The 60,948-nt window shown below is 27.4% G+C and overlaps 2 protein-coding genes across 2 annotated transcripts; both read right to left on the bottom strand.

Annotated features, from left to right (window-relative positions):
• Nucleotides 1–5,913: 5,913 nt before the first annotated feature.
• LOC136077878 (cystatin-B-like) lies at nt 5,914–6,665 on the bottom strand. The gene is made up of 3 exons (XM_065792101.1): nt 6,528–6,665; nt 6,314–6,415; nt 5,914–6,165 (listed from the first exon to the last, which is right to left on the bottom strand). Exons 1-3 carry the CDS (start codon nt 6,594–6,596, stop codon nt 6,034–6,036), a joined length of 303 nt encoding a protein of 100 aa, XP_065648173.1. The 5' UTR covers nt 6,597–6,665; the 3' UTR covers nt 5,914–6,033.
• Nucleotides 6,666–7,393: 728 nt separating this feature from the next.
• LOC136077877 (uncharacterized) lies at nt 7,394–46,983 on the bottom strand. The gene is made up of 6 exons (XM_065792100.1): nt 46,835–46,983; nt 23,779–23,876; nt 22,122–22,297; nt 14,766–14,785; nt 14,530–14,651; nt 7,394–7,524 (listed from the first exon to the last, which is right to left on the bottom strand). The coding sequence occupies exons 1-6, from the start codon at nt 46,875–46,877 to the stop codon at nt 7,405–7,407; spliced, it is 579 nt and encodes a 192-aa protein (XP_065648172.1). The 5' UTR covers nt 46,878–46,983; the 3' UTR covers nt 7,394–7,404.
• Between the last annotated feature and the right edge of the window lie 13,965 nt (nt 46,984–60,948).

Genomic DNA, 60,948 nt, shown 5'->3' with positions numbered 1-60,948 from the left:
AATACTAACAATCGATGCAATGTTTGAACTTTGCACTCAAAAAACGCTCACAATAGAGTTATTTAAAATTGATAAAGGAACTATGGTTAATGTTAGAGCTACATAAAATAAACGACTTGAGAAGGAAAAAAACAATACCAGGAAGTCGAAGATTTCATCATTGCATACCAGTTTCGAAAACATCTATGTTATTTAAAAAACTAGTAACAATATAAATCCAAAATTTATTAATATAACTAAAAAATCAAGTTACCAAAATTTAAGTTTAATAAATTTTAAGCTAATGCAGAAATACAAATATTACGCATGTACATATGACTCGTTTTGGTGAATTGCAGTAGTTGAAGAAAAAGATGAAGAATATAATGATATAAAAATAAAGCTTATGCATTCACACGGTCCATCTGAACAGTTTATCTGGCCGAAACGGAATGATTATTGTTGGATACCAATCACCAATAACATTTTGGTGCACTCATTAATGTAATAACATTAATAAGTGCACCAAAAATAATATCAGACAAATATGAACTTTCAAAAAAAGATTTTAACAAAATTAAAAAGTATATATATGTAAATCAATAGTTTTTAATGGATATATTATAAAAAATTGTATATCAATTCAAGTATGCATCATTTTTATTTATTTTGAATACTACGATAAGCGAAATATGCTATATTTGTATTTTTTTTGTAATATTTTTCATTTAATTTTTAAACTATGCATTTGGCAGAAATGATTTTTTCACACAATGTTCTTCAAACATACAATGACCTAATTTGAAATTTTAGGCTTAAAAAATTTACTGCACACCTAAAAATTTTACTGGGGTAGGTGTCCATTATTTTAACATTTATAATTGATATTTAGGTACTTTTTAATTATAAAATGAGTTTTTTATTTATATATTCAAATTCCTCACCTAGAAATTAACTAAGTCACTTATTTTTAGAACTCAAATGTTTATAGACTTGGTTTTATAAGGAGAAATGTAAATTTAAAAATGGCGGAAAATGACCAAAACAATAATAGTAGCCAAAATTAAAACAACCATTACTCACGAACCGTTGGGAGTTAGACCTTGAAATTTTGGGATTTATCTTATTTTATAATGTACTAACTATGGTAAAAATATAAAAAAAATCCAAAGACATAGGGTTGCATTTAAAAAAAAAATTGGTTGTTTTGACGTGGAATTACTCCACTATATGAAAACGTTTTATATAAGTTTATAACTATATATATAGTTTTATAAAATAAAAGTATAAGTAGTATAGTATGAAAGTTTGTAAACATATTATAATAGTTGTAAAAAAATATAAAAAATAAGACCTTTTATAACTATATCTTATATATATATTTCATTACTTTTATAACTATATCTTATTTATAAATTTCAAGACCTATATAGCTATATTACTTATATAAAGTTAAAAGGTGAAACTTAATTTTAATTTATATTAGTTTTAAAACTTAAATAAATTGAAATTACTAACTAAATCAAAGAAACTATTAGACAAGGTCTAAAAGTTTAATATACGTTTACAAAGACTAAATCTAAACGCTTTATATACGTTAATTAGGCTAGATTTAAACGCAAATTAGGCAAAATCTAAACGCTTTCATACGTATAATAATCCTATAATAGATGTCTAAAATACGTTTGAATAAAGACGTTTTATGGACGTTTGTTCTAAATGTTAATCTGGATTTCATTCCAAACGGAAAATCGATCAAATCAGAACGTTTTGTCAAAACGTTGTTTTGACGTTTAATAGACGTTTGTGTGTTCTAATAAATCTAATAAATGTAGTCCAACAAATTCATAAATTTCTGCTCCATCATAACTTCCCATTGTTACATCAAAGCAGTCATGTTTGTTTTTCTTTTTCCAAGTTTCCTTAAAATAAAGTAAGGTTTTTATGTAATGTTTACTTTAACGAGTTGTCTCTTCTGGAATAACTATGAAAAGCATTTTCGCAAATTTAACAAAAACATTTAAACTCAAAGACATAAATTCATCTTGATTAAGTAAAGGTCTTATTGTCCAAATTGTCGGTGAAATATAGAAATCACAAAAAACACATCATTTTCTGTGGTGTGGTCAATCAAAATCAAAGTGTATATGTTTGTACGTATGTCGATTTTTTCTATCCTTGCAAGTGTTCTATATAAATTATATATTTTGTTGTCTTGTTTCCTATCCGCTTTTGCGAGATTTTATTTACGCTTTTTTATTTTTACTTAAAAATTAAAAGCTTTACTGTAAAATAATAATAAAATTGGACTTTAATTGAACAAATCGTTCTTAAACTTATTTGGTCAAAAAAAGATTTATTCAATTTATCCAATTTATTTATTAGTATTTCTACAGGAATGTAATTTAAATTTTTAAATCTTTAATAAATACGGAAATTCTTCACAAAGATACAAAAAATAAAATAATCAGCAAATTATAGATAAAAATTATTAACATAATAATTTTTAAATAAATCTTTGGATAAATATTTTGGTCGTAATAGAAATGAACTAAATAATATATTTAGATTAAGAGATGAAATATGTAATTTTAGACCAATATCAATACTTTTAACATTCTCTAAAATAATTGAGAGAATTATGCGCAATAGGTTATGTAATTTCAAGAAAATAATTTTATTTAATCCAAGCAGTATGGTTTTCAATAAAATACATCAACTGAACACGCAATCCTTCACTTGGTTGAAAAAATAAAAAACTCCTTCACAATCAGAGAAGCTGCATGTTAGATGTTTTTGTAGATCTCTCTACTGTTTTGATACAGTCAACAACAAAATATTATTATCAAGGCTTAGTATGTATATAATAAGGGGTAGATCCAACAAGTGGATAGAAAGCTATTTAAATAAACGTGTGCAAAATATGTATATTACGGAGACAATAAACTTTCTAATTCGTCTTTATTAGAGTGAGGTATACTTTAAGGATCAATATTTGGACCTTTGCTTTTTTCATTCTTTCTCAACGATCTCTGTATGGCATCAAAAATAATTTCAACTATAATGTTTGCTGATAATAGCAACTTTTTTATCTCTTGAAAAGTTTTTCGCAAAATGTACGTAGAAATGAACAATGAATTAGAAAAAATTTCAGGATGGTTTAGGGAAAACAAACTCTCTATTAACTTAGGTAAAACGAAGTTTTCTTTATTTCATATTTCTTTAAAAAAAAAAAATTTCAATCTTCTTTTCCGAAATTGTTTATTAAAAATAGAAAAATAAGTAAGTTGAAATAACCATGTCGAATTTTTAGGTAGTAAAATATCTAAAAGCATCGGAATAATATACCAGTCACGTTACTTATTAAAAAAAAACCAATACTTAAACAAATCTACTATACATTTGTTCAAAGTTACCTAAACACGGTAGTATAGCATAGGGTAGTACCTATAAAACGAAACTAGAACTACTTTATCATAAGCAGAAGCATGCTATACGTGTGATTAATTCTAAAAATAAAAAAGCACGCTTAAAACCTCTTTTCGAACAAATGTATTTATTAGCATTGCTTGAACTCAATGTATATAATGTTTTAAGTCTTATGTACAATAATAAAAATCAAAAAAGTTCTTCATTTTTCGATAGTCTTCATAAACAAAAACCAGAGTATAAATATTTGTTGCGTTTAAATAGTATCCTGTTAGAGTCTTCATGCAAAAATAAGCTAGAGCAATTCAAGATTACTTATTGCGCACCTCATATCTGGAATAAGTTTATAATACTTAATTAAAATAATATTTGATTTAAAAAACTTAAATTGCTTTAAAAAAAACTTCAGTGAAATCTTGATATCTTGAACCCCGGGTAACCACGGGTAACTTGAACTTCCAGTAACTTGAACTACTTTTGAGTTCCCTTTGAACCCTCACTAATACTTTCACATAAAAACAACTTGATAACTCGAACACCCGTTAGCTCGAACATTCACATCGAATCATTTTATCTGTTGAAAAAATTAATATAAATGGATTTCAAGCGTCTGATGGTTGGCTTGATTATTGGAAAAACAATAATGTTTCTTTCAAGACGGTATGTGGATGAAAGCTGGATGGATATAGTACTGTTTGAAGAGTGGATATGAGAAATAAATACAAAGTTAACAAAAGAAAAAAAAAAAAAGCGTTCATAATAGATAAATACCCAGCACACCCGACGGTTGATTATCTAAAATCTATTGAGCTCATTTTTTTTTACTACCAAATACCACACCTAAACTTCAACCAATGGATCAGGAAGTTATACGCTCTTTGAAAGTTTATTACAGATCTTTGGCATTGCAAAGGGTGGTCGTAGCTATCGATAAAAGAAAAGGTTTATCTGTTTTTTCGATTTTAGATGCAATGAAAATGCTTGATCTTGCATTACAAAAAGTGAAAACCTCCACCATGGTTGGAGTTTTTCACTTTTTGTGTTTTCCCGAATATCACGTTTAGTGCAGTGCCTCCCGAATATCACGTTTAGTGATATTCGGGAGGCACTGCAAGTGTTGTATGACTATGTGCCATTCAGTCTTACGGGTAAATGATTTCAACAAAAGCTCAATGCAGTCTTAACTATATTCGATAGAGACGTTTCTTCAAAACTTGGACAGTGACATTTTGAGAACTCGAATTGTTTTTACTTATCAGCAAATGTTCGTCTAATAGAATGTCCCGATAACTGGAACATTAGCTAACTCAAACTATTTTCTAAGTCCCTTGGAGGTTTGAGATATAGGGAGTTCACTATATTAAAAAGTGTATTTTAAAGTATAAAAATTTAGTTATTGATTTTTTCTGAATTTATTTTGTAAGCTTCTTAAATAATTTTTTATTATATATAAATATATTTTTAACATTGCATTAGTAATAAATATGAAAAATATTTGAAAAAAAAAAGAACGATAAATATATATGTATACTTATTATCTGACATTTTAATACCATTATAATGTAATGATTTAATGCGAAAATTTTATGAATATGTTTTTGTATTTACGGCAATGTAAAGCTGTTCTTGACATTTGGTCTTCTGCAAGTTTTCCGCGTTCTTTTTTATTAGTTCGTTTTTATTTAAATATTCGCTGTTAACAAATCTTTATTGTGTAATTACAGATTTGTTATATTAAAAAACAAAAAATAAACTTAAAATAAAAATAAAAAAAATGACTGTGTGGATTTATTTTTGCAAACTCTATTGTTTTATCTAAAATATCTACAGTTATTGAGGGGTAAAAATCATTAATGTCAAATTTAATAAATGTACAGTCATTTTTATTTACGATTATGGAGAAACAATTTATAACATCAGTAGTATTTTTCAACTTTTGTAAATTTAATTTCTAAGAATATTATTAATTTTGTCAACTTAATTTTGCTTACATGTCCAATTTGGTTTATAATCTTTAAAAGCTTGGGCAGGGGCAGATGATTCAGTTCTGTTTCCAAGGTTTATTATTTATAAAGACATTTCGGGCTTCTAAATTAATTGCGTATTCCAAATTTTTAATAAAAACTTTTGTTTTTTTATGATTTTTTTAAATCTTTTCTTAAATCGGTAAAGCAATTTTTACCCCGTTATCCCTGTTAAGCAGTACCGGGGATTGTTTAACCTCCTATGCGCAAACATCTCAGGAGGTTAAATAATCCCCGGTACTGCTTAACAGGGATAACGGGGTAAAAGTTGCTTCAAATAGTTGGTCCATGACACCAACTCACAACATTACTTATACTTATGAAAAAGCCCCTAAAACTTTGAAAAATGCAATTAATTTAGAAGCGCTTAGAATTAACTCAAAAAATTCGCTTTAATTAAAAAAATATAACAATAATTATATATAACATTTTTAGTTATATGTAATTATTAGTAATATATTTTATTATAAACAAAAAGAAATTGTTTACAAAACATAAGATATATTAATTACAATAACTTACAAAGAAGATATATTAATAACAATAACTTACAAAGATACTGAATTAATAGGATACCAAGAAGTAAAAAAAACGTTTTTATTTAAAAATATTTTAACTCGTCTTCTTTAGATTTATGTTCTTGAACACTATGTAATTCAAACTTTTCTTCGTTATCAAAAGGTAAAGGACGGAACACTCTTAAATGAATATATCTGTCGCTTCCAATATCCACCTAACATGAAATGTTACAAAATATTTGCAGAAAATATAATTTTTTTCATACTATAGAAAAAATAATTTTTACAAAATTATTGAAATCACATTTTAAAAATCTTGTAGAATTTTGAAGCAAAAATTCATCCCAGTTTACAGCAAAGTACCTTTATAAAGTAGTTCAGTCCGGCTACAACTTGTGTTTTAAATGAAACAGCTTTATAATTGTCTAACGCATCGTTAACTTTGCCTAATACTTGGTCTTTAACCTAAAAAAAAATTTTTATTTAATATTTGGTGTTTTGCCAAATATATATTTTTTTTTAGATTAAATTTTCTATTTGTTAATTTTTAAAATTTAGTTTGCTTATTCGTCTTTACCTTTTCAATAATATGCTGAACTTCGTCGGTCGCATCTTTCGTCGCGGTTGTTCCACCAGGAATGGACATTTATACTACTGACTGAAATTAACTTTAATTCAAAATATTGACAGTTTGTAAACGAGAAATATTTGAATAATTAAAAAACCAATTTCTCAGACTCAAGTTAATGTAAAATAAAAAAAATAGCGGAAAATGTTAATTAGAAAATAAAAATTAAAAGAAACGCTTCATGTTGTTTTACAATCTAACTGATTTTCTAAAATTTATAATATATACAAAATTTTCACACTTCTTATGCAAAAGTCGAGGACACGATTAATGACACTTATCTTTAATGTTTTCTTTAGATAAGTACCGACATTAATTATGCTAAAAACCATTAGTTTTAACCGAATGACGTTTAATAGTTGAAAATTACATTTAACACTGAGATGATCGATCATTTACAACTTTGGTTATAACAAACATTTTGGGTCAATTATACAAATAAATTAAAATAAATATTTGTCAATAAGTTGTTCATAAATATCTTTAAACAATTTAATACTTGAATTTTACTGAATGAAATAAAAATAAATAAAATAATTACACAGAAAAAAAAATTTACAAAAAAACTATAAAAAAATAAATCAAAAAGACTTCTACTGTATATTTAAACTCAAATACAATGAAATTCGGTTGACTCGAAACTTCCCTAAGGAATAGAGAAAATATTCGACAAATATTCAAGTTAATGTACAAATCTGATAACTCGATTTCAAAATGTGTGACGTAAAAAATCGAAATGACACTCATGTATCTTTAATGGTTTCTATGTAATATATGTAATATTAATAAAAAAAAACGTTTTAAAAAACGTTTAAAAAAAAATCGATTAACATAAAGAAACGTCTTCTACTAAAATTGGAATGTTGACCTGACCCAAAACATTTTCTAGGTTATCATTTAGATGTTTCGTTAGACTAGATATTACTCTGTAATCTTTCAAAGCATCCTAAAATTAAATTTAATAACGTATTAAAAATATTTTAATAAAATTATCAAAACGTATTTTATTGTCACTGTGAACAGATTATCTGCCCAGTAAAAGCGATTTTTTTTTCTAATTGGAACAGAAATTTCATTTTTTACAAACTTAAAAGATACTTAAAAAAATAAAAAATAATTAACTTCAAAAAAGCATTTAATAAAAAAGTTGATAAAAATAAAGTTAGGAACAGAGTTGGATAAAACATTCAACAACTTATATTTTTATCAAAACCTTTTATGTCCTTACCATTATGTTACACCATACATTTTTCAGATTAAATATTTTGATTGACTGAACAATAGGTATGTTTGACTGAGCGGTGAGTTTGTCTGATTGAGGACTGGAACTGTCCAACATTTACAACCATAAAAAATAGAATTGAAAACTTTTATATACTATGAAGATAGTCAAAAGCATTAGCTACAAACAAACTTTACTTGAAGACTGATCGAAATAGCTCCACTCCTAAGTGGAACTATGTCGATCAGTTTACTGAGCTTCATGCCACAGTCAGTCAATTCCACTCCTCAATTAGTCAATCAGAGCGCTTCATTTCAGTTAAGGGAAAAAAAAGAAGCTCAACACATTGCAGTAAAATGTTGTTTTTAAAAAGTACACAAACCATGCATACTTTTATTTTAACTATTCCATCCAATTTCATTTCTCTGCACTGTACAACATTTATCTATATTTCTCTGCACTGTACAACATTTATCTATATTTCTCTGCACTGTACAACATTTATTTATATTTCTCTGCACTGTACAACATTTATCTATATTTCTCTGCACTGAACAACATTTATCTATATTTCTCTGCACTGTACAACATTTATCTATATTTCTCTGCACTGTACAACATTTATCTATATTTCTCTGCACTGTACAACATTTATCTATATTTCTCTGCACTGTACAACATTTATTTATATTTCTCTGCACTGTACAACATTTATCTATATTTCTCTGCACTGAACAACATTTATCTATATTTCTCTGCACTGTACAACATTTATCTATATTTCTCTGCACTGTACAACATTTATCTATATTTCTCTGCACTGTACAACATTTATCTATATTTCTCTGCACTGTACAACATTTATCTATATTTCTCTGCACTGTACAACATTTATCTATATTTCTCTGCACTGTACAACATTTATCTATATTTCTTTTAAAGTTTTTTTCTTTTTCATAAGCTAAAACATATTTTGAGCAACCACTTTTGTTTCATGAAAAATACATATCAACTTCTTCACCCATTTTATTGTTGCATGATAATTCTGATGAACTCTCAGATATTGAAAAATCTTTATCAGATATTGAAAAATCTTTAACATCATTTTGCCATTAAAAAAAACACAACACAATTATTTAAATTAATCCAGCATTTTTAACAAAATTTACAAAAGAGCCAATATCTTGGGCTCATTTAACTTTACTGTGGTCAACAACTAAGTAATTTAGTTTTAATTAGTAACTTTTATAAGTTTAAATTTTTAAGTACTCTTGCATCGACCTAAAGACCAATAACAATATGTATTGTGAACCCTCAAATTTCTATTTTCTAGTCCTTTATCACAGCAAATGCAACTTTGCAGTACATAAATATCCCACACCACACCAAAAAAGAACTAAAACAACCACTATTTATAAAAAATAAATAAAAAAAGTTTATCTGATTCCATCACCCACCCTCACAGTTTATCTGATTCCATAATTCACCTAGCAGTTCATCTGATTCTATCATTCCACTCCCACAGTTCATCTGATTTCATTATTGCCCCCATTGTGACGTTATATAAGTATAATTTTGGATATTATTCTACCATTTGGATACCCATCCAGTCGGCGTGACGCCACTGTATTAAAAAGCATTGTTTTAAAATTAATCATCTTGAATTGGGTAAAACAAACTAAAAAATCAGTAGCAGTTTGTTGAGCTAATTTTTTAAGAAAATGTTAAAAAGTTGTTGTGCAGTAGGTTGCACTAACAACATTAAAAAAATCTAGAATTTAAATCTTCCTAAAGATGAAGTACTTTGAAAAAAGTGGTTGAATACAATAAATCTTGCTATAGATAGTAGTGCATTTAGCAAGCAATGGTCTCCTAAATCTTCTGTTAATGTTTGGCACACTTTATTACTGTTGGGTTACTTTTAATTTACATCTTAATTTAGTATTTGTAAATAAATATCGAAACAACGGCACTTTTTATGCCCTAAAATATCCAAAACAGTGTGTAGACAGCAAAGAAAGACATCATTTTGTTTTAATAGAGATTTAAAAGTATGTAAAACCACCTAAGTAGTAAAAGTAAAACCACCTAAAAGACTTATGTTTTGCAGAAATCTTTCCGCTGTTGGTTTTGACTAACTTTCAAAGTAATTGTAGGACATAAAGTTATTGTTAAATTAAATTTTTTTTGACTTTGCATGTAAAAAAGAATAGTTTGTTTTCCCCCAATTCAATATGGTTACTTTTGATTTTGCAATATATTCACGTGATTCTGACTGGATGGATCAGTCTACCATTTTCTGTTTCACCAACAGATTGATATCTTGTAAATCTTTGGGTACTCGAACAAAAGATTATTATAATAATAAAAATAAACCATTCATTACAAAAATTTTAATTTCTATTTTCTTTAGTACCACAGATTATATACATTATTTATACTTAAGCTAACTAAGGAATCATAACTGAGTTGGCTAAGAATGTTAGTTGATAATCACATTTAATCTCAATATCATATATATAGATATTTTTTAAATAAACATTTACATATCTTTGCATTTAATAGTTTTTACCTGATATATACCAGTTGTTATGATATTCTTGCATTTTAAATGTCCCTAGTAAATAAGTTTTAGCTCATTTGCTTTTTATTTTTTTGTCTGCATTTAGCACTACTAGAAGTTTTGCATGTTACAGCAATGCATATTACATAACACATGCAGTTTTGCATGTTACAGCAATGCATATTACATAATACATGCAGTTTTGCATGTTACTACTAGAAACTCTTGTTCTTCAATTGTCCCTCCTCCTCCTCGGCATTGGGAAATAAAAAAGATGAAAAATCTGAGAAAATCTAAAAGTGTAGGATACATTAAACTTAATTCAAGAATTTATAAATACACGAAATTTCTACTTGCTTTTCATTCTTGATATTACTGGATAAATAATTGCAAACCTTTTTGTTGTTTTTCAACTCATTAATAATTCCAGGTAACTCAAGATAAAACATATCATTTGTTTTTAGCTTAAAATTTTTTTACACATAACTTAGATTTGAAATTAAAGCAATTTAAAAAGAGGTGATTAAGTTACATAAACCCAAGACTTACCCCAGGCTCATATTTCACCCTAGCTGCTAATATCTAATCAGTCTCTAATAACTAATCCAATTATATCCGTAAATACCTAAATTTACTAATAACTTTTTCCACAATAGAGTACCATTTTGGCAATGTCAAATTGTTTGTCTGAATTTCAATTCCACAACCACTTACGTTTTCAAGAAATTCTACTGTTTCTGTGCAATGTGGTCTGAATATCAATCCCTTAATGCCTTACACAACTGGAAAAAAATCTATTTTTAGAACACAAACTTTACACTTTTTAAATCTTCCTTTCCATTTAGTCTCTGCCTCACTCCTGAGTGATTTTGATATATTCAAAAATAAAAATATAATAACTTTAAATATATACAATATATAACTAGTTAACAAAGCAAAACTTATAAAACTTTCTACTTGCTTATTTATCAACACATTGCGTCTGTTTTTATGCTTACATTTCTTTTAAATTTTTTCGTAACAACACTGAGCGGTGAAAATGTCGGATTTGAAACAGTCTGTTTGTACAGTTTGTTTTGAAAAAAAAGACAAGTATTCAAAATCATTATCAAAAGTACAACCATCCATAGCAAATAAAATCAAGGAATATATTTGGCCTGAGTACAATGAAGATTTTATTGTTTGCCCTGGTTTTATTTGTTGAAATTGTAGAAAAAGAAATGTATTTTTGCTGGAGAAGGGATCAAGTACTTATTTGTCAAACGGGATGAATAAAGTTTCTTGAGTACACAGTTTACTTAATTTAAATAATTCATACATAAATAAATAAAAAATAGTTCTTTTTCCGAATATATGTTTTTGAATTAGGTTGAGAGAATTAGACACAGTGCTGAACTTAGTAGTATTATTCAATCATCTCATGGTAAAACACAAACTGCAAAGAAAAATATATGCAGTTGCTGCTATTCTCTTCTTGCAAGATGTTTAAAAATATATATTAAATTACTTGATAAGTAAATTAAAAATTGTTAAACAATCATGTATAAAATTCAAAAAAAAAACAACTTTTTTAAGAGTTAATTTTATTCTTTAGGATCGCATAGCAGTAGTTGTTCAGATGTAATTAAAAACAAGATGGAGCAGGAAGGCATTGAGAGAGGTCAGTCCTTTAAAATATCTACATGTAGTTAAGTTTTTATTTTCATTATAAAATTGTATATTAAATTATAAAAATTAAATTATAAAAATTATAAAAAGTAAATTAAATTATGAATACCAGTGGCAGTTTAGAGTATAGTCAAGATGAAGAAGTTTCAGTAGACTAAAAATCAAAATTTATCTGTGATCAACAATGTGTTTTTTGATTGATTTTGACAAAACAATGTGTTTTTTGATTGACATTAAAGGGATCCCTAAGTGCTGAGACAAGTTGTGTTCATATTAAAAAAAATATTTTAAATTTTGGGTTAAATTTTTTTTATAACTAATTAATTTTTGGTTCCCGGGGTCTGTATAATGTTAGCTGCAATTGGCAGACTTGATCATTTATTTCATGCGTGTTTAATTCATAACAGTTTCAGTATATGACATCATCGTAAATATATATTTTTTAGGGATATAAGTATTTTTTTTCGTAAAATCAGTAAATAAAATATTTGTTTAATTTTTTACTAAATCCCATAAAATATTTGCGATACAATTAAAAATAAAGTTATATATTTTGTTTTTAGATTTTATTAGCACAACTTATTTTTACCAACTGTCAGGATGATTTTTAAACTATTGTATATTTTAAATAAATGTTTAGATTTTTTAAAATAGACGTTATTTCTTAAACGTATGGTTTTTGTACCAGTATTATAAAATGTTATATTTCCTTTTTAAAGAATATTAAATTTAATTTGACTAATGCCCTCCTGTTTTGTGTGAGAGCTAAAAACAGGAGGGCATGCTTAAGGCTATGTTTTTTTTCAATCAAAATGATTTTTTAATTAATAAATAATTTGGATAACTTATTATCAAGTATTGGATCCGAGGGTAATCGATGAAAGGATATATGAAAACCCAATGTGCTTGCATTACATTACAGTACCCAATAACATTGCAAATTGTCATTTAAAAAGTTCAATTAAAAAATACACAATTCAACAAAAAAAGTAAAGTATATATTTTTTGTGCCCTTTTTTATACCTTGCATAAAATCCAGACAGCTTACTATTAATTAACACAATAATTTTCATATTTTGGCAATAAATCAAGGCAGACAGTGATTTAAATTGTCAAATCACCATAGCGCACTTTTATAAAAAGTAGTATATTTGGCATTTCTCAATTCATGTCATATTTTTTAGGCTTTTTATATTAAAACCTGTCTCTTAACATTCTAAACTAAAAAAACTTCTGGAATTAACAAATGCAAGTTTTACAATCAACAGTTTCAACATTAAAAAATCAAATTTTAAAATTGACAAAACAGACAGACTTGGAGAATCAAAAAAAAACGGAGACAACTAGCTCCAACTAAAACGACAATTTTAATTTTATTGGTATGTATTTATTACTTAGTTTGAATCAAAAAAAATTTCAAAATAAAAACATTTTCTTTAATATGAACACAATTTGTTTTGGCACTTGGGGATCCCTTTAACTTTAATCGAATGCGAGCTTGCTGAGAGCATTGAGTTTGAATTATCAATAAAATGTTTTGCTTCCACCCAGCGGGCACAGACATCCGTTCAACATCTATACTACCCCATATAGACATCACAAGTCTGTATGATGTTCTTAAGACTTCCAACGAACATTCTGTACCCACTGGAAATGAAATCTCTAAGAAAAATTTTTTATAAACTAGCAAGAAAGCAAATTTCGTTCTTAATGCTTGCTTTCAGTAAAATTTATATTTTAAATTTTAAATAACCAAACTATTGTAACAATATTAATATTTTTTTAATTTTTTTTAACTAGAATTGTTAACCAAAGTAAACTTAACAAACTCAAACTTTTGTTTAGTGTCTTAAACGTTTTTATTAGTTATAATAAGACATAAAAGCAACAATAAAATATATTTATCACAAGTGCGATTCTTGAAAAAAATGTTTCTATGGTTAATGTGTTACTCCCAACCCTTGTCACCCCCTACTTATTCCCCTGCCCTCCTCCTCACGATGCTAAATCTCAATCTGCCACTGGTTTTCCAACACTGCACTTTTTAACCTTATTTATTCCCTTTAGCGCTTAAAAGTGCAAAAAATTAAATTTTATACTTTATACTTTAACAATATTTTGAAACTCAAAAAAATTTAAATAGTTAAAAACTTGCTAGAATAAAAACATTTTGGTTTTAACCAGGTTTTGTGGAATTTGATTTTTTTTTTTTTTTAATTTATTTATTTTTTGAGCTTAGATTAGTGCAACTAATTTTTTCTTTAAGTTTTTAAAAACTTTCTATTTTTTGAATCACTAATCTTGTTTGCCATAATAGAATGTTGTGTAAATATTTTTATCATCTACACTTATGAAATTACTTTTGATTAATATATTTCTTGTCTAACCATTAAGTGACACAAACATGTTTTAGTTAATAAACTTTTTTAAGTTTTTGTGTTTTAAAATAATATTTCACAATGTATTTTTATAGAGAAATGAAAATTTAAAAAAAGTACCTGAGCAAAATTTTGTGAACGATTGGATAAAGGTATAAATGCTTTAAGTTTATTGACAAGAGATGCATAATGTTCTAACTGATGTTCAACAATACCATGGCGAAATGAGAAATTTTTTTCCCCTTAAATTAAAAAATATCAGTTTACATTTTATTGAATACTTTAAGTATATAAAATTTAAAAATAAAAAGTTTTAAATATTTAATTTAATTAAAAGGTTTTAAGGTAAAACTTACAAAGCTTTTTGTGAAACAACCTAAAAATAAAACAACAACAAAAAACAAACAGAAGATATTTATTTTCCTCAAAATTTACAATTATATAATTACAATAATAAAAATAATATCTATAATATTATAAATAATAAAATCATAATATCATTATTAAAAATAAACATAAATAATTGATTGAGTCACTCATGCAGAAACCTGATCAAAGAAGTGACACCAAATCGCTTTATATTATTATAGGCTTAACTTAATGTTGATACTCATTTGTGCGCATTTACACGGAGTTTTATTATAAATAATATTTAGCATGCTCTTTCTCTTTTATATTTTTGATCACGCGATAAAGTATTCTAAATCTTTATAATCTGCTAATATCAGCTTAATCAGTAAAAAGCTCGAAAAACTTTTTAATGATTGACTTATGTTATTTTTAAATTAGTATTAAATTATGTTATTTTTAAAAAAGTCAGGTAATATATTTAATTCATGCATTTTAATAATAACACAATTCAAGTCCTTTGTCAATTGTATTTAAAGTATATTAATCTGTAATTAAAAAAAAAAAAAAAATTAATTATATTTAATAAAAAATTAGAAGATAATAATGACTCTAGAAGACAATGCTCTTTTTAAAGTTCAAAACGTTAAACTCTTCATAAAGTTAGTGTTTATCTCCAAAACCCTTGCATCTCACACGGTCAACTCTATGTTGCATGCTAAAGAACAAGATAGTTTAATATCTTATTTTAACTTTAAAGGAAATCTGTTTGTTTTTATAATATAAAAAACCAGGTCATTTGATTGTTTGTTTTTTTGTTACACAAGTTGCTAAACAAATATTACAAAAATAAGGTTGTATTTGTTAAGTTTCTAATTTATATATTTTTCTTAATTTATATAATTAATTATATTTATGTGTTTATTATTATTGTGTTAAGGTTATATAGGTTTATATTTTGTAAGTGTGTAAATATCTTTTATATATGAAGTGTTTTTATGTTTGTGATGTGTTATAATGTTATGTAATACTATTCATAAAATGTGTTGAAAAAATATTGTTGAATAAATGTGTTTAAAAGAAATGTTAAAAAGATATATAGTTTTTTTAATATCTATAATTTTTTTAATATTTATAATTTTAAGTAAATTTTGTTGAAAAGAAATATACTCATTTACTTATTTTTTAACAATTTGTATCTTGTTAATTTTAAAAAATTTTTGTTTAAAGATATATACTTAGTTCTTTTTTGTTAATAATTTATGCTTTTGACAATAAATAAATTTTGTTAAAAAACAGGCTTCCTTATTTATCTCAAGCTGTTGCTTCTTCTGTTACAAGTAAGTTGTTGTACTCACTTATACTTGACTTATTACATAGATTAATTGGTTTTATTGCATTTTTTTTTTTTTTTTTTTTCCTTTCTTTTATTTATCTCTAGCTGCTTCTTCTTCTGGTACAAGTAAGTTATTATATTCACTTTTACTTAGCTTATTACATTGATTGGTTGATTTTATTTCATTCTTAATTTTTCTATGTAGTTTCAATTGCTGCATCTTCAAATACAATAAGTTTTTGTACTTGCCAATAATTAACTATTATTATAACTAATATAATTTATATTACATTATAATTCATATTACATTGATTGAATTCAATATATATATATTCAGACTCAATGTGGCAAGAATTCAAAGCATATCGCTCCCAGCATCCCCGTCCTCTATCTCGAGGGGCCTTCTATCGCTGGTGTAGGTATGGGAGGACCATCTTTCCTTTAGATGGAGGGATGGTACCCCATACAACACCAGGGAAAGAGAGGATGCTGGGGGAAGAAGGCGTGGTTTAAAAGTTGTAAATTACTTTACATTTTAAATTTACAACTTTTGAGCCACTTTTAGTTTTTTTTTGTAATTTTTTTTTTAAATCTATTTTTGTTTATTAATTTTTGTTGTCTAACAATTTTTCCTATTAATTTTAATGCTATCAAGTTAAATCATTTAAATGACACTTTTATTAACAATACTCAATGACAAAAAATAAAAGCCATGGTCAAACATTTGATAAAGTCAATGTTAATTTCAAAGAGCCTTGGTTTTCACACAACCAAATTCCATGTAGCACGTTCCAGAACCAAGACATTTTTTAATTTGTTGTTGTTTGTTAATGTTGTTGTTGTTGTTTGTTAACTTTGATAAACATCCATTACAAGGTATGTCATTGAATGTATATTACACAAATAATATTTCATTTTTAAAATGGGATGTTTGTAATGGTTTTTGATAAGTATTATTATGTCTCATGATGTGGTAATATATGTTCTTCATTATGTTAATGTTAATATGTGTTATATAAAGTTATAGATTTATATTTTTCAAATGTTTATGTGTATGTTTCTAAGTGTGCGCTGTTAGTAGTTAAAATATGTAAAATAAACTCAGGATAACTCAATAACCTTTGATTTTGAATTTAATTTTGAAATCCCAGTTAAGTCTTTTTTATGGATTATACTCCCAATAACTCAAATACTCTTTAAAAAACTAATTTCTTTGTCCCTTGGAGGTGTGAGTTATTTAGAGTTTACTGTAACATCTTATCCTATTTAATTAATTATTGTGATGTTTTATGCTGATAGACTTTGCTCACCTTCACAATGGTGTTAAAAGTGAAAAAAATGAAAAGTAAGTTTCTTATCTACTTCACATTTTTGAGTTTTCAAATAAACTAATTAAGTGCATAACATGTTAATTTGTACTTAATGTGTAATAAGTTGTTTTTTTTTAATAATTTTGTTCCATTTTTAGATGGAGTTCCTTCTCTTATGGCTGATTTTTGAAAAATTTTCTACAGAGAATAATTTAAGAAATGTTCCGAATGTTGATCATTTTCTAAAAGCTATAATGTTACGTTACGTTAATCTTCAGAGTATTTACTAAAATCTATAGATTAATGAAACAATGTTATTAAGTTGTTTTTATAAATGTACTTATGATACTTTTATATGTTCAATATGTTTTTTTGTAATTTTTTTTTACCTAAAATTTTTTTTATTTTATCTCAAAAAAAATGTTTTTTGTTTCTTACATAAATTTATATATTTTTTCTCTAAGAAATTATTACTTCGTACAGATATATTCTTTACAGAAGAGTTTCTATAAAATAAAATCAAACGAACTTATTTGACATAACTAGGAACCGTGATCCGTTTTCTGTGTCTTTTGTATTTTAAATAAGTTTTAATAAGGGGGTTAAAAAAAATTGGTTTATAAGTCTTTTTGTTAAAATCTTAAGATTCCTAAAACACCGGAAGAAATATTACCTAACTGTCATCCATGTTAAAGTTAAATAAGTATAGTTTTTAAAGTATAAAAAATTAATTGTTAACCAAAAGACACGAGTTTTAAATTAATCGATTTTCTGTTGTTTATTAAAGTTCATTGATGTAAGAAAATCAAATTTAAAACAAGTTTAGATATAGTCCGATGTGGAAAAGATTTATCACGACCCGTATCGTACGGGTCATGACAGCTAGTAATTATATTAATATTAATTTAAAAAATAAAAGTAATAACGATAATAACTTTATTTATTAATAGAGCAAAAGAACAGCAAAAATAATAGTGTTTATAACAATAATAGTGATAATAAAAATAGTAAATAACAAAAAAAACAATAAAGTTTCTTTAAAATAGTAAAAGAAAAATAAGAAAACTAAAAGAAGTTAATAATGATAAAAAATTAAAATTAAATTTTTTTTAGAATTTGTTTAAATTTAATTTGTTTTTAATAAAGAAATAAAGATAAACTATTTTGAAGTTTTATAGATAAATTATTTTGAAGTTTAAAAAATTCTTTTTTTAAAAATTAAAAGTGCTTGATAAAATAAAATCAATCAAAGAAATCATAATGGCTTTGAAATTTTGCTTAAAATATTTAACCATAGAAAAAAAAAAATTTTTTACATTTTATCTATTCATTAGGTAAAAAATATTTTAGAACCTTTTAAGTTAAAATTCATAACCTACTCTAAGCCCCAAGCTGTTACAGAACTGAGATCAGATTCAGGATCAGCTGACTATTCTAAGCAATTAATTTTCAACCAATTTATTAAAATGACTTTAATAAAGTGGTTGGAAAGAAATGATTTGATAATTTCAAAAACTTTCCTAGACACACCATACAAAGCAAGCTTATGGAAAAGACCAGCATGCCAAACTTTATCAAAAATTTTAGGTATATCAAGAGCAATAGCCCTTGCCTTGCTGCCTCCATCTAATGCACAATAGAATCTTTCAGTCACAACAGTGAGTAACTCACCCATAGAACGAGAAGATTGAAAACCATATTGATTGCCAGAGAGTAACTTATTAGACTCAAAATGGGATTTTAGAAATTTATTGATCAAAGAACTTGCTAATAATAGAGAAAACTGATTGAAAAATAGTTAGAGGGGTCAGAACATTCTCCAGATTTTTTAAGAATTAGAACCACAGATGCTAATTTCTAGCAGGCAGGAAAACAAGATTCAGTCAAACACTTATTAAAAAGTTTAGAGAGAATTGATGAGAGATTTGGAGAACACTTTTGTAAAACAGGAATATTGTCTGGACCACAAGCCGTAGCAGAGTTTAATTAAGAAATGGATTTAGCAACGGAAGCCAGAGTTATTTGGATGTCTAACAATGGGTTAACCTATTTAACTAGAATTTGATTTGTGATTTGAATTGAAATAAAAGTTCTTTTCAAATAGTTTTAGCTTTATAGCTTTATCATTGGGAGAGGTAATAAGTTCAGATGCAGGCTTGGTTGGATAGCGGGTGCAATCACACTCAATTACTGACCACAAAAATAATATTTAGTTGCGACAACTTGGTTGTATTTTTTAGATGTTTTAAGAACATTTAACATATTTTTAAAAATTTTGTTTTCGGACATACATGAAAACATATATTGAGAATATTCAAGTTTATGAATTTAAAAAAATTTTGTTTCACAGACACATGAAAACATACAAAAACTTGAATGTTCTCAAAACATTTTGGTGCGTAATAAAGAATATGCGCGAACACTAAAAACCCGCCAAATCTACAAACAAACAATTTCTATTGGTTCAAAAAATACGCTGGCTATGCGAAATAACTGCGAAATTATCCGTCTTTAATATTGTATTATTTAAGTTTTTATTAATATTTCTAGCGTAAATTGTTATAAGAATATGTTGTCAAACAAACTATTATTTTAATGCTATTGCTAATTTTCGGAGCCACATCTACAAAGCCCTTAACGTTTTAAACTTTTATTAATTGTTTACAAAAATAGAAGTTTTAAATTTATATTTTTTAAGTTATCAAAGTTTTGTAAAGTTTATTATATATAATTGATTTTAGTAGTATATTATTATTTTTTAATATAAAAAGTATGTATTTTTTAAATAATGTAATTTGATGTGTTTATTATGTTAATGTATTTCATTGAAAGAAATTTGTATGATTGATTTTGTAAACAAAAAGACTTTCAACAACGACTGCATTTTCAATGAAATTATTAATAATCATCAAAGTTAATAAAACTAAATATGAATAAACATACAAGAACAAACTTATCAAATTACATGAAGCATGAAATAGCCATTAAAAAAAGGTTGATTTCTTGAGCTTGGAGCAAATGACCTCCTCGCTTGAGACATCAACCATGGACATATTCGTTTTTAAATAAGGAGCTCAAACAAAGACTACATATTTAAGGTGCGATCATATACAGTCAGAGGAATAAGTATCCGAACAAAACATTTTATTGTGAAAAATAAACTTTGTCAGGTTATTTCAGAAAAGCATGTTTTTGATAAATACTTTTATAATTATTCTAAAAGCAAATTTAATCACAATTTTATATAGCAAAAAATTAATCAACGGTAATTAACTTGCGTTGCTAAAATTTAACGATTCCCGAAGGAGTGTTAAAACTTCAAGAAAAAATAATTATCCAAATATGTTGCTTAGTAAACGAAGTTTACCAAAATGAAGTTTCATGTGCTATTCGAAATCAATTGAAAGAAAGTGGATTCAAAGCAAGAGTTCCATGCAAGAAACCATTCCTTTCAAAAATCCATTGAAAACGAAGACTTGCATTTGCTAAAAAATATGTAAATATACCGGTATCATTCTGGAGGAAAGTTTTGTGGACCGAGGAGTCAAAATTTAATCTTGTGAAGTCTGATGGAGCTCAAAAAGTATGGAGAAAAAAAGGTGAAACATTCACACTCAGTTGTATTCAAGGTACAGTAAAATTTTGTGGAGGCAATATTATGGTTTGGGGATCGATGGCTTAAAAAGGAACAGGCAAACTGGAGTTTATTGATGGAATTATGGACTCTGAGGTTTATGTTAACATTCTCAATAAAAATCTTCTGGCTTCAACTAAAAAACTGTGATTAGGAAAACATTTTATCTTCCAACAAGACAATGACTGTAAACATGCATCAAAGAAAACAAAAGAGTTTTTTATCCAAAAGCAAATTGAGTTACTTGAATGGCCAATGCCAAGTCCAAATCTCAATCTTATTGAACCTCTCCGGGCTATTCTGGATAAAAAATGTGACACACTATGTTTAAAAAGAAAAGAAGAGCTAAAGATCATGCTCCAAGAAGCTTGGGCTGATATCGACTCAGATACGACAAAGAAATTATTTGAATCAATGCCATGTCAACTTGCAGAAGTCATAAAAGCGAAAGGCGGTCCAACTCGATATTAAAAAGTCATAAAAATAATTACTCTGAGAAGCGTTAATCTTTAAGCCTTAATCTTTAAAATTTTGTTTGGATATTTTTTTTATTTTTTTTTTGCATATTGAATTCGTCATTAAATTTTCTTTCAAAATAATCATTGTTTTTATTTTTATAAAGTTATTTTTTTCTGAAATAACCTGACAAAGTTTATTTTCCATAATAAAATGTTTTGTTCGGATACATATTTCTGTAATATTATACAATATTATTACAAACTTATAACTGTAAATGCTTTGAATAATTTGAGAAATGTATTTACATCAATGTATGTGATTTCAAAATAACTGATTGAGTAAGTGTTTCACTTCAGGTTCGATATAAAAATAACTCCCAAATCACACTCTTTGTATCAGAAATTAAGGTAGAGGTTTTGAAGCATTAATTTATACCTATCATTAGCCAAGACAATGTGCTTAATAGAGCTTAAATCCTAAATCCTTAGAGAATCAGACAATCCAAAAGAGAAGCATAAAACAAATAAACAAAAACTAATAAACTAAAATATATGAAAATAAAAAATGAATAAATAAATTAGTTAAATAATTAAAAAATCAAAAAATAATAAAACTTTCAACTTACGACTCAAACTTTGGCTTTTTTATTTCTAATGAAATAGTCATGCCGTTAGATATTTCAAACTCATGACCTGATTGATCAGATATCATATAATCATCAATATCGTCATCACTCTCTGAAGCCTCGCCAGAAACAACAACACCACCACTAAAAGCTGTACTACCAGGACTTTCTGGTACCTTTAAAAAATTTGAAAATATAAAAACAAGCTTTAAGAACTGAATAAGAAAGTGTAGTATGTGGTAAATGTATTTTTGAATTTAAAATTTCAATTGAATTTCAAATTCAATTTGATTAAGTTAAAGTTATATTATTAAATATTAACTTATATCTTTTAAATAATTGTATAAATAAATAAATATATATAAATATCTATCTAATATCTAATAAAATATCTATTTAATAAAATATACATATATATATATAAAATATATATATATATAATATATATATAATATATATATATATATATATATATATATATATATATATATATATATATATATATATATATATATAAATATATATTATATTATGTATATATATTTGTCGGAATTAGGGTCGGCATTCGGCAATGTCGATCTAACTGCCAAGCTTAAAGTGTTAGAGGTGTTGTTTAATGTGCATCAACGGAGTGTTTGTTTAATGTGCATCATTATCATTGTAATTTTAATGTGTTTAGCCACCTTATTTAAGGTCAAAGTGTTGTTTGAATTATTACTTTCAAGGAATTCAGCAGCACTTTAATTTTTGGAATTGATAGTATCAGGAGTTTTTTTCTTAGTTTTACTCAATCTTAAGACAAGTTAATGAGAACATAAAATATAATCTGAAAAGTTATTTTTTTTTTTGACTGACATTCTGACATTTTTTTTTTGATTGACATTCAAACATTTCCTTTACGAACATTTCTGTTGCTAATTTAATAGTCTTTATTTTTATTGTGACAACTTCAAAATCTCTGAATAGTCTCTGCATGTTTTACATTAAATTAAAGTAACTTCTCCTAAATCATTTGTTTGAAAGCCACAGGATTTAAACCCCTATTTTTCAATAACTGCTCTGATAGGCGTATCACAACTTGTTCAGAGTTTTCATTGCACAGCACTGTAGCGTTTCTTATTTTTATTTGCTTTGATAAAAAACCTTAACTTGTTTTCAATTTAAAAAAAGTTTTAATTGTTTCTCAACTAAAATGTTTAATATATTTCTTAACTAATATGTAATCAGGTGCCATCCGCTTGGCTGACACTCAATTGGATTTGGGTGTGAAATGATGAAGCCAGTTTTATCCATTGTCACATATCAAAACATAAATTTGGTTTTATTATGATGGAACAGCTCTAAACACTGATCAGAATCATCAATTAGGTGGGTGTCAAAATAATAAACTAATAGTCAGACAGCTGTCAAATTTATACATGTGTCTTTCAAAGATTAGGGTTAACTAAAAATCGTATGGATTTAATACTAGTAGCACCATCTGTATCAGCTTACAAATTTTTTAGCCTATCTGTCATTTGAAAAAAATTATTAATAGAATAAATTAATGCGTACTACCTGATGTTTCATGTTTTTATTTATGTTTATATACTCCAAAATAAAAATTTTGACAAATAAAGTTGCTGAGCAGAGAAACTAGTTGAACGCACAATTTTACCTTAGATTCTAACTTGGACTCAGTGTGCTTGATGTTTGAATTAACTCCTGAGTATTCATCGTCACTTTCAGAAGCTTCACCCTCAAAAATATTTGTTCCTAAAAAATTTATTAATTAATCAGAACTCTCAAAATATTTGTTCTTAATAGATTTAGTAATTCATCAGAACCTTCACACTCAAAATATTTGTTCTTAATAAATTTAATAATTAATCCGAAGCTTCACCCTCAAAAATATTTGTTCCTAATAAATTTGATAATCTAAAAAATACTCAATTAAATAATAAGTACAAAATAGCGCATCAATAAAACAATATAATTATCTAGTATGATCAAAAAATCAAAATAAATTTTGGTGATAAAACTCATAATGTATAAAGTATGAGACTTTTAACTGTATTTTATATAGTGGGAAAATATCTTAATGTTTTTACATGAGAATTGCAAAAATGTAAAATAAGTAGAAACAAAAATTATTTCATAAAACCAGGTTTAATAGAACTGCTTGTTAATAAATGTTTTTTAATTATTGATTTTAAATATTTATAAACTCACACTTAGGGGTCATCCATAAGGTACGTGCGCTCACAAGGGGGAGAGTCTTCTAATAGCATACGAAAGCGTATGGGAAGGGGTAGGGATATTTGTTTTTCTAATTTATCACAACTTACAAGTACTTGTTAATAACTAAATGTTTTTGAATAACTAACAATTATTAAAAAAAAAAAATTAATCATACTGTTTCATCATTGTCCATAATTCACCTGCTAAGTATTAGTATTAGCCATTAATAACAATCCAACATGTTTGTTTTTTTATATCATTTAACTTTGATTGATATTAAATCAATGATTGTCTGACTTTTCTTAAACATAAAAAATGTATATTGATGAGCATCTTATTTTCTTTTAAATAAATATAGATATTCATAAAAATATTATTTGATGTGCTAATTACATTACTTTTTTTGACATATACCATATAATCTATAAAATTTATTATGGCCAAAATTAACAATCCACTCTATTATTTCAAAATCTTTCAAAATTTCATTTGTCTTTGATTAAAACTTTGCACTTATTTGCAAACTATTTATAATTATTTGAGAATTTTTATTTAAATTGTTATAAATATTTGAAAAATTTGCGTAAAGATAAAATAGAAAAATGAGTATCTAATTAAATACAATATTTCAGCAATAAAACAATCAAATTGACTGGAAAAATTAATGAAAATATAACAAAATATGAAATCATAGTAATAAATGAACAAAACATCTTAATGAGAGAAACTGCAAAATATTTTAACTCAACACATTCTTTACAGAGATGAAATAAACGTTGAGGTTGATTTAAGAAAAAAATATTTTATTTATTTGATATGAATTGCGTATTACGTCACAAAAATCATTAATTTGCAAATTATTTGCAGTTTCAAAGACATTAAAGCGCAGCGATTCAAAACTTATTGTTTTAAGTTATTAAGTAATAAGTCTTAAGTTATAAAGTTAAAAACCTATTGTTTTAAGTTATTAAGTTAATAAGTCTTAAGTTATTAAGTTAAAAAAGAAAAATTTAGTAAAAACAGTAATTTTTAAATTTTAAAAAAAAAAAAACAGTAATTTTTCCTTCTACAAAAGATAACAAAAAAAGAATTTCTAGGCCCAATAGAATTCTGCTTGCATAAAGCATGGATTTGAAAAAAGAAATTTTTTTTGATTTTGTAGTTTTATGTTTTGTAAGTATTTTTTTTATTATAGCTTTTTTTTTTGTGGTTTGTTTATTTTGGCCACATTTTTTTTTGATACAAATGAACATCTTTTTTTTTTTTTTTTTTCTAACATCTTTGCTTCCAACAAGGCTGCAAGCAGCCACTAATTAAAGTTGGAAGTAACTGAAAGAGAAAAGATGAAGATTGTAGAGCAAGATAACAATTGACGGACGACTTAAAGGATTGCAAATTATATGAATCAGGAAAGCAAGATGAAGAAAACGAATTCCAAAGAGCTGATGTTTAAGGAAAAAAACTTGATGAATAAGCGTTTTTGGAGTACTTAGGAACAGTCACAGAAAAAGGATGAGACTTAATTGAATGACAAGTAATACGAGAATGAATTTTAGAAGATGGCACAAGAGACACTAGCTCTTTAGAGCAGTGCCTATTATAGTATTTGTAAAAAAGAGAAAGAGAAGCAACATTACGACGATGTGATAATGGTTGGATGTTGGCTGCAAGAGCAGGTCCAACTATGTTTACAATGAGTTTTTGCACCTTGTCTAAAAGAGAAAGGGCATCATTAGAAGAACCGCCCCAGATATGGCAACAGTATTCCATATAAGGCTGGATTTGAAATTTATAGAGATGGAGAATAGAATCCGAAGTAAGAAAGTGACGAGTTCGATAAAGAGCAGATGCTACCTTAGCAGATGCTAATTTTGTAACTGATTTGATATATGGTTTCCAAGAAAGATCAGAAGTAAGAGTTTATCCTAGAAGATAAAGAGTAGATGACTAATCGAGTATATCATGGTTTATAAAAATAGGAGGATCTAAATTATTGCGATAACGATTGGCTGAAAATAATTGAGTTTTATCTGCATTGAACTTGTTTTAATTTTAGTATTTTAGTTTTTAATTTTTTTAATTTTTATTATTTCATAATAAATTTATATTGTGATATTTTAATTTATTTCAATAAAAAAAAAAACTTTTTGTTTATAAAATATTTACTTTCAAACTTATATTCATACTAAAATAACATGATGGATTGTTATTAATGGCCACTGTACTGTACATATATATATATATATATGTACTATACTGTACATATATATATATATATATATATATATATATATATATATATATATATATATATATATATATATATACATATATATATATACATATATATATATATACATATATATATATATATATATATATATATATATATATATATATATATATATATATATATATATATATATATATATATATATATATATATATATATATATATATATATATATATATATATATATATATATATATATATATAAATTAGTAAAAAAACACTTATCTAACTTTTTTCTTCAACTTGAAGTTTCACCATTGCTGGATCATCAGGAAGAGTTACTAAGTCTCAAAAAAAATTTTATAGAAAAAAATTACAGGAAGTTATAACATTTCCAAACATTGCCTATAATAATATTTCCAAAAAATGTATGCTATGTTTGCAAAAAAAATTTGAAATAATTACTTATTTAAATCAGGAAAATTTATTAAATAAAAAATCTTCATTAATTTTTTATTTGTAGGCACGAAAATAAATACCTCTTAAAAAATTATACAAGCAAATGACCAAATCAAACTATCCCCATTCCAAGGAAATTTATTTAATAATTACTTTCTGTAACTTCCCATTAACCAAAAAAATATAGTAATTGAATATTTTTTATAATAATTTATAACTTCCTGTAAAATAAATATTTTTTCCTATAAATTGAATTTTTTTTGAGATTTATTAACTCTTCCTGATGATTTTAGATTTATTAACTCTTCCTGATCCAGCAATGGTGAAACTTCAAGTTGAAGAAAAACGTTAGATAAGTGTTTTTTACTAATTTATTATTGCTCTGAACATTGAGCACTCTATTTGTAAAATACACTAACATAATTTATATATATATATATTAGGGATATGACTTTTTAATTTTTTTTCAAATAAAATGTTTCCTGTATCATAAATCGATGAACTTTTACCTAAAATCATGAAAAAAGGCCCAAATAGCTTTCTGCAACAAAAAAAGGTCACCCCCAAAATAAAAATTTGATTTACCATTTTTATACATTCATTTTTGACCGATGTTTTAATCTTAAGCTTAATTCTCAGCTTAATTCTATTTATTTCATTATTTTGTTATGAATTTATAAATATAACGCCACACGTTACCATGGCAACGAAACGGCCGTGTGCCGGCAAATACTTGGAATTGTTATGTGATGACGTCATTGTGTTACCACGGTGATATAGACGACTGTAACAGACTGTAGAAGATTATAGAACTTAGTAGAACATTCTGGAAGCTCTAAATAATTATATAAGCGAGCTGCTGTCAGAGCTCAGTGTTGATAATGTGAATAGTTCTATGAAGTACTCTGCGTGTAACTGAGCTAATAAGGAACTACTGTAGCGAACTAAAGACGCTGTAAGTGTACGAAGTATAAGTAGTTGTAGCATTATCGTTAGGATACGGACTGGATTATCGAACTGTTATCAACATTGACTGGATTATCGAACTATAATTGGATTACTATACAGTTAAAGTATTTTATTAATTAAACGACTTTATTAAACGGATATTTACGCTCAGCTATCCGTAAAGTCGTAACAATATTATATGATGTCTCACAAGAAAAGTCATACCACAGTAACAAAGAACAAGAAGACTTGGACTAAAAATTTGGTGAGATTTCAAGAGTCACACAGAAGAAGAGGAAGCGTGGCTGTAGAAGAACATTCACTCGATGAAAAATCCAGAATACCACTTCAATTGCAGATCGTAGGAAGATACCAGTTTCTCGGAGCATATGTTAAAGGAAGAAAAGAACGAATAGACCAAATTTCTAAGGAAATTACAAAATTGTGGGACATTAAACTGAATTTTCCACGTGTGTCTGATCAAGTGATAAGAGCAAAGCTTATGAAGGTGCTGAAGGTCTATGATGAATGTGTCAAGCGTGGAAAATATGATGTTCTCAATGCATTATTTGACATCACGAAAGTGAATGGCCAGTGGTTATCCTCGGAAGATAAACGTCTATACCACCTACAAAAAGAAAGTAAAGGACAGGTGGGGTACTCAACAGGACAAGTGGCAAGTAAAGAAACCATTCACCCTTCCAAGAGAAGGAAAGTCCAGTCTGGAACAGCAATACCTTCCACATCACAAGTCCTGTCTACCACAGACAGTGGTACTGAATCTGAAAACTGCAAAAGTAAGAGTGAAGATGATGAAGACGACGACGGTGATAAAGACGATGATGAGGACACTCAGAAAAAAACTAGAAAGCACTACAAAAGTAAATTTGCTGTAAGTATGGTTACATCAAGTGGAGTTTCCACAAAGAAAGCTGCTAAAATATGCAATGTATTATCACAACAAGGTATTGATATTCCAACTCCAAGTCAATCAGCAATTTACAAGTCCATATTCAAAGAGGCAGGTAAATTAAAAAAAGAAATGATACAACAACTTAAAATGGAACAGTGGTCCTTACACTTTGACGGCAAACGAATAGATGATAAGGAATATCAGGTAGTTGTACTTCAGAATGAAAGAACTGACGTGAAACTTGATGCACTGCGTTTAAAAGATGGCAAAGCTGAAACTGTTGCCGAAAAAATTGCCAAACTTATTGATGAATACAATTTGTGGAATTCAATTAAGATGATCATTACTGATACAACAAACGTCAATACTGGGAAGAGAAATGGAGTTGTTGTGAAGTTGCAACGTATGTTTAAATTAAAGGGTGTCACAATACCACAATTTATCGGTTGTCAGCATCACGTACTAGACAGGATTCTCCGTCTGGTGATGGACGAAGAACTTCTTAATAAATCAGGGTGGAGAGACGATATGAAATTTTTGTACCATTTAACAAGAGTGTTTAGGTTCTATGAAGAACAAAGAAACTTTCCTCTGATTCACTTTCAGAACATTCCTAATATGAGCAATGCCAGATGGAACTCAAGAGCCATTCTCGCCATTCTGGCGTTCATTCTTATGCCTGAAGCGAGAAAGAATTTGGAGAAGGTTTGCAGGTTCATTTCATATGAGTGGGCAGAACATTGGTTTAGTAGTCAAAAGTACAATGACAATGACTTCAAGAATTTATCTGATGTATTGAAGCCTTACAAAAAGGCATTGCAGTCATTCAAAAATCACTGGAAGAAAGAGCCATCCGTCATCGACATACCACGAAGTAATCAGATAGCTGAACGTGCAATCAAGGTGATGCAAGACCTGTATGCTTCCTGCAGAAAGAAAGACAAACTGCAACTTCGATTCATTCTAAGTAATAAGCGCTAGACTCTTTATGAGACGTGAGCATCATGTGACCCATGTACTAAACACAGTAGGCCTATAGACACAGACAGTTATGTATATTGTTGTACTAGACGCTTTGATACTGTTAATTTTGTAATACTTGTATAATTATATATCACATAATGTTTTTTGTTATATCACAGTACATGTTGCATAAATAAATAAAATAACAACAGGAGTATGACTCTTACAACATCTTCAGCCTTTAATATTCATTTACTGTACAAAAGTGTACCTATTGAAAATTCGATTTTTTGGTTTTGGGGTGACCTTTTTTCAAAATATGTCAAAATGAAACATCTATTCGTTCTTTTTACATAAAACTTCATTGAATTACTCTACAGCGCTCGCAGGTTGCAAAAAACTCATATACCTAATATATATATATATATATATATATATATATATATATATACATATATATATATATATATATATATATATATATATATATATATATATATATATATATATATATATATATACATATATATATATATATATATATATATATATATATATATATATATATATATATATATATATATATATATATATATATATATATATATATATATATATATATATATATATATATATATATATATATACAGGGCTCGAATTAACGTAAAAATATCTAATCGCGATTTTTTTGTTGCTCATAACCCCTCCTCCACTCCCGCCGGAGGGGAGGGGGCATTATTTATTTTAACTTATTTATAACAACATATATAATAAGTCTCATTTTTGCATATGATGTCAAAACATTAACATTCAGCGGTTGTAAAGTAGCTTTAGTTATAATTTACATTATTACTATTATTATATTGCATTAAATCTAGCGGCTGTATTTTTATCAAATCAATGAACTTGATATAATCTTCTTTTAATTAATTATTTTATTTTCTATTTTATTTACATATTTTAAACTGTTTAAAACAACTAGAATATTTAATTTTCTATAAATTTTTAACAGTAAAAAAAATTATTTAAAACTCTAAAAAACAATCTATAAATTTGAAACAGCTATAAAAAAACTATTAAAAATGACATTATTGTGATAAAATGTTAAAAACTTAACATTTTCGTGAAAAATAAAACATTATCGTGATAAAATGTTAAAACTTAACATTTTCACGAAAACCCGCACAATCACAAACAAGAATGATAATTAAATTCTTATTAAGTTTTCCTATCTAAGTAACCTTATCAAATTCCCATGATATTTCTATCTATTGCTTTTTCCTTCAATGTATTTTTTAATAAAAGTTAGCATTCACTTTTTTCATTCAATAAAATAAAACGAAAGAAAAAAATGTGTCTAAATAATAGAATCTTTAACGATCTAATACTTTTTTTGATTGCTAATAGAAAAAGTATTAGATCGTAATCGTAAATATTTTGATCGTTTTGTAATCATTCCACTAGTTTAATGCTTAAAATATTAAATTTTCTTTCTCGCTTTCACTTTCTTCCAAATCCAATATTGTAACTGTCGCTAGATCAATGTCTGTTTTTCCATACTTTCTTTTTCTTTTTTCCGGATAACGATGAAAATTTGCTGACAATCGCCTAACTTTATCATTATACCATTCGTCCATAGCAGTATCAGGTTCAAATTTGTCAATTTCAGGACCTTCTTCACTTATCCGAAGTAGAGATTCTAAGAGATCTCGTCTAAGACAACTTCTCCAGTCATTTTTTACGCGATTTATACTTGAAAACATTCGTTCTACTTTCATATTTGTAAAAAGACAAATTAAAAATAGTTCAAAAATATCAAGAATATTTCGGCATTCTTTGACCAAATTTGATTCGGAAAAAACAATTTCCCAAATTTTCAAATAATACTCATTTTGATTGTTACTTATGATGGGAAACATGTATGCTTTTAAAATGATCCACTCATGAAGTATATAATTCAAATCACATCCTACACCAATTAAAAATTCAGAAAAATGTTCAACAACTGTACCAATAGCTCTATCGCCAAAAGCACATTTAACGGCCAGTTATAAACGTCAAGTAAAGCTACCAAATGTATAAACAATGGTGATTTTTGGAGAGATTAAAAACGGCCTTCCATACATATGTTAATATTTGCAATAATTAGCTTGTACTGGTCAAGAACATGGCTATTAACTTCGGTATATTGGGAAACTACAATATTTTGATAACATTGCTTTGAATCAATTGTCTCAATATCTTTAGACAGTTTTTTATAATGGGTCATAACACTTGTATCATCAAGCAAATTGTCTAGCGAATTTTCTAGAAGAATTTGCAGCCTGGCGATTGTCCATGTAAATTCTTGAACTCTTTTTACAGCTTTTACTGGATCATGAATATTGTTCTGAAAACTTAAACTCAGACGCCAAAGGGGAGATAAAACATCAAGATATATTGATAAATGAATAGGCACAGATGCATTTTTCCATTTCTTTAAAAAACCCTTTAACTCTGCTCTCTTTGCTACCTGGGAGTCTGATATTGCCAATGATTCAATATGTGTCATAAACACACCATAATTTTCTCAATCCACCGAGTTCCGCATGCTTTTGTTGGTTTCAGAACGCTATTACCCCAAGCTTTGGCTAATTCTTGTAGTTCTCGGTAGCGCTTTGGTGACTTTTGCTACAAGTGATTAAGTTGTAAAAGTAGTTTGTCAACAGTTTTAAAGGCAGATAAATTTTCAAACACATCTTTTAAAGCAAGTTCAAGTCGATGGTTAAAACAGCGTACAACTTCCAGCCAAGGAGAACCTTCCTTTAGTGATGCGACTAAACCAGCATAAGCTCCTAGACTAACGTTAGCTCCATCAAGATTTACACCCAATAGATGTTTATAAGAATTGGTAATACCAACTCTTGTAAAAGTGTCTGTTATACATTTTTTCAGGCCAACAGCATTAGAATTCTCTGCCGTTTCAATAGATAAGAACTCTACTTTCGGACTTACATCTTTTAAATAAAGAATGTAAATCAATTCCTGTTCGGATACAGCTGAATCTGTGCTTCCATCACAGAGAACACAGTAAAATCTATAATTTTTTAAACATTCAGTTAATTTGTTTTTAATTACGGTGCCAATGTAATCTGTAAATATTGCAGCTGCACAGTCAGTGCCATAAGAATTTCCTAAATTTGTAACCTTATTCTTCTTTTCTAATGCAATCAAATAAGGATAATCTGTGAATGGACGCTCTCGTTTTGCCAAGTAATACGCAATATTAAACTTTTTTCGAGTCAGCGTCTTTTACGACCATTTTACGTGAACCACGCTCGATTGGAGTATTATGAATAACATGGTTAGATAATGAAACTGAACCTAATGTTGTTTGTTGATGAATTCGCGTGGCCTCTTTATGTTGCGCACTGCTTAAGTGCAATGCCAGTGAATCATTTTTTATTGATATTGTTCCTGGTTTGATCGAGGTCATGGAAAACAATTTTGTTTGACTTATCAGTTTTTCAAATTGTTTACATAAACTGCATCTTAATCTTATAACTTCATTTCCATTTAAATCGTATTCTAACTTGCAATTAAAATGTTATTCCCACTTTTTAACTGTAGATAATCTGCATCTGTGGTCCTTATTTGCATCCATTTATTGCTATTAATTTAAAATTAGCAAGTGTACTAACAAACTTTAAAGTTTTTTTTTAATAACTATTTAGAGTCTATATTGCCTTCCACTATTCTTCGCAAAATAAACTTATAAAAATATCATTAAATTTGTTCATAATGAATGAGCTAAATCGGAATAAAGCCCTTGAGAATTCGAGTTAAGAAAGTGACTTTTCAATCAATTAACTTTTTTTTTTTTTTCAATCAAAATCTTTTATTTCTTGATTCGAATAGGTATTTAATTGTTTGATTTTTATAAATTTTTCCTTTCTTAAACAATCGGTCTTTTTCCTGCATTTGAACATTTTTGCTAATTGATTTTCTAAATCTTTTATTTTTCTTTCTTTTACTTTATGCTCCGCTTTAAAAAAAAAATTATTGTTACAGAAGTCACTGCAGTTTTATACTGTAAAAGAACACTAAATATTTGCGAATAGAGTATCAATCTTTTAAAATAAAAAAAGAATAATCACAAAAAAAATAAAGATCGCGAAAAAACAAATTTTAGGAAAAAACCAATCGCGAAGGTGCGAAAAGTAATCGTGATACGCCTAATTCGAGCTCTGATATATATATATATATATATATATATATATATACACACATATATACATATATACATATACATACATATATATATATCAACCCTCGGAATTAGGAAAAATGAGGTTGGCAAAAATTTGTCGACCTCAATCTTTTAGAGGTCGGCATCAGGTCGGCAAAAATTATTTGATACAAAGGTCTGACCATAAAACATAGAATCGAGGTCAGTAATTTTTTGCTGACCTAAAACACTTTCAGGTCAGCATTGCCGTTAGGTCAGCAGTTAGGTTGGCATTGTCTTTAAAGTTGGGATCTGGTGCCAAAACCAAGGGCTTTAGTATCATATAAAGCATCTAAGGGAGATTAGGGGAAGGAGGGATCTGCAAAAAGTAATGGATGGGTGAGTATGATCAACTTTAAAAGATGCATGTTCTAATTTAAAAAATATTTCTTTATTTATACAATTTTTTTAAATTAAAACTTATTTTATTAACAAAATGAAATAAAAAAAGGAGAGTATTTTAAAAGCATACATACAATTTAGAGGGGGAGAGGAGACTAAAAAGTATGCTTGGCAACAGGGGGAGGGGTCAAATTTCCAAATTTTTGGTGTACGTACTTTATGGATGACCTCTTACCTAATTACTAGTTAAACTTATTTACTATTGCTTATAGACTATTATTTGAAAACACTTGGGACAGATTTGTACAAAATAAATAACAGAAGTGTTAATATGCAATGTAATATATTTTAACAGTCAAAATAATAATAATAATAGTTTCTAAAATCATTAAAACTAGAACTTTTCCAAAGATTCAAGATTTCACTTTATCTATCTATGTAAATCATTTCAAAATATGAACAACTTCATTGCAAACAAAACAGTTTTAATCAAGTTTATGATAAAGTATGATCTACAAATTATGAATAATAAAAATGAGCTTACCTGAGAATTATAAACATTAAACATGAACTTACCAGACAACTACACTACATGAAATAAAACCAAAATTTACATAACCAGTTAAAATGACTAATTTAAATAATTATAATTAAATGATTTTAAATTGTTTAATTAAAATATGTTTTTTATATGAAAAGGTTATAACTTACTACCATAGTTTTTTATATATAAATATTATTTAAATATATTTTTTTATATATAAATATTATTTAAATATATTTTAATAATATATAAGGTGGCATTTTTTCTTTTTCTTTTCTTTTATTTATTTTTTTCATTCCTTAATTTGAAAATGTTCTCATTTATATTAAAACATTGAATCTGATCATTTTTATGGCAATTACTGTAAGGACTTATCTCCTGTTATTGAAATGTAATAGACAATTATTGACTATTTTAAAACTAGATGTTCTTAGTTTTAACTTATTGTTTGTGGGCCATCTCGTTTTCTATATGATATTTTCATTCAAATGTAGGGCCGGATAAGACCAAATAGGCTGCGGCCTCGGGCTCCAAAATCTTTGAAGCCCCAAAATTTATGAATCTCATTTTATAAATGCGACTTTTACAACCTATATTATAAGATTTATAATAGATTTTTTTTTTGTATTACACCAACAATGTTTTTAGTTAGTAGAAATTTATTTCAAATTTAATTCTTATGAACCTTTTATTAAGAATTGTATAAAAACAAAGACTTGAAAATCAACATGAAGTACTTAATTTAGATAATAGAAACAACACAATAATGTTAAGCAATTTGTTACTACTTTGTAACATTGCAAAATAACAAGTGCTGGTTTCTATTACCATAATCCATTAAAAATGAACTAATGATTTACTTTTACTATCAAATAATAAAAAATTTAATGTAGTTATTAAATTATGCTTACATTCTTATGAAACATTTATGAGCAAGGATCAAGATTGCTTGTTTAATTAAATTTAAATTTTTCTTTCGTTGTTTAAAATAATTTTCATGAAGACACAATAACTTTGAATTTCAAATAAAAAAATAATTAGTTTCACTAAAATGTTTTCTTGCTTAGGGAATTAAACAAATAAGTTAACAAAATTATTTGAAAAAATAAACATATTTTTTTTTAATTTGTTATTTCTTTTTAGCATAATGAAGTGAGATTATGAGTGGTGCTCAAAAAAAATGTTAAAGAAGAGAAAAACAAAGCAGAGAAAAACCAAGAATCCCAAAAAAGTTAGCAAACTTGATGCATTTTATTAGTAGAATATAAAGAAGTAGCTACATCAACTTATTTGTACTCGACAGCTTCAAAAGAGGAAGAAATAATTTCTAAAAGTCAAATTGAAATGTCTGCATCGAGATTAGGAGTAACATTACATTCGTTTGAAAATGTCAATAATTTGGATACAGAAATAGACTTGCAATTAAATAAAAGTAACAATATTAAATATGTAGATCTTTCATTTTAGATGGAGAGAGATCATTCAACACATAAATGACAATTTTCAAGCGTCAAAACATCATTACAAAACAAAACAACGTTTTGTTTTGTAATGATGTTTTGACGCTTGAAATCATTTTTTATCGGAGAAAGAGCAAATGATGTGAAATTTAATCGTGAATGGCTAATATATTTGTCCTTTTGCTTTGTGTGTAAAGTTTTTAAGACTTCCAATTACTGTCATGCAACTAATGGTTTGAATGATTGGGAAAATGCTGTGCAGGCATTGTTTTAACACGTTACGCATAGAGCGATTTACATACATCTTAAGTGATTTTACATTAGCAGTAAGCAATTTTAGTTAAGTGACTTTTTATCATTTTTTAACTTTTAAAGCTTTTATTCTATAAGCAGTAAGATAAATAAAGTAATTAATTTTAAAAAAAACACATCAACTTTTTAATGACAATTATGTAAAAATATTTGTTACAAAAGTTTGAATGACAATTATGTTAGATATAAGTGCTATTTATCAATGAAAAAAATCAAATAAAATTCAAAATTATTTTAAGTTTGTTTTTATTTTATTGTAATGATTGATTTTTTCGCTTGGAAAATGCTAATATTTTAAGCTTGAAGCAAAGATTATAATAATATAATTTAATTCTGATAAAAAATATAATTTAACTTAAAAAACTAATTTAATAAAAATATATAATTATATTCTGATAAAAAAATAACTTAATTTAGATTTAAAAATATACACGATTTTTTTTTGTATAAGCAACTTAGAATTTTGGTCAGAACTTGAGTTGCTTATTTTTCAGCCAATTTCTATATCTCGAGTTGCTTAATGGTTGCTTAAGTTTCTTAGCTTAAATTTCAGTGTTTTTACGAATAAGAGACAAAATAGGTTTAATATCAAGTCTTTAACAGAAGAGTGCTCTTTACAACTAAAATCACTTAAATTCTAATAAAAAAAAGATCAAAAATGTTTCTCCCTTCTGCTGGATCTTTATTTTCTTCATCTCCACTTTCTTCGTCTTCTTGTTCATCTGATTTTTCTACTTGTCTATCTAGTTCCTCGTCTTCTCCGTCTGATTCGTCAGGCAAAACATCAATAGGGTTATCCTTTACTTCGTCTGGAATAGGAGTCTCTGTGATTTCCACCAGGTTGTCAATGTCAACAGGGTGTGGAACAACATAAGCAGGCATGCCTTTAGGATTTATCTTATCGTCCTCGCTACCATCAGCCGTGATAAGACATCCTGTTTTCGCAAAGCTCCTATAAAGCATACGAAGAAATTTCTCGTCTTTGGATGTTTTACAGTAAGCTTCATCGACCCAACAAGTTATCAAAATGCGGCGATCTTTTGCCGACAGTTTCCGATCATCGTTGCCAAGCCAGAGTTCAATGTTTTCATCATTTTCAAGCCAGATGTTTTGTTCTGCTTTAATATGTGATTTGAATGCTTTTCCTGGTCCGGCATCAACAGGTTGCCAAAAATGTGTCCCATTGGGAACACCAAACCAGACAATACCTTTATGTTGTTGCACTTCATTCAAAAACTCATCACTGACTTGAGCTGTCAGGTTATCGCAGAACAAAACATACTCATCCAGGTTAGCGACAGCATTGGGGAGAGTGTTCTTCACCCATTTCACAGAAAATGCTGTATCTGCCCATGCATTTGGTTGCCAGTACACATCTCCATCAGTGTCATAGGCTAAAACTTCATTTTGACTAATCCTTTTTCCCTTACCTCATGGTACCTTAGAGTAGCTTGTCGCTTATCAAGCCCACTGCCAGTTTGAGCTACCCATACTCTATGGTCCCTTCATTCCTTTCCCTTACTCATAGGAATTTCGTATGTTCGTTTGCTCTCAACTACAAACGGGAGTGGAATTTGATCTAAATTGATTCTCTTTTTCGGTGGGAAACGTCCCCATTTTTTATCGTATGTGGGTTTGCCACTTCCAGACTTAATCAACTTTTCTCTCAAATTTGAATGCCATTTCATCACAATCGGGGTTTGCTTCTTTAGGTCAGCTTGGCGCTTATGTTGAACACACAGCATGCGAATCTTATTTTTCCTTAAAAAATGAGTGACTATTGATTTTGGCAATCTGTCAGCATTCGGCTTTGTTGTAGATGAATTTGATTAGCTCTGACATACAACCACTCAAAGTCAACTTTTAGTCCCTTTTTTCTTGCTTCGGAGAATTTGTCATAAAGTTTGTTAAACAAAGCTTTGTGTTTGTCGCCTTTTCGGCATTTCCTGAATAACGTTTTTTTCTTGTTTTCGTTGTACTTGTTGTAGATTTCTTTTTCCTTTGATTTCCATCGTTTTTACTTTTTTGCTACATCCCTACCTAACATACTATCGTATAAGTCATTTAGCGCATCAATCTTTTCTTTTAATGTATAGCTCTTCCGTTTGTCAGCAATTTTTGGTAATTCGTTAGCTTCAACATCAGTAACAAGCTTCTCTAAAACCGATTTCACAGTTTTTCAATATTATCATACTTGTTCTTTCCATCAATGATTTGATCCAAGCTCATTGATTCCAGGTCTTTGTCAGTTTGAGCAATATCCGCATGTGATAACTTATTTTTACACCAAAACTCGTGCATTGAAAGGGCTTGTGATGTTTTCAGTGATTTTTTGCAAACAATACATTCAAACAAATTATCTTCTTTTTCCTTCGGCACTACATTTACCAACTCACCACGATGACAAATCTTTTTGGTAAAACCAAAGTTGAACAAATTTGTCTGCTTTCTCTTACTCATGATCTTAACAGCATTGTCAACAACATACACAACAACAACACTACTGTGATTACTTTCTTTTGAAATCGTTTATCTAAAAGAAGTCATTACATTGCAGAGAAAAAAATTTATTCGAACGCAAAATCGAATGTTTTCATTTCTCAAAAAAACGTGTACGGCAATTTTTTAAACTACATAAAGCTATGTTTTATATCCAACATAAAAATAGTATTTGACAGTAAATAAAGGAACTTTTTGAGTGCTTTGATTTTTATGTGCAATTTATGAGTTGCTTATGTTAAAATTTGTTCAGAACTGAAGTTGCTTAATATTTTTTCACATCGAGTTCAGTTTCTTATAAACAAGTTGCTTATACAAAAAAAAATCGTGTATAATTAAATTTTTATTTAAAGAATATATAATTTAACTTTGATTTAAAAAATATATTTAAGTTTATTAAAATTAAAGTAAATGCTTGGGTTTAACTTAACTGTTAAGTTCATTTTAAAATATTACTAAGTATTGTTCAATATTTAAATTTTATTCTTTAAAAAAATTAGCTCATTTTTATCGCAATTATTTTTTCGGTTTTCATTCCAAAACATTTTTTACTACTCGAAATAAAATTTTAAATAATCGGTTGCATCAAAAATGTGCACAAAACAAATTTAACTTTTTTTTTTAAGTTAAATCACAGCAATTATTTTTTAATAAATGATATATACAGCGATATAATATTGATAAATGATGTTTGGAAAAGTAATCTTTGCTTTCACAACAAAATCGTAAATAAAATAATAAAACTTTAATAAATAAAGTAAATAAATTAACGTAAGTTTTTTATTTGTTACTCTCTAATTTTTTTTAATAAAAAATTATTTGTAGTTGCAATTAGAAATTTAAGAAATAATCATTTAAAAATTTAACATATTTTAATTCATTTATGCAAATGTCAAGAAAAGAATGAAATTTGTTAATATCAAAATTTTTTAAAATGTGATATTAAATTTAATTATTTAATATTAAATAAAAAGAAAAGAAAATAAACATTAATATAATTGCAGTAATTTAAAAAAGTTAATGTCTTTAAAAAATAAAGAGAATTTTATGACGTCAAATTCAGATTAGGCTATTGTGTTAAGCATTATTTATTTAAAATAGGGCCTACTGTGTACTTATTGAAAAGCCATGAAAAATCATGCCAGAATAGGGAGATTTTGATGGTTTATTTGGTTACCAAAAGTGATAATACTTTCATTACTAAGAATTATAATCATGATGGATCCGGCAAAATTTCATACCTCTCCAAAACAGTTTGCAATGAGCTCATTTCAGTGTCAAAGTTTGTAGAAGCAATTGTAACAGATGTGAAAAGATCAAAATACTTTAGAGTTTCTGTTTTTTTTTAAGAGCAAGATAACAATTAACAGACAACTTAAAAGATTACAAACTATATAAACCAGGAAAACAAGCTATAGGGTGCGAATTCCAAAAGAAATGATGTTCGAGGAAAATAACTACATGATTAAGAGTTTTTAGAGCACTTAGGAACACTCGCAGTAAAAGGATGAGACTTAATTGTTGACTCCACTCTCAATGTATTGCACACAGATCAACTTTCTGCTGTTCTAAGATATATTGATAAACTGCAACTAATAGAAATATTTTTATATTTTATCAATATTGAGGATCACACTGGCGCAAATTTAACTGACGTGACAGTCAAATTTTTATTAAATAAAGCTGGATTAAACTTTTTTGACTGCAGATCTCAATCATACGATAGTGCTTCTTACATGGATGGAAAGTACAAGGGGATGCAGAAAACTATTTTAGAAAAACACAGTCAGGCAAAAGTATTTGACATGTGCAGGACATTCTCTAAATTTGGTTGGATTGTATGGGACTGATGCTTGCATAGAATCTATCAATTATTTTGGAATAGTACAGCAGATTTACATTTTTTTCTTCGTGTACAAAAAGATGAAGTGTTCTACAAAAAATATTTGAAAAATCCATAAAACTTTTTACAAAGACAAGATAACATGCTTGAGCAGATTTTTTTAAGGTAATAAAGAATAATTATGAAAATATAATGGGTGGATTAATTAGTATTTCTGGTGACAGTATTTTTGATGCAACAACAAGAGCAGAGGCGCATAAAAATATTGAACTCCTCCATTTTTGAATAAAATATTTATTCAAAAATGGAGGAATTTAAGTATGCACTGCAAACAATTTTTTGGAACCAAATTTTAGACAGAATTTATTCAGTATCCAAAAATGTGCAAGATCCAAAAATAACTATATGTTTGATTATGTATTATTGTTAAAAGAATGCTACCATGTTATTGAAGAACAAGCTAAGTTATTGCTACCTGATATTGACTATACCCAAAGAAGACATCAAATTAATAAAAGATTTTACAGTGATCATGAATCAACTAAGAAAACTTATTCATTTTTGTTTAACCAATGAGTTTTTAAATAAATACAATGAAAAACAAAAAACTTTGGAGAACTTTAATTTTTATTCTATAAAAAATTATATAAATGTTCATAGAAATATGTAGATGCTATTATTACTTTTTAGAGAACTAACCATAACTTATATATTTTATTACAAACTTGGCTCTGCCTAGAGCCCCCAAGATAAATCCAGCCATGTTCAAATGGTAAATCAATATAATACATATGCATCATCAGCAAATAAATTAATGCATTTATTTAAACAGATGTTAAAAAATATTTATAACAGTAACATGCCAAAAGAAGGAAAGAAAATGGAGAGAAGCTTAACAACTTGGAAAGAAAAGTCAAAGAAGGAGAAATCCTAGGAGAGTTTTGTGTACCAGAATTTATTAAGCATAGTATTTTATAAGGAAATAGAAATATTGAATATGCATTAAAGTTTAATAAAAAGAATTTAAAAAAAAAAAAAAAATTATTATAAAGAATTTGTTTATTTATTACATGTTACATGGTTTAGTAACAATGCCACAAATTTTAGAGCCATATAAACTTTACAGGATGATGAAAATGAGGGTATTCGGTTGTGACTAAATGAACATTTATATACTTTTATGTTTTATTTTTAGAGTTTTATATTTTTATTTTTATTTTATGAGTTTTATACTTTTATTTCTATTTTTTGGTTTTATATTCTTATTGTTATTTTTTATTTTTATTTATGAGTTTTATACTTTTAATATATTAAATATTTAGTTATAGAGAATAGCCTAGGGGTGATTGCATAACTGATAGTTCATTGATTATTTTTATTGAGGATAAACTTTTTTACATGGGTTATGAAGGCATTCCTATTTGTCATTTTGGAGAATATTTTTTTAGTTTTAACAGGAAGAGAGTTTCAACAGGAAGAGAGCTCCAACAGTGAATTGATTGATACTTGATTGACTTTATGCCATACTTACATGTTTGTTTTAAAGGCATAGAGAGACTACAATAAGATACAGACCTAAGTTTATAACTATGAATATCATTTGTGAGTTTAAAGTAGCTAGTGAAGCAGCATACTTTAAATTCACAAATGATACTCCCATACAAGAACACAGTTTGATAAGTAGATAAGTTCGTCAAGCTTTAAAATTTTAGAAAGATTATACAGTATGTCAGAACTAAAACTTTTAGGTTGAAAGTAAATTATTCTTAAAGATTTATTCTTGAGATTTATAAGGTTTTTTTATAAATGGATGAACTTTGTCCCCATATCTGACAACCATAGCGTAGATGGGAGTTAAAAATAGCATGCCAAATATTCACTAAGGTTTCGTAATTCACAAAATGCCTTATTTTGGTAAGCATTCCATTTGCTTGAGTTTGTTTGATATGGATTTAATTTGTTGAATGAATAAAAGATTTTCATCTAATAATATGCCCAGATATTTTATTTTATCTACAATGTTTAGTTTTTGACCACTAATTCTAAAATTAAGTTTTTTGGTAATTTTTTTTTAAATAAAACTAATTCAGTTTTTTTGACATTCAAAGACATTTTGTTTGATCGCAACCATTGAACCAGTGATGCCAGGTCATAATTTAGGTACTTATTTAGCTTTTTTAAAGACTTATCTACAATCAGAAGGTTAGTGTCATCAGCAAAATGATACACCTTCGAGTATTTAATACAAGTGTTTAAATCATTTATGTTGATAAGGAAAAGAAGGGGACCCAGAGTTGAACCCTGAGGAACACCTATAGATGTAAACTTAGTAGTGGATGAGATATTACCAATAGTAACACTTTGTGGACGATGGTTTAGATATGACTTAAACCAGTTCAGAGCAATTCCCCTTACACCATAATGATACAGCTTTGATAATAGAATTTCATGGTTGACAGTATCAAAAGCTTTTTGCAGATCAACAAACACTCCACCAGCAAATTGTTTTTGATCCAAAGCCTCGTTTATGGTTTCAGTTATATCTGTGAGTGCTTGGTTAGTAGAGTGTTTCTTTCGGAATCCAAATTGCAGACTATATAAGCTATCTGATAGATTTAAAAATCTAAGTAGCCTGTTATACATAAGCGTTTCAATTAGTTTACCTACATTTGATAGTAAGGATATAGGCCGATAGTTACAAGGATCTTGTTACAGACGCTTTTAAAAATTGGAACAACTTCTGTAACTTTAAATAAGTCAGGGAATATCCCTGATTAAAAAGATTGATTTATTATAATACTCGAGGTAAAGCTCAATTCTTGAGATGCTAAGGTCATTATTTTTGAAGGAATGATATTGGGTCCGGTGCTTTTTTTTGGATTCAAGAGGGAGATATAGTCATTTACTTCTTGAGAAGTAACTGGAGATATAAAAAAAGTATCAGGTTTTTGATTTTTTAGATAGTGGCTGAAGTGAAATTTAGGAGGTATAATTTCTTTAGCAAGATTATCTGCAATTGAAGAGAAGTAATCATTAAATATGTTTGCAATTATTTTCTTGTTAGTTATAGTTTTATTATTAATATTTAAACTATCTACATTATTGTTGTTCTTTGATTTAATATAAATAATACTCCTTGTTCCTTTCCAGGTGTTTTTAAGGTTATTTAGATTTGCATTAAAGTAAGTTGAATAATATGCTTTTTTTTGAGTATCGCAGTAGGTTACTAATTTGATTTCTGTAATATTTGAATTTTTAAGTATTGTAGCTTTAAATTCTTATTTTTACATTTTATAAATTTCTTGTGCAACTTATTTTTAAATTGTATTGACATAATGATTCCATTAGTAATCCATGGCTTTGATAAAGATTTATTAGCTTTTTTGGTAGACATTTTGAAAGGGGCATGATTATCAAGTAATCTTTTAAATGCATCCAAAAACTTAGAAGTAGAGTTATTAGCACAATAGTTCTCTTGTTGGTTTATTGAAAGCCAATCAGTTTCTTTAAGGTCTTTAAGAAAACTTTTTCATCAAAATTTTTAAAACATCTACGATATATTTTGGGATGAGACTGTTTTAAGTTCTTGAATGGAAAGGATATGAACTGAACAAGATGGTCAGCAAGGCATACTGTTAGGTTGCCTGATTTAGTAATTGGGGTGTGAAAGTTTTCAAATATATTATCTATGAGTGTCTTTGATTTTGGAGTAATTCTGGTTGGTTGAGTAATTAATGGAAAGAGAGAGAAAGAGCACATAAGATCTAGAAAGTTAGAAACATCATTACAGGAGTCATATTTTAAAATATTAATGTTGAAGTATCCTAAAAGAACTATATTTTTATTCTCTAGTGATAACTTGTCGAGTGGGTTTGTATATAAGTGATATTGAACTCACTAGTGTTCATACATGGGTGGCGATAAATGCAACCTACAATAATATTTTTTTCTGATGGCAGTAAAATTTCAATAAAGGTTGATTCTAGTTCTTTTTTTTCTGAATTTTGAGGTCAGATCTCAAGTTATAATCTAATTCAGATTTTATATATACAATAGTTCCTCCTTTATTGAATGAGAATCAGTATGTTCAAAGACATAGCCATTTAAAGTGATATCAGTTCTAAGTATTTTGTTGTGATTTAAGCGAGTTTCAGATATAGCAATGATATTGGGTTTATTATTCATAAGGGAAAGCAGAAGTTTTAGATCATCAAGGTAATATGCCAGGGATGATATATTAGCATATAAATAGGTTTTTGAATCAATACTAATAGCTTTGTTATACTCTATTGTATCATAGTATTTACAATTAATATTATTATTGTCAAGCTTTTGAAAAAGATTATTTAGGTTAGATGAAGTGTCATAAAATAAATTATGAGTAAAAGTATTTGCACCATTTATAGTGACCTTAAAATCCTTATCTGTCAGAGAAGAGTATGGTAGAGTGTTTTCCAAGCAATTAAAACAGTACCAATAGCCAGTTTCAGTCATCAAAGAGTTGTAGAATTTTTTATCAACATTATTACACCTAATGTGGATCCACTTATTGCAAGAGTCGCACTGTATAGCTTTTTGATTACATGTTACAGTCTTATAATAAACACCACAAGGAGACTTAACAACCATATTATTCACTTCAGCATTTAAGATAATGAAGATGAGAAGAGGGTATTTGGTTGAACTAAACTTATATTTGTATTTTTATTAGGTTTTTATTTTTATTTTTAATTTATGAAATTTATATTTTCATTCTTAATTTATATTTTTATTTCAATTTCTGAATTTTATATTTTTATTTATGACTTTAAAATTTTTATTCTATTAGTTTTATTGTATTTTTGGTTTCAAATTTTAGTCTATATATTATATTTTATATACTAGCGAACACTATGCATTACTGTGTGAGAGTATTTTGATGAAAAGTAAGAATGTAACAATATTCTAAAAGTAAAGAATGTAACACTTTTGAAATTTATAAATTCTAACAGAGATAATTTATTAAATATTTCTAGTCTAAAATATAGTTACTTATAAGAATCAGATAATAATAAATAATATGACTAATAATAAGAAATATAGATAATAATAACTAATATGACAGATAATAATATGATAATAGTATGACAGATGATAATAGTATGCCAGATGATAGTATGACAAATGATAATAGTATGACAGATAATGATAAATGATAATAGTACAGATAAATGATAATAGTATGAACAGAAAACAGATAAATGATAATAGTATGACAAATGATAATAGTATGACAGATGATAACAGTATAATAGATGATAATATGACAGATAATAATAAATAATATGACTAATAATAAGAAATATAACGCTCATATAAGAGATTTTAGACAAGATAATTTTTTTACTTATGTTATTCTTTATATTTTCAGTATTATGTTATGCATTTTTTGATTAATTTAACTATTATGCAATTATTTGATCAAACAAATGCAACATTTTCATTAAATCATTGTATTTACTTACTTATTTTATTAAAATTTAATTTTTGCAAAATTCTTTTAATTAAAAAAAAATGTATTTAAAGTTTATATTTATCGCTGTTAGGTGTTGTGAAATAAGAGAGAAAAATAAGCATCTATTAAAACATTAAATATTTGTAACGAAACAAACAAGTTATAAAATAGACGCAAGAATCAGAAAAATAATATTTTTCATATTTGTGTCTTTACCTTTCAAATCTGAAACAGTCTCGTGCTTTTTATACTCGCTCATCTTGTTTTAATTAATTTAATTAACTTTAATTAATTTTTCTACATTAACAACAGATTTTCACAAACATTAGCATTGATAAGCTATTTTTAAAATTTTATGCGAAAATCTACGATTCAAAAGTTTACATATCGCGACGGAATAAGATTTCTTTAGTTTTTTGACCTTTTTCGAATTTTTTTTTCGAATTTTTATTCACAGTTCAGAGTGTAGCAATAAGTGCTACAAAACTGTGTATCTGAGTAAACTGTGATCGACAAATATGAATCATTAGCTAATATAATATCTAAGGTCAGTACATGTCACTTAAAAACAAACTTAAAATTACAACGCTATCGTTTACACTAATTAAACTTAAATGACATTAATGGGTTTTCCATACGGATAAATCCTTTCTCTTAGGTATCAAAAAGGTAATATGTATTCCATATTTTCGGACCTCGAAATGCAATCAAAACTTCTGTGTATTAATTAAATTTCTGATGCAGCCTATTTGTGTTATTCGTATTTGCTCATAGATAATAGTTTTTCTTTATTTTTTTTTTCATGTTATTGCCATATTGAATATTTTGTTTTGTAATTTTGTTTTGTCATTGGTTATTTAATTTCGGGTCACGCTTTCAGAGATCTGTGAATGTTTAAAACTTGCGCGTTTTTTTAGAAAAGACAGTTAATTCCCGGAAACTCGAAACTCCAAGGTACCAAGGAGAATGGTATGACTTAACGAATGTTCGACTTAAGCGAGTCCCGTTAATTCGAACTTTGACAGATATGAAATATTAGTTCGAGTTAAGGCAATTTTTATTTACTCAATACTTAAGTATAAACATTAAATATACACTATTATATTATAAAAAGTGTGAAAAAATTTCAGTGACAGAAGCTACGTATATCAGCTTGTACTAGCTTCTCTGATAATTCTTGAAAAACATCTATAAGGTGAATTTAAGGTATTGATCAATATCCAGAATTTCAGCTGTTTTTTCATATGCTGCAAAAGTACTCCTTAAAGTATTGCCATCGTTGCTTTATCCAGAACCACCACTTTTGGGAAATCAACAAGTCCAATTTTGTTTATAAAATCAGTCTGAATCTTTTGTTTAGTTACAGATACCTTTTCTTTGTGTTCTTTAGACCTTTCTTGCCACTTTCTTTTTTCTTTTTATATGCAACGTGCAAAATCATCTCAAAAAATCGAATCCATGCATGGAGACTGGAAAGACCATACTTAAATCTCTGTGAGTAAAATTTATATTACAGATATCGAGATATTCTTAATATAAACTATATTATATACTTATATTTTTTGGAGAGACACTACACACTGAACAGCATTGGTATGAGTTAGTTTTTACCGATAATATTGTTTAAAACTTCCCATCAATCATTGTAAGTTCAATAATACAATTCACTTCAATAGAAGATCCGCAAACATCTAATAAAACCATATCCAAGCTTTTTATCTCACTTTTAATGTATTGATCTTCTTTGAGCACACATTCCTTGGATTCCATTTTGCATGCAAATCTTTAGGGTCTACAATAGGCTGTGGATAATAACTTTTGATCTCTCCATTTCTTCTATTGATTGCTGTTGTTAAATCCAATAGGACAAGTAATAAATAACGACTCTTCACGTTTTAAATCTTTGTTTATGTCAGGTTCTGAAAAAACTTGTTTATAAATGCTTTGGTCAGTAGCACTATTAAAACCAGTCTTAATCTGTGAGTGTTATTGTTTTTATTGCTTTCTTGTTCAATATCAAGTGCCTTAGCACAGGTTCCTTAGCACAGGTTCCTTAGCACAGGTTCCTTAGCACAGGTTCCTTAGCACAGGTTCCTTAGCACAGGTTCCTTAGCACAGGTTCCTTAGCACAGGTTCCTTAGCACAGGTTCCTTAGCACAGGTTCCTGAACTGCAAAGATTCTTTGCAGAGTATGAATCATTAAATCTTTTAAAGGAACTAAAACTAAATAGTCCTCCACTGTTATATTTGCAGGATAACTTTTCAACCTCGCATCCCTGACATCATTGTAGGTGGGGTAAATGTTATATTTTTTCTCTAAGGCACCCTTATTAATCAAGTGATAGGAAGCTTTTGTCAGACTGGCATCAATTATTAAGGCCAGTGCTTCGTCTGCTGAATATTTACTTGCTTCTACTGTATTTGAAATATTTAAAACGTTCTTGGCAGCAATAACATTAAATTAATCTCTTAATTCCTTGCTAGCAGTAAAAAATAATTCATTGGACGAACGAGATTCAAGCAAGCCAAATACACGCTTTTTTTTTAGTTTTATTAGAACTTTTATTAAATGTTACTGGTTTTCGATCACGTCTACTTGCAGTTGTGTCGTTGTCTTTTTTTCTGACAATTTTATATTTATTAAGCCAGCTCACAAACTTCTTTTCAAAGTTTTTGACAGTATAGTTTGCAGATTTCCACTTTTTTATATACAAGTAAGCAAATTGTTGAACAGCATGTTTAAAATCATTGTCTTCAAATTCAGCAATATTTGGCTGAATAAACTTAATATATCTTCAGTAATATTTTGTTTTGAAATACCAAGATTGTCTTTATTGGAAAAAAATTATGAATGTCTAAGTTGAAAAAAACCATATCTACATAGTTTTTATATTATATATATATATATATATATATATATATATATATATATATATATATATATATATATATATATATATATATATATATATATATATATATATATATATATATATATTTATATATATATATATATATATATATATATATATATATATATATATATATATATATATATATATATATATATATATATATAAATTAGTAAAAAACACTTATCTAACTTTTTTCTTCAACTTGAAGTTTCACCATTGCTGGATCATCGGGAAGAGTTACTGAATCTCAAAAAAAATTCAATTTATAGAAAAAATATTTTACAGGAAGTTATAAATTATTATAAAAAAATTTTTAATTACAATATTTTTTGGTTAACGGTAAGTTACAGAAGGTAGTTATTAAATAAATTTCCTAGGAATGGGGATAGTTTAATTTGGTCATCTGTTTTTATAATTTTTTAAGAGGTATTTATTTTCGTGCCAACATTTAGAAATTAATCCAGATTTTTTATTTAATAAATTTTCCTGATTTAAATGAGTAATTATTTCAAATTTTTCTTGCAAACATAGCATATATTTTTTGGAAATGTTATTATAGGCAGAGGCAGATTTTAGAATAGACCATTATAAATTAAAAATTTTTGTAATATATGTATATATATATATATATATATATATATATATATATATATATATATATATATATATATATATATATATATATATATATGTATGTAATTTAGTTTATTTTAGTTACCCCAAGAAGTCCCTATGATCTTATCACAGAGCACCTTGGACAAGCATTTGAAAGGAAGTTCAAATACACCAGAGGTGGCGTTGAACCATGGATCAATAGCTTCTGAGGCAAGCGCCTCATTTACAGTTTAATTTAACATTGTTTTTAATAATACTAAATAATATATATGCTGCGTGGATTACTAATTCTTGTTAGTAATTAAATTGCTGCAAGTGTTAGTAATTAAAATTAAAAGTAATTAAATTACTAGAAACTACCAAATATATATATAGTTGCTGCTATGCTATTCAAAGTAAGGTATCATTTGCAACCAAAAAAATTTACCTTTTTAAGAAGTATGAATCTCATTTTAATACAGACTAATTAAATAATTTAATTACAGACGTCCAGTATTGCGTACTTAGCGCAAATCAAAAACTGTTAAAGCAACGTTGATATAAAAATAGGTTGTTGCTATGCAAAATTAAGTACCATAGCAACCATATTAAAGTTTATACAAAATCTGAACGGGGACTTAAGGGGACGAACAATCAATGAAAACTCGACTGAAGCATCATATAGCTCATATAAATATAAGACAGAACCTAGCAAATTGTGGCAATTATCATTTATAATGCGGCAAAAAATAAATTTCTCAAAGATTTTTTTTAAGTTGCGATTTTCAAAGTATAACTGAGATAACATCCTATGACAAATTTATTTCACACGATGGTTTTTCTTATCTCTAAATACTCTCTAAAAAAATAACATGTACTAGTTTCTTGTTTTAAAAACGTAGATGTAATTGAAATATCACACAACGTTAATGTCATCGAAATTACTTATTTATAATTTTTTATTTTTTTATTTTTAATTTCAATATTCGAATGCTCAGAGTCCTGGTAACTAATGGGTTTAATATAAATAAATTATAAACAAATTTCTCTTCAGGGATCGTCCATAAATTACGTTACGCAAATTTTCACAATAAACAAAACAAAAAAGGTCAAAAGTTTTCCCTCGCAGAGTCTTAATTTAAATAAAATATCCAAATAATAAAAATAGAGTCTTAATCTAAATAAAATATCCAAATAATAATAATAGAGTCTTAATTTAAATAAAATATCCAAAAATAGCCAAATAAGTTCAATGAAAATCGCCGCGTAAAAGAATTAAATATCTCCTTCTTTTTTTGTTTAAATATATTTTGCGTTGCGTAATTTATGGACGATCCCTAATATATATAGAAAACTAAAACTAAATAAGTTTTTAAGATTATACAACTAAATTTTTTTCTATTTTTCCACCTACTGGCAACTTGTTAATTGAAGAATAGCATGATCGGTTGAGTTGTTTTTTTTTAAACCGAACTGATTTTCATAGAGTAGTTTATTTGTAATTAGGTATGTGTACACTCTGTTGTACATTATTCTTTCTAATATTTTAATAAAAACTGGAAGAATAGAAATAGGTCTAAAATTTGTTATATTAGTCTGATCTCCTGTGTTTAATATAGGAATTACTTAGGAATTAGTTTTAGGGGAGAGTGGGGAGAAGTGGGACAGCCTGAAATTTCTAATTAGGATGATGCCTATTTACTGTTATTTAATGTAAACAATTAAATTTCTTCCCCTCTTTTTAGCAGAAATTCTAAAACAAACTGTATTGATGTAATGAAACACTTGTTGTATTTCACTTCTTTTATTGATGTTCTTCGATAAAACACTTTGATAAAACTCACTTCGATAAACTATCTTGATAATACTGACTGATTGACTTCCATATACTGACTGAATTACATGTCGATTTACATGTCTCTTATATAGTAAAATGAACCTTTGTGAACCTGTTCTGGAAGATTCTAGATGCTTCTTTTCGATGCTCCTGGAAGCTTCTGGATGCGTCTGGATGCTTCAGAATGTTTCTGGATATATCTGGATGCTACTGGATGCTTCTTCTGGATACTTCCTTTAATTATTAAAAAACTTCCGTGATGTTGACATGGACCAGAATTAAGAAAATGAAACAAACCAAAAAAGTTGCACTTGTTTTGTCCGCTGCAAAATGGCACTTGTCAACGAAATTCTACCTGTGTACTGTCACCAGTCAGCTTATTGCTCATGTCATGGCATGCTATGACTTCAGACTCCTGAACTGTTTGCTGTGGTAGTATAGTTCGTTTCGTTTGACATGTAAGGTATGTAAAATAAGGAAATGTAAAAAAGACATGTAAAATAAGGACATGTAAAAAAGACATGTAAAATAAGGACATGTAAAAAAGACATGTAAAATAAGGAACACTTTTTAGCATTGTTCGATGTTGGTTGCAAATGCTTTGTCCAATACTGTATATATATATATATATATATATATATATATATATATATATATATATATATATATATATATATATATATATATATATAGTTTTTTTTTGACAATTTTCAAACCCTTCATTGCTTTTTGTTATCTAATGAATACATCTAACATATCCAATGAATACATTTTAACACATAAATTTCAATTATTGCCATTTAATATTATTTAAAAAGTTATTATTTGAACGCGCGTACAAAAAAAAGCTAACAAAAAAACTATTATTTGTACGCAATCAATCAATCAATCAATATATTTCTGAAATATTTGGTATTACATTTCAAGGTTGTTTACAAATAGTATAAACTACTAATATAAAGTAAACACCTAATGACAATGATTAAAATAGTAATGGTAATAATAATAAAAATAATATTTATATCAGCAATAATAATAGTAATGATAAATAACAATAATAATAATAACATGTTATTTTAACAATAGTAATAATAACAATATTGTTAACTATAATAATTTAAATAAATCGGTATAATTTTCCATATATCAATCGTTTATACACACAAAGTTACAGTTACAAACAGTAATAAACTGACAGAACGTAACAACTAACGATGACATAAAAACGACTGCTGCTAAAAAAATTATAAGGATTTAGTAAGTATAATAATCATAGTTCTTATAATATAACAACCAAAATATATTGCAAATAATATGACTAAATAAATAAATAAAATATAAACAGAAAAACATTGAGAAAATCAAAATAAAAGTTACAACGAACATTACAAACAAAAGCAAAAAAAAGATTTAAAAAAAACAACAAAAAAACTACAAAATAAAATTAAAAATAATAAAAATAAAGAAAAACAAAATAATGATAATACCCGTATATTAAAACATATATAATAAATGGCTTAAATGAAAATAAAAACAAATAATATATAACTGTATGAAAAATTATATATGACTATTTAAAAATAATTAATAAAACAAAAAATAAAAATAAACTACTAAACTACTAAAAAATAAAACTAAACTAAAAAATAAAACAATAAATTATTAACAAAAAATAATAAGTAAAACTTTATACGCGAAAAAACTAAAGAAAAATCATTACTATAAGACTGCATAACAGCATAACTAAAAAATAAATCGTAAATAAAAAATCCTACTAATATATGAAAGAAAACTAAAGAAATATATCAAATAAAACTAAAGAAATATATGAAAAAATAATAAATCTTGATTTGCCGTTCTTTTTTTGATGTATAAATAGTTTTTTGTTCTTTCTTTTCCATTCTTTTTATTTATTTTACTCATTAACTTTTTTAACGTCTATTTTCAATATTTCTTTACTTATTTTCTTTCAGATATTTCTTTTTCTTTCCTTCTTTTAAAACATTTATTTATTCTTCTTTTTAGATGATTTTATTTTTCGTTTAATTTATTAACTTTTTCTTTTCATTTTTTCTTTTTTCCTTATACTTTGTTATCTTTATCCGTTAGAAAAAAGCGTCCACCATTTGCGATGTCATTGCAAAGAAATGTCAAAAAAATTTAAATTTTTAATTTTTTACATAAACTATCTTTCGCGTAGAGCTTTTTTTTTTTTTTTTTTTTCTCGCTGTTTATATAAAAATAAAATAATAAAATTACAATGAAACTTTTACGTTACACAAAGAATATATATAAAACAGACAGGGGCTCAAAGAAGATACGGATCGCTGGTGTCACCACAATCTTTTCATAGAGCCCCTTTACAATAACATTTAAAGCCCACATGGCTTTAGTAAATTTACAATAAAACATTTTTTCTGAAAAATACTACGTGAAGAATAAAACTCAATAACATAATTTACAATAACATTTAATAACATTTAAAGCCCACATGCCTTTAGTAAATTTACTATAAAATATTTTTTCTGAAAAATACAAGGTGAAGAATAAAAACTTATATATACATCCTCATATATATATACATACACATACACAAACACATATACAAACATACTTTCACACACATATATAAACATACTCGCATATATATCAGAAGTTAAGGAGATGCAATTTCATTTGTCGTTTAAAAGAGGAAGTACTTTTCAAATCTTTTATATTATTTTTTTTTAATCGATTCCATAATGACGGACCTTGGTTAATAATTGAGAATTTTGACACTTGCGATTTTACTCTGCTCAATTGATAGTTATGGTTGCTATTTGATCGAAGATTGTATTTTTGTGAAAACGCCAATGTAAAAATATCAGAAAATACTTTTGGCAGCAAGTTATTCTTATATTTATACATAAATGTTAATATTTGAAGCGAATTAAGTTTTGATATATTTAACACATTCATGTATTTCATTACAGGGGAAGGGTTTTCTAATATTTTTAAATAGTTAACCGCTTTACATGCGTGGTTTTGTAGCCTCTGTAATCTTATTAATTTAGTTTTGTGTGTATTAGCCCAAACAATATTAGCGTAAGAGAGATGACAATGAACAAGACTGAAGTAAAGCATTTTGCGTGATTTATAATCAAGAAAGGCCCTAGATTTATATAATACACTTATAGCAGCAGGTATTTTTGCTTCAATAAGACTAATATGTTTTTTCCATGATAGGTTCTCATCAAAAATTACTCCCAAAAAATCTTGTATAATTTACTCGATTTATTTCTTTTTTATTAATTGACAGTTTTGGCAACTTTAACAGAAGATTAGTTGATTGTCTTATTTTATGGAAGAGAGTAAAACTTGTTTTTTCACAATTTAATGATACCTTATTAGCTATAAACCATTGGTTAAAAATTTTCAGTTCAGTGTTCATTGTTTCGATTATTTTTACATCAGAAATGTTGTAGAATAAATTTGTATCGTCTGCATACATAATTGACGATATTTTATGAGAAGCTTTATTCATATCATTAACATATATTAAAAATAATAAAAGTCCCAAAATCGATCCCTGTGGGACTCCGCAATCAATATCAAGAGCTCCTGACTCCTCCTGGAAAACAAACTGTTTTCTATTAAAAAGATAACTTTTAACCCACTTATATGTTAGGCCTTTAATGCCGTAATGCTTTAACTTTGAAAGCAAAATTCCGTGATCAACGGTATCGAATGCCTTAGAGAGATCAATAAATACTTCAAGTACTTGTTCCCCTTTATCAAAGCACATAGATATTTTATTGGAAAGTTCAATAATCGCGTGTTCAGTAGAGCAGTATCTCTGAAATCCAAATTGATTTTTGTATAAAAGCGTATTTAATGTCATGAAATCATAAATTCTATTAAAAATTACCCTTTCAAATATTTTTGAAAAGACAGGGAGTAGTGATATAGGGCGGTAATTGGAAACAATCACCATTTTTAAAAACTGGGTGAATTTTAGCTAATTTTAATTTATCAGGAAATATACTATTCTCAAATGAAAATGCTATTAAATAAAATAATGGTTTTATTACACTATCCATAACATAGCTACATTACTAGTAATGTCGTCATATCCACATGACTTGTTACGCTTTAGTTCAAATAGTGCTTTGTTAAACTCGTGTTTATTTATTTTTTCATTACATATGCTAGTCGCGGGTTTATCTCCCAAGTATTCATCAAACACTTTAGTCGACTGAACAATATTAGATGCAAGAGAGGCGCCTACATTAACAAAATATTTGTTAAATTCTTGACATATATTTTTTTCACTTGTTATTGTTTTGTTGTTAATAATTACTTGCTTTGGTAAGCAAGAGAGTTTCTTTTTCTCTCTTCCAGTTACTTCATTTATAATAGTCCAAGTTTTCTTGATATCAAACTTGTTTTTATCCAGCTGGTTAGAATAGTATTTTATTTTCGCTTGTTTTAAATTATTTTGATAAAACTTTTTATATGATTTGTACGCATTTTCGTCAATTTCCTTTTTAGATTTTAGAAGTTTTATATAAAGCTTTTGTTTTCTTTTTGAAGATTTTATCAAATTATTTGTCATCCATGGGTTTTTAAGTTGTTTATTTTTTATTTCAGTGGTTAATTTTGGGCAGACATTATCATAAACATTTTGAAAAGTATTCAAAAAATTGTCAAACGCGCTATTGGGGTCTGCAGAGGAATAGACATCTTCCCATCGCTCTTCGTTCAACTTCTTTTTAAGTTTATCTAGGCTTTTAATACAAAGATTTCTTTTAGTTACAAATACTTTTTTATTGCCGTAGTTACATAAAACTCCGTGCGCAATGTGATAGATAGGAAAATGATCAGAGAAATCTGAAATAAAAATGCCAGATTCGAAATAAGTATCTAAAAAGTTATTAGTTAAAATATTATCAATTGAGGACGAAGTAGTTTTTGTTATACGCGTTGGCTTTAAAATGGTAGATATAATGTTAAGTTCAAGTAGTAAATTAACAAAGTTTTTTGTATTTACAAACTTTTCATAACACATAGCATTCAAGTTTAAATCACCAGCGAAAAAAATATGCTTATTCTGAATGCTCATTTGCGATATAATTGCTCTAAGGCTATTATGAAAGTTAATTTGCTTACCGCATGGTGGTCGATAAAGCGAGGAGATTAAAAAAGGCTTACCAGTTTTATTTAGAAATTCAATACACAAAGTTTCAATATGTTTGTTTGCTTTACAAAAAGTTTTTTTTGCTTTAAATACAAACTTGTCAAGAATATAGATTGCAACGCCGCCTCCCTTGCTTCCAACACGTGGTTGACTTATTATTTTGTATGATGATAAATTGTACAAAGAATTTTCTGACAAAGGCACTTATGTATCTTCCCAAGTTTCTGAGATACATATAACATCAAAAAGATAGTTTATAGAGTAATAGAAATGTTTAAAAGCCTCAAAGTTTTTATTCATTGATCTTATGTTTATACTTAGGATACTAAAATCTTTATTGTTTTTTTCTCTATTAAACTCGTCAGGTTTATAGTATGAGTTGTCGAGACAACTAATATTATTAGACAACTAATTAAGAGCTGTCAGCGATCTTAACTGCATATTTTGATGCTTTGTTAATAAGGGTGAGGGTTCAACTCCCTTTACGATAATAAATATTTGATTTTGATGTTTTATTTAAAAGTTGTTTAATATGTTTCAACTAACACTGTTGTTTAATTATAACTATATTTAATTATTATTTATGATTTTAAAGTTTCACACAATAATACTAGTCAGTGCATACATGACTGGTTTGGCCGTGGTCGCGGTGTAGTTACATACATCGACTCACTTATATAGGTATTGGGGAAGTGGAGTGTACATGTTTTTTTTTCACTTCTATCAGGCCCGGTTTACAGGGTGTGCGGCCCGGTTCTTCGAACAGGGCCCCCATTTAGAGAGGGGCTCCCCCTAAAAAAGAAAAAAAAATTAATTTTGAGACTTCTTAAGCACACTGCTGTGATACGGGATTAGTGCACACTGCACAGTTCCTTTATCAATTGCCCTGTTAATTGATGTGTGGGGCCCGGGCCCACCCAATTATAAAACTAAAATAAATAATAAAACCCAATTATAAAACTAAAATTCCTCTTTCGTACCTTTGCTCTCCTAACCCAAGCTTCTTTCACACATCTTCCTCCTCACGCAACCTATCTCTCATCTTTTAAGGTATTTTTTTCCATTAATTTTATTTTGGCGTTCGATTTATTAGTTTACTTAACTTTGCGATGACGTCGCAAATGGTGGAAGCGTTTATTTAACGGTGAAAAGGGAAAAAAGAGAAAAGGAAAAACGAAAGAAAAAATTTTAAAGAACAAAAAAGATAAGTTAAATTAAAGTAAAATAACAAAAATAATAGAAGGTATAAACGAATTAAAAGATTAAAGAAAAAATAAAACAAGAAAATGAATAAAATAGTAAAACGAACAAATAGATTTAATAAAATAAAACAAAGACAATCAATTAAAAGCGAAGTTTCAAGTTAAAAGAAAAGAAGTTCGAAAAATGTTTAAAAAAATGATAAAAAGTACCAATTAAAACAAAAATAATTCGCTACAAATTTTTTAAGCTTTTATGTTTCCGCCAAGAATAACAAATATAATTTATTTTATTTTGCTGATCAATCAATCAATATTAAAATTTCTGAAATATTTGGTATCAAATATTTGGTCTCAATCAATAATAATATTTCTGAAATATTTGGTATAACATTTCAAGGTTGCTTACAAATAGTATAAACTACGAGCTTTAAGAAAACAACTTATGACAATGATTAAAATAGTAATAGTAATAATAATAAAAGATAATATTTATAATAACAATAATGATAAAGATAATATTTATAATAACAATAATGATAAATAATAATAATAGCAATAATAGCAATAATAACAATAACAATAACAACAATGATAATAATAATAATAAAATCATAATTCTATTGATTTTAGTAAGTAAAAAGAATTGATTAATAAATATATATATATACTAGCTGGAGTTACCCGGCGTTGCCCGGGCCAATATTTAAAAGTAAATGAGCATCTGGAACTTTGTTATACTAATTTTGGGCTATGCACAGTAAGATTGTGCAATATTTTTTAGTGTTGCACAATAATCCCACAAAATGTGACCCTGTTGGTTGAAGCTATGAAAAAACTGAAAGACATTAAGGAAGAAAAAGACATTTTGTTTATTTTCCACTTAAAAACAACAAATTAAGAATTTTCAAAAGAACATTTACTCAAATTTTTCAATTAAATTGTTCTCTCACACTGGAAAAAAAAGTTGAACATGTTACAAAAGTTAAATCATGGGTAATTTCTTCACATTGGATTGTTATTGTTTTCTTTTAATAGGACTTCTTTAAAGAGGATTTCTTTCACTGAAGAGCCTTCTGATAGACAATGTTCTTGGTTTTTTCTTCTGGAGTCAAAATGAAAAGATTTCGTGGAGATCCAACTCTGGAGCATGCAACATAGAGCTGGCCGTGAGAAAAGCAGGGCTGTTCCAAATTGATGCCAGCCACTTTGAGTGACTGTCCCTGTGCTTTGTTAATGGTCATGGCAAAATCCAGCCTGACTGGAAACTGGAGGCGCTTGAAACTGAATGGGAGGTCATTGGGAATCATTGGAATCCTTGGAATGAAGACATTCTCACCTTTGCAACATCCAGTCAGTATAGTTGCTTCAATCAAGTTTGAAAGGATAGCTTTGATGATGAGTCGAGTTCCATTGCAGAGCTTGGGACTGTCGAGGTTGCGAAGGAGAATGATTGGTGCTCCAACTTTCAGGTGAAGAATGTGAGGAGGACATCCAGATGGTTCTAAAGAGTTCAGAAATTCTGTTGGATAGTTGACAGCTTCACTGGGGTCCATAACCATGTCAATGGAGTTGTAGGACTTTTCATTGCCTGGGAGCATTTTCTGGATCTGCATATTGATCTTGGTGACAGAATCATTTTTGGGAGCCAGAATAGCTCTCTCACAGATCCAGTCATGTCTGGTGAAACTCTGCTGGATGTTGGGAAACACCTTGACAATGAGTTCCTCTGCAGAATCCACCAGTGTGCAAAAGTTGGCAAGGAATTTAATGAGCCCTGTCTGCACATCAACTGGTGCCTCACCATTGCCCAAGGCAAGGAGCTGATTAGAAAAGGCTCCTGCTGACAGATCACCAGACAACTTTACCCTCATGTTTGTTGTCAAATGAAGTGTTCTGACACTCCTCCACAGGTAGGAAGCTTTTAGGTTTTGCCAAATTGCACGGCTGAGGCTGCAGAGCCACACTGGATCCCATTTTTAAGCCCCCTGACCCCGGGGGTCGGGGTGCGGGGTCAAAACCCAGCTAAGAAACTTCTCCCCCTCGAGGACTACCCCCATGCCAAATTTCATCGAGATCGGTCCGGCGGTTTGGATTTCTATAGAGAACAAACAAACAAACAAACACACACACAAACACACATTGCCCTTTATATATACCTAGCTGGAGTTACCCGGCGTTACCCGGGCCATTATTTAAACTGGCTTACCTGATATCTGTACACAAAAATGGGCCCAAAAATGGGCCCAAAAAATGGTCCCCCTGACCCTGGGGGTCGGGGTACGGGGTCAAAACCCAGCTAAGAACCTTCTCCCCCTCGAGGACTACCCCCATGCCAAATTTCATCGAGATCGGTCCTGCGGTTTGGATTTCTATAGAGAACAAACAAACACACACACATTGCCCTTTATATATATAGTAGATATATATATATATATATATATACAACATAATATAAAAATGAGTAAATTAATTATAAGCATTTAATAATAATAACTAAATGATTTATTAAGAATCAGTATCAGTATAATAGTATCATATATAAATACTGGCTTCAAAAAAGATTAAAATACTGAAATATATAATATATGATTATTATATATTAACCG

This window comes from Hydra vulgaris, chromosome 03 (genome assembly GCF_038396675.1).
Source record: "Hydra vulgaris chromosome 03, alternate assembly HydraT2T_AEP".
In the NCBI taxonomy this organism is placed as follows: Eukaryota; Metazoa; Cnidaria; class Hydrozoa; order Anthoathecata; family Hydridae; genus Hydra; species Hydra vulgaris.
Note: the sequence above shows the minus strand (reverse complement) of the source record. Positions and strands in the feature narration are given on the sequence as shown.

What these genes read in the sequence shown, in the direction of transcription:
- LOC136077878 (XM_065792101.1), bottom strand. Translation starts at nt 6,596, where the DNA reads ATGTCCATTCCTGGTGGAACAACCGCGACGAAAGATGCGACCGACGAA. An exon ending in TTCAGCATATTATTGAAAAG is followed by an intron (nt 6,416 to 6,527) that starts GTAAAGACGAAT and finishes ATTTTTTTTTAG; the next exon opens with GTTAAAGACCAAGTATTAGG. An exon ending in GACTGAACTACTTTATAAAG is followed by an intron (nt 6,166 to 6,313) that starts GTACTTTGCTGT and finishes ATTTCATGTTAG; the next exon opens with GTGGATATTGGAAGCGACAG.
- LOC136077877 (XM_065792100.1), bottom strand. Translation starts at nt 46,877, where the DNA reads ATGAGCGAGTATAAAAAGCACGAGACTGTTTCAGATTTGAAAG. An exon ending in AAAAAGCCAAAGTTTGAGTC is followed by an intron (nt 14,786 to 22,121) that starts GTAAGTTGAAAG and finishes TTTTATTTTTAG; the next exon opens with GTTGTTTCACAAAAAGCTTT. An exon ending in GTTCACAAAATTTTGCTCAG is followed by an intron (nt 7,525 to 14,529) that starts GTACTTTTTTTA and finishes ATTTAATTTTAG; the next exon opens with GATGCTTTGAAAGATTACAG.